The sequence below is a fragment of the Cupressus sempervirens genome, chromosome 1 (genome assembly GCF_028749045.1).
Source record: "Cupressus sempervirens isolate cs-2001-9-10 chromosome 1, ASM2874904v1, whole genome shotgun sequence".
NCBI classification, from domain to species: Eukaryota; Viridiplantae; Streptophyta; class Pinopsida; order Cupressales; family Cupressaceae; genus Cupressus; species Cupressus sempervirens.
This window is the reverse complement of record NC_143118.1, coordinates 162,136,541-162,208,629: the sequence shown is the minus strand read 5'-3', so window position 1 is coordinate 162,208,629 and position 72,089 is coordinate 162,136,541. Positions and strand designations below refer to the sequence as shown.

General features: G+C 34.9%; 1 protein-coding gene across 1 annotated transcript; it reads right to left on the bottom strand.

Annotated features, from left to right (window-relative positions):
• Positions 1-21,830: 21,830 nt before the first annotated feature.
• LOC149576647 (peroxisomal 2,4-dienoyl-CoA reductase [(3E)-enoyl-CoA-producing]-like) lies at positions 21,831-57,853 on the bottom strand. The gene is made up of 4 exons (XM_089794900.1): positions 57,680-57,853; positions 57,058-57,178; positions 56,613-56,831; positions 21,831-21,952 (listed from the first exon to the last, which is right to left on the bottom strand). Exons 1-4 carry the CDS (start codon positions 57,851-57,853, stop codon positions 21,831-21,833), a joined length of 636 nt encoding a protein of 211 aa, XP_089651026.1.
• Between the last annotated feature and the right edge of the window lie 14,236 nt (positions 57,854-72,089).

Sequence of the window (72,089 nt, the reverse complement as noted above, 5' to 3'; positions counted from 1 at the left end):
TGACCCCTTTTGACCCATATAAATGATTCTAATATATCCCTAGGTGTCTTGGGACCCCTAGAGACATATGTTATCATGAAATATGTTGAAAGGGGTCATAGGTTATCCTATGACCACTTTTCATCCATATAAATGATTATAATATCTTCCTAGGAGTTTTGGGACCCCTAGAGACATATGTTGTCATGAGATGTCTCAAAAGGGGTCATGGGTTATCTAATGACCTAACCTATGACCCCTTTCGACCCATATAAATGATTATAATATGTTGCTAAGGTCCTGGGACCCTTAGAGACATATGTTGTCATCAAATGTGTTGAAAGGGGTCGTAGGTTATCCTATGACCCCTTTTAACCCATATAAATGATTATAATATGTTCCAAGAGGTCCTAAGACCCGTAGAGACAAATGTTGTAATGAAATGTGTTGAAAGGGATCATAGATTTTCCTATCACTACTTTCGACCTATATAAATGATTATAATATGTCCCTAGGGGTCCTATTCCCCTAAAGACATATGTTGTAATGAAATGTGTCGAAGGGGGTCATAGGTTATCCCATGACCCCTTTTGACCCATGTAAATGATTATAATATGTTCTTAGGAGTCTTGGGACACCTAGGAACATATGTTGTCATGGAACATGTCAAAAGGGTTCATAAGGTTATCCTATGACTCCTTTTGAGCCATATAAACAAATATAATATGACCCCAAGGGTCCTAAGACCCCTAAAGACATATGTTGTAATGAAATGTGTCGAAAGGGGTCATAGGTTATACTATGACCCCTTTCGACCCATATAAATGATTCCAATATGTCCCTAGGGGTCCTGAGACCCCTAAAGACATATGTTGTCATGAAATGTGTCAGAATATGTCATAGGTTATCCTATGACCCCTTTCGACCCATATAAATGATTATAATATGTCTTTAGGGGACCCAGGACCCTGAGGACATATGTGGTCATGAAACATGTTGAAAGGGGTCATAAAGTTATCCTATGACTCCTTTCAACTCATATAAACTATTATAATATGTCCCTAGAGGTTCTAGGACCCCTATAGACATATCTTGTAATGAAATGTGTCATAAGTTATCCTATGACCCCTTTCGACCCATATAAACAATTACAATATGTCCCTAGGGTTCTTAGGACCCATAGAGACATATGTTGTAATGAAATGTGTTGAAAGTGGTCATAGGACATCCTATGGCCCATTTCAACCCATATAAATGATTATAATATGTCATTAGAGGTCCTACAAACCCTAGAGACATATGTTGTAATGAAATATTTCGGAAGGGGTCATAGGTTATCCTATGACCCATTTTGACCCATATAAACAATTCTTATATGTCCGTAGGGGTCTTGGGACTCCTAGAGACATATGTTATCATGAAATTTGTCAAAAGGGGTCATAGGTTATCCTATGACCTCTTTTGATCCATATAAATGATTATAATATGTCCTTAGGGGTGTTGGGACTCCTAGAGACATATGTTGTCATGAAATGTGTCGAAAAGAGTCATAGGTTATCCTATGACCTCTTTTGATGCATATTAATGATTATAATATGTCCCTAGGGGATCCCTAGAGGTGTTGGGACCACTAGAGATATATATGGTAATGAAATGTGTAAAAAAATTTGACCCATGTAAATGACTCTAATATGTCCGTAGGGGTCCTAGGACCCTTAGAGACATATGTTATCGTGAGATGTGTTGAAAGGAGTCATATACTATGACCCCTTTCAACCCATATAAATGATTATAATGTGTTCCTCGGTTCTTGGGACTCTTAAAGACATGTGTTGTCATGAATTGTGTTGAAAGGGGTCATAGGTTATCCTATGACCCCTTTTGACCCATATAAATGAATATAATATGTCCCTAGGGTCTTGGGAGCCCTAGAGACATACGTTGTAATGAAACATGGTGAAAGAGGTCACAGGCTATCCAATGACCTCTTTCAACCCATATAAACAATTATAATATTTCCCTAGGGGTCCTGGGACCCCTAGAGACATATGTTGTAATGAAATGTGTCAAAAGGGGTCATAGGTTATACAATGACCCCCTTCGAATAATAGAAATGATTGTAATATGTCCCTAGGGTTCCTATGACCCCTAGAGACATATCTTGTAATGAAATATGTCAAAATGGGTCATAGGTTATCCTATATCCCCTTTCGACCGATATAAATGATTATAATATGTCTCTAGGGGTTCAAGGACCCTTAGAGACATATGTTGTAATGAAATGTGTCGAAAGGGGTCATAGGTTATCTCATGACCCCTTTTGACCCATATAAATGAATATAATATGTTCCTAAGGGTCCTAGGACCCCTAGAGATATATGTTGTCATTTAATGGGTCAAAATAGGTCATAGGTTACCCTATGACCCCTTTCAACCCATTTAAACACATGTTTTATGTCCCTAGGGTTTAGGACCCCTAAGAACATATATTGTCATATAATGTATTGAAAGGGGTCATAAGGTACTCTATGACCCCTTTTGACTCATTTAAACACATGATATATTTTCCTAAGAGTTATAGGACCCCTATCAACATATGTTATCATTTAATGGGTCAAATAGGGTCATAGGGAACCCTATGACTCCTTTCGGCCCATTCAAACACATGATGTATGTTTTCAGGGGACCTAAGACCCCTAGGGACATACATGATCTATTATAATGGGTAAAAAGAGGTCATAGGGCATGCCATGACGCATTTTGACCTATTACATGACAAAATTTGTTTACAAGGTTTGTAAGACCCCTAGGGACATACATGTGTTCCAATGGGTTGAATTTGGTTAAATGATATCCTATGAACCATTTTGACCCTTTTCATGACAAAATATGTTCTTGTGGGTCCTAAGACCTCTAGGGACAAACATGTTATGTTGAAATGGGTTGAAAGGGGTCATAGGATAACCTATGACCCATTTTAATGAAATACATGACAACTTATGTCCCTAGGGATCCTAGGGCCCCTAAGGATATATATGTTGTGTTCCAATGGATAGAAATGGGTAATAGGGTATCCTATGACCCCTAGGGACATACCTCTTATATTCCAATGGGTAGAAAGGGGTCATAGGTTATTCTATGACCCCTTTTGACACATTAGACAAGAACATATGTTTCTAGGGGTCCTAGGACCTTTATCATCATGTGTGTTGTGCTTCAATGGGTCAAATTTTGACCCATTACATGATAACATATATTCTTAGGGGTCCTAATACCTTACGACCATACATGTTCTGTTCCAATGGGTCAAAGGGGGTCTTCAAATACCCTATGACCCCTTTTGGCCCATTATATGACAACATATGTTCCTAGGGGTTCTATGACCCCTAGGAACATATGTTGTCATGTAATGGCTTGAAAGGATCATAGGATACTCTATGAACCCTTTCGACCCATTGGAACACAACATACATGTCTATAAGTGTCCTAGGACCCCTAGGAACATATGTTATCATGTTTTAAGTCAAAAGGGGTCATAGGATACTCCATAACCCCTTTCTACCCATTAAAACACAAGATATATGTCCCTAGGAATCCTTTGACCTTTAGGAAGATATGTTGTCATATAATTGGTCAAAATGGGTCATAGGGTATCCCATTACCCATTTGGACTCATTGGAACACATGTATGTCCCTAGTGAGACTCGCAGGAACATATATCATCATATAGTTTATTAACTTAGGCTACTAATATATATATAATTAGGGTATCCCATGATCCATTTGGATTCATGGAAGACATGTATGTCCCTAAGGGGACCCCTTGGAACATACATCATCATATAGTTTATTAACTTAGGTTAGTAATATATATAATATATAATAATAATAAGTAATAACTATATATAAATAATCATATAATAAATAATAATAATTATTTAATACTATATAATAAATTTTAGTAAATATATATAATAATTGGTCCCCCCCAATTATGCTATAGCTATATTATACTAGGACTTGATACAACTTAAAAATTGGTCCCTACTCCCTTTACATTTTAATTTGGTGCCATAATTTGGGAACCTAAATCGGATACCCCTTCTTAAATAGGATATCCATTCTCAAATCAGATACCTGTTCTCAAATCAGATATCCAATTAGGCAAGGTATTACATTTTTGGTTTGGTACCAGGATGGGTGGGAATAAAGTCAAAGCGCATTTTGAAATGCTTTTTGGCATTTCAAAACTACATATTTTTCATATCGCCACTTTTTGGCACACCATGATCCTGCACATACCCAAGAGTAATGGAATTGTGCAATATGACATTTCCAACCTCAATTTAATGCAATAATATCATTTTGTAAAGTTAACTTACTATCAATCAATAAGTATTCCAAAAGGCCATGACATGATTGAATTCATTTCATAAGATACATGGAGTGCATAAGATATCTATTAAGCCACAAGAGATAATATGTTTTTGAATTAAAAGTAGCAATAACTAGGGGCCTAGCCCATAAACAGGCACATTGGTGAACTACCAACAGATTACCAACTATCAAAACTACACCCTACCACTTTCAAAATAAAAACATAGTTTGGAAACTTAACCAAAAGAGTATCTTCAAGCATAACATACATATTGCATGTATTAGAACTGAAAGAGCTATTAAAATATAAAAACAAAGGCATAAAATCCTTAAACCCACCCAAGTTCCACAACTAGTAGAAGAGAAACAAGAAAAACATGAAAAACTAGAAGGAGAGAGTCATTAAGGCTTCTTAGTCTCCTTCCTCCCCAGGAGGATATTAGCCCAATCTTTCGCAAGGAAGCTAAACAACATTTTAGACTCCTCCTTTGGTAGATCACCCTCTAGATCATTAAGCAGGTGAAGTGTGGTAGCAACTGCATGTGTCACTTTGACAGTAAACTTTGTTAAAAGGTGCATTATTTCTTCCAGAGCATAAATTCTTTTCCACACCTCATTGCCAACTATCTTCTTGATTTCCATGTTGACCTCTTTCTTGTCACAAGGATAGTTGTCCGCTTGCACCATAGTATCATCTTGCACAATCTGGGGGGTTAGTGTTGTCCTTGGAGGAAAGCCTAGTAGGGGAGGAAATCATAATCAGGGAGGGCACTTTCTCCACAATTTTAGGGAACTAGTCCTAAGTTAAATCCACACATCCCAACCTAATGGTGGCTGAAACATGCATCATCTCCTTCTTCTCCTTAATCCCTTCTCTCAAGCCAGACTGAGAGGAATCCGAACCCTCCTCTTCCTCCTCCTCCATTCTCTTCTCACCAAAATTGGCCACCTTATTCTTCATCCTATTTTTAGGATGGACCATGTCCTCTGAATCTGACTTGTCCTCTTGAGAGGCCCGAAATTTCAACTTTCTTTTGGCATTAGATTTTGCAATCCTCCCTGACCTCCTCCTACACTTTGAAATTCTCAAAATGATGAGCATAAGTTCCTTTTGAGTTGCAGGCATATACGAGTCACAGAGATAGAGAGCACAGATCGAGAATTTGCAGAATACTCCTGGATTTGTAAAAGTAAAGGCCAATCTTGGTTTGAAGATTGTAACCTTTGTTCATGATAAAATAGTTAATGTTGAGATGATAGGTGTGTATATGATAACTTGAGTAGTTTGTCTTTTGTGTATTTTAGAGTAGTTTATTGATTTTATAACTTTTAGATGATCCTTCAACCATGTAATGATGGTTTTTTTGGGGATTTGAGAGGATCGTTGACTCATCCAAGAATAGTATGTATTGGTTTCTTTCAAGTTCGAGCAAGAATGCTTTGAAATTGAGAGAGGGTACAATTCAAGACTAGGTTTTTAAGTTTAGTTTGGCTCTTGCATGTCGAATAAATAATTTTTTTAAATTTTAAATTTTATTTATTTTTATTGACAATGCGAGGTTTGAACTAATGACCTCCTCGAAGGAAGCCATACTAATTCACCATTGTATTGCGAGTGACTGGTGATTTGATTAAGACCCTAATCTATCCCAATCAATGGATTTATGTATTTGGTCCCTTTAGTTCTGAGTTAGTCTGGTCAAATTGTAGAGCCAATCTAAGATTGGAGTGTTTTTAGTTTAGTTTGGCTATTGTAAGCAGGGTATCTTATTCTTTTATAAAAGAAAGTTTTGATAGTAGTTTTATTTTTTCATTTTTATAGAGGATTCTTGGCCACATCCAATGTCTTTATCTATTGGATTCCTTTAGCTTTAAGAAAGATTGATCTGAATCTTTGATGCTTTATTTTTCATTGAGAGGGGGGCCAAAGTAGGGATTGTGCAGAGGATCCTTGACCCCATAATTTGGGAACATGAATTAGATACCCATTCTCAAATCAGATACCTATTCTCAAATTGGATACCCATTCTCATATCGGATACCCAATCAGGCAAGGTATTGCATTTTTGTTTTGGTACCAGGATGGGTGGGAAAAAAGTCAAAGTGCATTTTGCAACGGTTTTAGGCATTTCAAAACTACATGTTTTTCACATTGCCACTTTTTGGCACACCATTATCCTGCACGTACCCAAAAGTAATGGAATTGTGCAATATGACATTTCTAACCAATATTTAATGCAATAATATCATTTCGTAAAGTTAACTTCCTCTCAATCAATAAGTATTCCAAAAGGCTTAGACATGATTGAATTCATTTCATAAGATACATGGAGTGCACAAGATACCTATTAAGCCACAAGAGATAATATGTTTTTGAATTAAAAGTAGCCAAAACTAGGGGGCTATCCCATAAATAGTCACATTGGTGAACTACCAATAGATTACCAACTATCAACACTACCCCCTACCACTTTCAAAACAAAAACATAGTTTGGAAACTTAACCAAAAGAGTAACTTCTAGCATAACATACATGTATTGCCTATATTAGAATTGAAAGAGCTATGAAAATATAAAAACAAAGGCATAAAATCCTTAAACTTAGCCAAGTTCGAGAACCAACATAAGAGCAACAAGAAAAACATGAAAAACTAGAAGGAGAGAGTTGTTAAGGCTTCTTAGCCTCCTTCCTCCCCAAGAGGATATTAGTCCAATCTTTCGCAAGGAAGTCAAACAACATTTTGGAGTGCTCCTTTGGTAGATCACCCTCTAGATCTTTAAGTAGGTGAAGTGTGGTAGCAATTGCATGTGTCACTATGATAGTAAACTTTGTTAAAAGGTGCATTATTTCTTCCAATGCATAAATTATTTTCCACACCTCATTGCCAATTGTCTTCTTGATTTCCATGTTGACCTCCTACTTGTCACAAGGATAGCTATCTACCTGCACCATAGTATCATCCTACATAATCTGGGGGTTAGTGTTGTCCTTGGAGGAAAGCCTAATAGGGGAGGAAATCATAATCGGGGAGGGCACTTTCTCCATAGTTTCAGGGAACTAGTCTTGAGTTAAATCCACACACCCCAACCTAATGGTGGCCGAAACATGCATCATCTCCTTCTTCTCCTTAATCCCTTCTCCCAAGCCATACGAAGAGGAATCCGAACCCTCCTCTTCCTCCTCCTCCATTCTCTTCTCACCAAAATTGGCCTCCTCCTTCATCTTATGTTTAGGATGGACCATATCCTCTAAATTTGACTCATCCTCTTGAGTGACCCCAAATTTCAACTTCCTTTTGGCATTAGATTTTGCAATGCCCAACTATTCACGCATTCATGACACAAGATATGATTACCCTAAAACCCTCCAATGAGAAGGTAAAACTGGGGCGGGGATGACATCCACAAATCTTCACTATTACAGTAATAAAGTGTATCCACTGAAGGTTACAATATTTGATCATGAACAATGATCTACCCTGTGAAAGCTCTGCCCTGTTAAAGACTTACAAAAACTGTTAGGTCTTACCCTATTAAAGGATTTCAAAACCCTATTAGAAGTGTGCATGGAAAAAGAATAATTAAGTAAGCACCTTGTTAGAGGATTTCAATATAACCTATTAGGACTATTCTGTTAAGAGATTTAACTGATTCACCTATTAAAATGTCTTAGCAATGATCCTATAGTTAGCACTCTGATGCTTGATAACAGATCACCTCTATTTTTCTATGTACTTGATCCTTCTTGATTAGATGTCTCTCTATTGTTCACCTTTTCCTTCCTCTGTTCTCCTTTAACTTATTCTACAATTCAGATAATAATGCCTTGATCACCATGAATGTCTTGGTTTGCGCATGCAAAAATTTCCTTTATCATGCATTCATTCCCTTTCACACTCATATGAAGTTTAGGGTTCATCCTCCTTAAAAAAATTAAGCTGACTTAGGGTTAGGCATGAATCAATGGTTGTGATTCATGCATATTGCCACTTATACCTTCCCTTTACCTAATTGGGTGCATGCAATACATAGGGATTCCAACTTAAGATTTGTCCTTATCACCAAAATATCATAATTCAATCTTTAAGTTAGCTCAAAAGTGGTTTACATAGTAGTTTGTGCCAATACAAACAACTATGAAAAAATTGTGTTAGTTGGCATCTGAAGTCCTTGGTGCTCGACACATACTTTGACTTCAATGCTATCACTCGACATTTGAATGACTTAACAAATTCTATCTTCTTGGATCCTAAATCACTTAGCATATATTGTTTTCTTAGTACCTAAGTGACTTGTCATATGAGTGACTTGACACTCACTGTTTACTCGGCATGCTCTAAATTTACATGTTGTGCTCGACATATGTTACTTGTTAGGCATGAACTAAGTAAATGACTTTAAGTGTATAGACACTTACTAGTTAAAACCAATCTAAGCTTAAAAATCTCGCCTTTTTACATGAGTGTCAAAAACACTTTTTCATGTATTAATACTCTTATTCGACTTCTATACAAAATTTCAAAATATCAAAATTTTGCAACATTAATTATACCTCAAAATATTATAACATCCTTTGAGTTGTTTGATCTATTCTGTACTGTATTTTGTATCAAAATCTTTCTCCTTCTAAGTACATGTGTTGATACTTTACTTTTTTTATTGCTTGCCTCATTTTCTTACTCTACTCTTTTTGCTCCTCCTTAGCTCTTACTCCCCCCTTTTGACACTAATGTCTATGGGTTATACACTAATAGTCTATTTGTCTAGAAAAGATTTATGGACCTCAAGAATAATCTTAAGAGTTTCCCAATTATCAAATGCTACCTCAAAAGACTTAATTTGGATGGCCAAATTGGCAGCAAGGTGTACTAAGCCATCTAAGGTAGAAAGATTTAGGTCTTTCTTCATAAGTGTTTCTATATAGCCTAGATCCTTATGTAGAAACTCGATGTGAGTAGTCAATTTAGACTGGATGCTAATGAGTTTAGCCCTTATGTTGGCTTCATCTACTTCTAGTGTTGCTAACTGACTTTGGGTTTGCAATAGGGTACTTAAATATTTCTCACTTTGAGCTAGAGTAATTGGCAATTTGGCTTCAGATCATTGCATTTGACTTTCAAAGCTCAGGATGTGATTCCTTATCTCCTATGTGAAGAGAGCAGGATTACACAATTTGGTGTATAGAGGGAAAATTTCTCTAGTACCTTCTTCACACTTTCTATCTTAGTTGCCAATGCAACTTGTGTTAGTGCAATTTCACTAGATATCTTCTCATTCACTATAGTTTGAAACTTCTTCTCAAACCATTCTAACAATTTGACATTAGTATCTAGGTTTGCATTACTTAATTTTTCCACTATGTTGGTCAATTGTTTAATGATTGGGATGGTTTCATCTAGAGTAGGAAGACTGAATGCATCTAAGAAAATTTCTTTGATCTCAGTCAAAGTTTGCGTCTGCCTATGCTCCCTTCTGAGTAGTTCTCAATGTTTCTTTCTTGCTAGGGCCTCTTGGAGTATACGCATTTGCTCAATTGTTATTATTGCATAATCAAATTTAGGTAATACAATTTGTTCATCTAGGCTAACATCTCTGTAATGAACTACCTCTTCTGCCATAGATGATCTAGGATGTGACACTAAGAATTGTACAGGTGTGGCATTTGTGTTCGGCCTCTGAAGAGTTTGACTGGAAGGAGTTCCTAATTCTAGTAATGTTACTAGTACTTCAATTTCTTCTTGCTCCTTCGACTTGGTTGTCACATTTATCTCTTTAGGCTTGTCCTTTTCTGCCTTTTTGATTTTAGTTGCACTTTGAACTTGTGCTGGAGGTGTAGGTATATCTACCTAACCTATTTGACTTGGTGTTTCCCACCTTATCTTCTCCAACTGTCTCAACCTTGTCTTTTTAAGGTTCTTGAACATTTTGTAAGACTAGAGTGCTTTCCATGGGTGTACTGATAATGCATCCTATTGTCTCCTTCCTTTGATAGACAACTAAGTGTGGCGAAGGTTGTACATTTGTGACTTGAGGAGTGAATGTAGGTTTTTCTTGTGTTTTCACTTCCTTACGTACAATCATAGACTTTGACTTCTAAATTTAATTAGCACTTAACGATACAAGGTTGTCACATAATTTGGCCTTTAGTTTGGATTGATCAAGTATTCTTTTCAAATATTCCTCTATTAGGGTATTGATGTTAAGATCAGTAGGATCAGAAACCTCCTTTACTGTGACAATTTAAGTACTTGTACTTATTTCCAATGGAGGGTTGACACTTGACATTTGTGTATCTTGTACACTTTGATTTGGTTGCTAATCTTCCTCAGTTGTTGCCTGATCATTAATATCCATATTAGTGCCTCCCTCAATTGTTCCTTCTTCATTGTCATCTTCTTCTTCATATTTCACCTCAGTAGGTTCTTATTCACCTTCTTTGACTATGGCTAGTCCATATGTAATCTTCCACATTTGTTTGGACTTCTTTACAACATCCTCTATGTTGTTTTGTAGTATGCTAAATGCCCTATACTTAGGTACACATCTTATAGCATATTTCTTTATGGCTTTAGACATTTGTGCCTTGCTAAGTTCTAGCATAACTTGAGTGAGGGTTATTTCCCTAATATTCTTCTCTATGTCTAGACAATAGTGTCATTTCTACTCAACTCTATCATATAAACTCTTAGGTATGGAGTTGGAAGTTTCTTGAGGAGCCTTCTTGAAAGTAGCCATCATGGCATATATTTCCTCCTCTACTTGGTTTTTCTTAATCTTTCCAATGTTATCAAATTTAATATGAGGGAAACCTAACAAATTTGCACTATTTCTAATGTTCACACATAGATTATCTAGGTCTAAGGAGGGACTATGACTCACCACTTGGAATTGGTTGTTGTCATCAGATTCAATCTTCTCCTCATTAGATTCATCATGAGTGACATACTTTCTTCTTGGTCTTTTGTGTGCTCCACCTTCTTTCTCTTTAGGCTTGGCTATCTCTTTAGCCTGTTGTGCAGTGACTCTTATACTAGCCCTTGTGGTAGGTGTTGTTGGTTTGGGCTGACTAGGTTTTACAACCTTCTTTGGTCTTATCACTGTAGGTGTCTTTGCCTTTCTTTCTTCTTGTCAGTAGGAGTAGGTGCATCCTTGACTTCTTCTCCCTCAACACCTTCTATAATTTTTGTCTCCTCTTCCTGCTGATCCTCTCCTTGACCTTGTGTTAGAGACAATGGTGCTTGAGTTTGTGTGTCTTCTTCTTCTTCTTCTTCTTCTTCCTCTTCCTTAGCTCCTTCCCCAATTTATTCTTCTTCTTTATTACAAAGGCAATCTTCAACTCCATAGTGATTTTAGATTTTTCCAGTTTATAGTTACCAAATGCTTTGGCTTCTTTGTCTACTTCCTTTGCAAGTAATATTCTAATTGCTATAGAGGTTTCATCAGCATTTACCTCATAACCTAATGTCCTTAGCCATCTCACTCTAGGAATTGCTTCTTGTACATATGTATGATTAGTGTCAACTAGGAAGCAAACATCATCATAATGTTCCTCCACTAGTGAGACTAGTATCCTTAATCTCTTCTTCTTGGATTGTTTGAAATCTTCGAAATAACTAGTCATTACTGAGTCAAAGTTATTGCCTAATTGTTCAATGAATTCTCCTATTTGTACTACAATTGATCTATTTGTCTTTCAAGCAACCTTGCCAAAAGTAGGAAATGTGTTTTGCACATAGAAGAAAATACACACCAAAAAGGATTCAAATTTTCATTAAGCACTCTTTGTTTTCCTTATTGCTCCTAGGTTTTGAATCAATTGTTGTAACTACAACAAGACAAGATCATAAGTATGATCTTTCTTCACAATTTTTTAGCCCATGTCCACTATAATGCAAGGTACATTGTTTGATCTGCTTGACTGATAAAAAAATTATGTGTTATTACCCTCACTACAAAAGCTATTAGGGGATCTATATTGATTGTATCGATTGTCATTCCCCTTTTGTTCCACATAGCCCCTTTGTTCTTCTTAATGACTTCCTTTGACTCACTTCTCATAGTTTTTGGCTGATCTAGGGTTGGATACCCTGTTACCCTATGAACAATTTTCTTTTTGATTTTAACCTTCACATTCTCCAACCATACTGAGCTGTCATGTATTCTACTCAAGACAATCCTTATCCACTTAGTTTTGAAGACATTTAGAAAATCTAAGGCATGAGTTAACCCTTTCTTCTGAACAATATTTAATTCTTCTCTCAATGCTCCATTTTCACATAGTCTTCCATATGCTTCTTTAATTTCCATGTCACCTATGCTTTCAATCTTTCAATTATAACAATTACTGACATCTTGTATCATTAAGACTCGCGGTGGTATCATAGACATCATACCGGAGGGATCTTGCTTATATGCTATGCCTAGAATAGCCTTGAAAATAGGTTGTATACTCTCTTTACTAATTAACTGAATATTTAGAACTTCTTTTCCCTCTACACCTTTCACTTTCAAAGAACTAGAAGCCTTCGCATAAATCTAGGGTTTGCAAAACTTTGAGACTATGTAACTCAACACATGGTACATATCTTACAAATCCTGATGAAATGGTGCTGAAAGCCGTTCAAATCTTCTACAAATACTTCGGATGGTATTCTCTAGATCACCTTTAGCTCATCATATTCTTTCTTAATTTTGAATGATGTTAAACGAGAAAAAATCTATCAAAATAGCCCTTAAAACATTGTAATTAATGCTAAGTGCTTACACAACTATAAGCTTGGCATCAACTAATTTATGGCTCACTCAGCATCCACATGTCTTTCCATTTGCTTGGACTCAACTAACCAATTCTATTGGCTTGGCATCCACTAACATTTAAGTCGACAATCATAAGAAACTTTTCATGTTCGGCAGTAACATGAAAAAGCTAACAAAACTTAAATATTTTTCCTTGATTTCTAATAACACTTTGCATCTCTATTCATGCAGATGTAATCTTTTCATAACTAAATCCTTGGAATTGATGTATGGTATTTATTTTGAATATCAATCCCACATACCTCTTGATTGCTTAGTTTGATGAGGTGTGATCACTCGAGTCATTGGGTGAAGAGATCCCATCTGCACTTGATGTGCTGCAATCCTTCTTTCTCTTCCATGTCTTGTTCATCTCATTTCTAACATTTTCAATATCTACCTTTCCTTTGCCTTTGTTGAACTTGCAACTTGGTGCCTTTGACCTTATTGGACAATATCGACTGATGTGACCAGTCTTCAAACTGCTAAAACATGTGGTTTGACTCAACCATCTTTTATAGTCACTCTTGAAATGTGTTCTAATAGAGTTCTTAGGAACATGTCCATACTCTTGACAGTAGTGACAACTATACCTTGTATTATAATCCCAATTATAACGGTTGCTTTTTTTTCTTTAACTTTGTTTGCTTGTTTGATGACCAAATGGGTTTAGCTTTGCACTCAAAAGCTCTATGACCATACTTTTGATAGCTATAACAATATCCTTCAAATCTTTGAGTGTGCATGGTTTTGGTTCTTCATTCATGTGCCTGATGACCTTGTTTTTTGCACTTATGGCAGTGACCCATGCTCTTATGCTCAACACTCTAATTTACAGCCTTGCTCCTACACACATTAGTAATATGTACTTTCTTATCACAATTATGACAAGTAGGTTTTGAGTTCTTACCTTTCTTACCTATTTCTTTAGCACTTTTGGATGATTCTCCTTCTTCAGTACTTGTATATCCCAGTCTAGATGTATCATTGTTAGATCTAGGAGATCTCATAAATTGTTTAAAGTACTTGATAGCTTCATTTGGTTTATTGAAACTTTCAACAAACTTCTTTTCCCTTTTCATATCATTACTCAACTGTTCATTCTGCAACATTAGTGTTGTTATGTAAATTTCCTTGGCATTAAGTTCATGGTTTGCATTCATCATTTGACCCAAAGTTTCCAATTGCATGTTTACAATCCTAGTTACCTCTGATGATTTCTCCTCCAATCTGTTGGTCAAAATTATTTTTTCATCTTCAATCATGGCTTTGTCTTCTATAGCTTTCCTTTTCTCTTCGGTCACCTCACATAGCAGTATGGCTTGCAATTCTTCCTGTATCTTAAGATTTTTGATCTCTTCAGCCAGAGTTGTGCTCTTTTCCATTAGATCTACAATTGCTGCATCAAATTCATTGGAGTCTCCATTTGCAAATAACTTAGTAGTGTCCATCTCTCGGTATTGTGTGTCATTCTCCTCAATAGAAATTTCCTTCCTTCTCTTCAATGATTTCTTTAGATCATCTCTTTCTTCATTCAACTGATGTAGAATGAGTTGCATTTCAATTCCCTGATTCTCAATGATCTTTCCCAAATTCTAGACTTCCATTTCCAAGATCTTTCCTCAAAGTTGTTAGGCTTCATTTTCATTTAGGCTTCATTTTCAGAGAACAAGGCTCTTATACCAATTGTTGGACTTACAATAAGAAAAATAAACTTCTTGGAGGGGGGGGGGGGGGGGGGGGGGGGGGGGTGAAGCAGTGCTTTGAACTTTGACCCATAAAATATTCACCACACATCCATCTCACATATTCAATTAGTAAATTGAAATAGCATATATATCTAAAGCATGTAAGTAGGTAAGCATTCACACATTCATGACACAAGATATGATTACCTATAAACCCTCCAATGAGAAGGTAAAATTGGGGTTGGGATAACACCCACAAATCTTCAGTACTGCAATAATAAAGTTTATCCAATGAGGGTTACAATGTTTGATCATGAACCATGACCTACCATGTGAAAGGTTTGCCTTGTTAAAGACTTACAAAGACTGTTAGGTCTCACCCTGTTGAAGGATTTCAACACCCTATTAGAAGTGTTCCTGGTAAAAGAACTTCAAATCACAATTAAGTAAGCACCGTATTAGAGGATTTCAATACAACTTGTTAGGACTAATTTGTTAAGAGATTAATTGATTCACCTATTAAAATGTCTCAGCAATGATAATATGGTTAGCACTCTGGTGCTTGATAATAGATCACCTCTATTTTGTTGTGTACTTAATCCTTCTTGATCAAATGTCTTTATGCTATTCACTGTTTCCTTCCTCTATTCTCCTTTAACTAATTTTGCAATTCATATCATAATGCCTTGATTAACATGAATGTCTTGGTTTGTGCATGTAAAACTCTCCTTTATCATTCATTCATTCCCTTTCATGCTCATATGAAGTTTAGGGTTTGTCCTCCTTAAAAAGACTTAGGTGACTTAGGGTTAGGTATGAATCAACAGTTGTGATTCATCCATATTGCTGCTTAAACCTTCCATTTACCTGATTGGGTGCATGTAATACATAGGGATTCCAACTTAAGATTCATCCTTATCACCAAAATATTGTAATTCAATCTTTAAGTGGGCTAAAAAATGGTTTACCTAGTAGTTTGTGCCAATATAAACAATTATGACAAAATTGTGTTACTCAGCATCTGAAGTCCCTAGTGTTCGACACATACTATGACTTCAATGTTGTGACTTGACATCTGAATGACTTGGCATATACTGTCTACTTGACTGTTGAATCACTCAACATAAATTGTCTGCTCAATACCTAAGTGACTCAGCATATGAGTTACTCGACACTCATTGTTTACTCGGCATGCTCTAAATTTACTTGTTGTGATCAGCATATGTTACTTGTTCGACATGAACTAAGTAAATGACTTTAAGTTTATAGACACTCACTAGTCAAAACCAATCTAAGATTAACATTTTTGTCATAGATACAAACATGTAATAATTTTTAACTTTTTTTAGTGAACTTGTAGAAATGGTTTCTATAGTGTCTTTCTAAGTTTTGTTCACAAATATATTGTTTTTTATAGGTATTGGGAAAATGGAAAAATACTCAGGTTTTTGTTGATTTCAAGCAATGGTCACTAACTTAGTTGTTATTATTTATGAAATTTCTTTAATACAATATATTTGGAGCTATGGAAAATTTTATTGGAAAAGCACCAAGAAGTATACAATATTCGAGGTAAAACTAGTATTTTCTCAAATAACCTAAAGAGGTACATTTTTCAAAATATTTGCTTGCTCATTTTATCAATGGTATTATTCAAATTTAAAATGATAGTTTTTTTAAAGAGGGACAATGGTAGTTTTTCTATTCGGTCACAACTATTTTTCAGAGAAGGGTTTCTAACAAGAAAGAGGATTTCATATTTTATAAATTTTATGGAAATACTCTTATTAAGTTTTGTAAAATAAATTTTTGAATGATTGCAAAAATGGGTAAAACCCTTGTCATACTTTGTTAAAAAGATTGAGGAGTTGTTGATTATCTTCAAATCGAGGTTTTAAGTTTTGGGTAAAATAATACCCTAACAATACTCTGATAATGTTGCAAAACTTTGTATGGTACCAAATGTTGAAGGTTTTGAGTAAGAACTCTTGGAGAAATCCTAAAAAGATTATGAATAGTTAACCATTTAATTGATTCATAATTTCTCAGTTAAATAATAAACAAATTTTTATTATGCAAACCCTAGACTAGCATTTGAAACCATAACTATAATAGTTAAATGCTAGTAAACAATATATGTTAAGTAGATTATTGGTTGAGCATTAATGTGACCAAGGAATTAATTTGTGAAACTAATAAAGAGTTGTTCGACAAGTGATGAAAAAGACATAGTTGAAATGGCAGTTGAAAAAAAAGCCAATTCTTGGACAAAAAATAACATGATCAATAGTTTTGTTAGTTGTATATGTTTTTGATTAGTTGTTAACTATAAAAGAAATGTAAAATTTGTGATGAGGCTATTTTATTGTCTATTATGTTCCATCTTTTCCTAGTTTGTTAGTCTGGAAGTTAGGCTGTTATATTTTCAAAAAAACTTATAAGGCAATATTTGTATAAGGACCTCATATAAAATGTGTATAGTCATGTTTTGTTATGATATGGTCATAGGAGTAGGAAAGACTTAAACTATATATACTTATGGATAAACTGATCATATTTTATAAGTCATGTTTTCATGGATGGTTAGAATGTGCAAATTGGCATACAACCAAATGAATCCTTTATTGCAAGAATGGATTAGTACGCAGATGTTTTTATTAAAATAATAATAATGAGGTAATCATGTGTTATGAATATGACACATTTTGCTAACCATCTTCTATAGGACCAAGTCAATTGAGCACAAGAAAGCCACCAACACATGTAGCTTTAGATCGATTCAATAACCACTTGAGGAAGTGGATAACCAACTTCCATAAATGCACCAAATTACCATTGAGAAAGTAAAACTGAGAGACACTTCACCTAAGTGCAAATTAGTAACAAGAAGCCTATATTTTTTTTGAGAGTTTAATGCACCTGTTCTATCAAGATGAGAAAATACATTATCTTGTTTGTAATCAAATAAACTATGTTGTAGCTTATGCAACTGAAATAGCCAAATAACCTAGGGAATAGTTAGGATGTCTTTTGTTATAAATAAGTTTCCTTCAAACTTCTAAAGTTAGATATTTTTTGGCATGAAGTCTTATTGTGATATCATGCAATACTAGTTAATATAGTTTATCTTCAACATTTACTTGATCTCTAGCTATGAATAAAAATAGAGATTTTGTTCTAGTGAGTTAATATTGAGACACTTCAATTCACTCATCCAAGGGGGCCCACTTGGTGAGTGGAAATTTCTATTCTTTTTGTTCTCTTAGGTCCATTATGCAGTACTATGTTGTTCCTATAGCCACTAGGTAACAAAACCTATGGCTATTCCTATACCAAACTTAGACAAAGTATAATTTTGTTTGGTCACTAGATCTTTATTGAGTAACATAAGTTAGTTGAATCTTTTCAATTCCTTCTTAGATAAATTATTTTTCAGTACCTTCTTTCAAGAATGCAATATTTTCTTTCAATAGAATAGTGATGGCATTTCCTATAGCTTAGTGCATATACCTTGCTGCACCATTTCAGGTCTGTGTCCCAAGGTTCATAAGATAAATAAGCATATGTGTTAGTTGGTATATGATTTTTGGATGTACGATCCATTAGTAACGAATAATTTATGCTAGTTTCTAGTTAGATTAATTTGGCAAGCATATTTGGTGTCATTGTCAAGGATGGTGTCAACTGAGTTAGTATTAAAAGTCATCTTCTAGTTTTCCTAGAATAACATTCAAATTGTATTAGCATGAACTTGATTTTTGAAAGAGATCTTTTTAGCCCCCAAAAATCTATGTATGAGCCATGGAAGAAGAACCAGAGATTCCCTGGGCAGGTTTTTTTGAGATAAATTGGCATAATGTAAGGAAATAAGGCCTACCCAATTTCAATATTATACCAAACACAAATATAATGTGAGGTCACAATGCACACATAAATGTGACCTCTAGATCTCCCTACTAAGTTCCACACTGCCCATACATCAAGAATTTTATATTTTTAATCACTTTATTATACAGGTCAACCAAGAAGATTCACCCTTTCCAATAAGTAGGAAATGTGTCACAACTCATAGGATAAACCCAATTGATAGGATCAATGATCAAGACCATGAATATATAAGAAGTTTCTATCAAAGATATAGGCCGGGACACATGTTCCTTGAACCATCATGAGGAATCTCAAATGATTTCTCTTAAGAATGATATATTGCTCCACAAAAATCATCGATTAGTTAAAGTGCTAGAACCCAATGAACAATTAAAGTTTCAGTGAAGAATACATTATCTGAGAGAAAAACAAAGAATTCTTATTTGAAAAGGAATCCAAATGATGCATGATCATAGGAGATAAATAAAGAATAGGTCTCCATTAAGCCCATAGGATCGTACAAGCTAGGATGTATGATTAATCAATTGTACACATGATTATCAAGATAGGTAAACAAGATCAGAAAGAACATAAAAGGGAACAAATGATGCAAGATTACCAAGAACCTCAAATTCTCCTACATCAATTTTGCACAAATCAAATCTCACATACTCACAACGATCTTTTTAGAGATCATATTCCATAGGATATGCACATATCCAGTGCATTCCAACAATGAAAATCTTAAGGTGATAAATAATTCATGTGGTTATGATATAAATTTTAAAGTACAACATTTCCATCTCGTAAAGACATCACTTATTTTATGGTTGAATGGAAAGGCATCACTCAGTTGCACAATGAAGATAATGTGAACAATATAGCATTGGAACAATAGATTTGTATAGATTAACAAATTTTTGTAAATATGTTATATCACAAGGTAAATTGTTGCAATATTTAATGCAAATGATACAATGAAATAATATATGTAAGCCATTTTATTCCCTAAAAAGCCAACTAATCATGACATATATTGATATGAAAAAATGATGGAACACCTAATATATTAGGAATAGATTTAAATGATTTCAAAACTCTTAATATTCACAAAAAATTGGACTTGTAATAGAGACAAAAACCTATTACTTTATTTAAGAAAGATTTAACAGGTAGCAATATTTATTATCTTGGTAGATTGAATAGTGATCGTTTAGTCAAGATAATTTTAAATGACCAAGAATAAGAACTTTATTATTTCATTCACGAAAGCTTAAAGTAAACTAAATGAGCTACATGTTAATGACATATGCCAAATGTAGTCATTGCTAGGTTGCATGCATATGAAAAGGCCATATTTGAAGATAAGACATTGCCCAAAAATATGTCTTATTTTCTAGTCAACAAATTGAAAATACTACCAACAATAGGGCCTAACCAGTAGAAAAATAGGATTAATGAAATGAAATTTAATTTAATGTTCTAATGTGAGAAAATCATAGAATAACTTTAGTTTCATATTTCCCAAAGTATGAATTTATATCCCTATGCAATTCAATTTTTTATTCCATTTTTAATTCATTACACTTAGGTGGTTAGACTTTTCAATCAATTAAAAAGAGAGACCCATAGTTATTGTACATCCCTATCCTTCTTAAGATATGCTAAGACCTGTAATCACTATTCCAAGAAAAATGTAGTACGATCTTAATCAAGATCAAACCATTAAGAACATTATGGAAACAATTTTTTTCCAAAAAATGGTATATATTTTTAAATTGAAAGTGGTAAGCCACCAATATATTTTATTATAAAAAAGTACGGTTATTATACAATTGTTCTTATTTAATAACAACAATTGTTCTTATTTAATAACATTGATAAAATTAAGGATTAATTTTGCAGAGAATATTAATTTAAACGATAGAATGAATTTTGGATGTGTGTGATAATTCAGAGATTTCTTTTTTTTTCGATAGAGGGTTCAGACCTACGAGACAGCCCAGCGAGGCACGAAGCCTGCGAGCTACCAAACAGCGAAGGCCACCATTAACATTTAGGTACCCAATATGGGCCCACATGTGCCTGAATACTGAACACCTCTTCGGCTAAGAGCCAAAGACTGAGGAGCATCCACGCTGCCAAATTCGCCCGGGGCACGATCCCGGCCTCATCCCTTATGATGTCTATGGGCCTTGCACTCAGCAAGACTTGATCCCTGGTGGGCTCTTTGTGAGCCATTCAACTTCACCAATAAACCAAGGACCCGTTGACAATTCAGAGATTTTCATGAGAAGAATTGCAAATAATCTCTTAATTTCTTAATCTGATAGCTCAATCATTAATCTATGAACTGACACTGTAGAGCGTTTGTAGACGATGGATTCTTCTGGCGAGTTTAACTGGAGACTCAAATGGAGGTTTTGGAAAAGCCTAAATCTGAACTACACTACTGAGAGTTGCTTGCAGAGACAAGGCCTAAATCTGAACTGTGTTACAGAAAATAGAGGTTCTATCCGCATCAAAATTAATTGTTTCTTTAAAATGCCGAAGCATCTAGCTCCAAAGAATTGATGTAGAGTATCGTTTTACACACAATTGTCGGTAAGAAGTATACAAAAAGCACCATATCATTATCAGAATAATGTGAGCATTTTCTAAGAGGCAAGAAACCGGCCTCAAAAAAGTATTTAGAAAAACAAACCTTTTTAAAACCCTGAGTAACAAATGATGCTGAAGTTTGCCGCTGTGATAAAAAACATTCCATTGATGAGCACTTACGAAATTTATTATATTAAAAATTAGCTATATGATATCCAGAAAATGTTAGAGCCTTATATCTCTTATGCACAAAATAAATAGACAATTTGGGAAAAAAAGCGTAATAGCCAAAGCGAAGGGTTTCCGAAATAAAATATAGCTTATTGAGTGAGAGGATCAAATACAAAAACATTTCAGTGAAAGAACCTTGAGAAGATATGTTTAGCTCACGGACAAAATAATTCTGTACAAATCACTAAACGAAGTGGCCGAGCTCAACTCAAAGAAAATGTTCCGGATCACACCTGCAGACCGAAAATAACAAGCCGTTCGAATAACAGAGATCGGATTTGCATAAAAACACTCATTGAAAAAAGCTGGCACAAAATGCGATGAGAGATCCAACAAGAACGGCTGCTAAAGAAGGCAACGCCGCCATGGAAGCTGCGCCTGTGATCGGAGATGGACTGGGCGTCTCTGCCTCCCCTGCACCAAAAACTGATGAAATCATCAGCATTATCATGATTAGGGCCAAATTTAGGGCACAAGTGCTGCTCTGTGCTACTCCAGACATCTCTACAACTTATTATAAAGTATCGCAAATGCGTAAAAGAAGATCTGCAGCTTTCAGAAACCCCCAAGGAGAGATTAGAAAGTAACACGCTACAGAATAGGCAGTGGGAATGACGAAAGGATTGAAAGGGGAAAGGATATTTATATGCAAAGAACAGCCAATCGAAAAGGCTACTTTACAAAAGAAAAGGCGTAGATACCAAATTTATGAAATCCAGTTGTTCCCCTTTAAAAGCTGTTTGTGGGGCAAGGCTCCGTTGGAAGAGTGGGAGTGCTTGGTAATGTTACGCTGGCATAACACATGGTCGTCGATTGTATCAATTTTTTTTAAAAAAAATTGTCTTTAATTGAGAGATTTATTTTTCAGTACAATTTAAATATAGGATTAATTTTAATTTTTCCATCGTTATTTGTTAATATAAGGTGAAATTATTTTCTTTTCATTTTTAGTCCTTATTTTTAGGCAGGGATGAATGTTTTGATTCACTTTATCATATTAATTGGCATTTTGAAAATTGTGCAAACTCCATAAAAATTGTACTTATCATATATGATCTTTTGAATTTTTAATATAAATGAATTTTTTTTTTTTTTTTAAATTTAAATTTTCAATTGGTTGTTGATTATTTTTCTAGGTAGTCTCTTTTAGATGAGGAAACTAAGAAGAAAAAATGGGATGTTTGTGGCATGCGAGGTTTGGAGGACATGAGCTCTCCACATTCAACTCTAACTAGACACCAAATCAGGAAGGCAAATGACATGAGTGTGGAGCACCTCCAAAATTTTGCATTGTTATTAGGGTTTGCAATGTTATGTTTGCAAATTGCTCTTAAAAGGGATTTTGGTATATTCTTATGTTTTTCTTTCAAAAAATATCAACAAAGGCTATCAAACTACTTAACAATAGTTGTTATTGTCCTCAATACAAAACCATTAGAGTTGGATGTCCATATTCATCACATGTGATTGCAATGAGTAGAAACAATACTAGAGTTATGCATTTATTATTTGTTTTTTTATGATCATCTATAATTTAAGCGGTTACTCTTATTCTTTCAATTTGTTTCATTTGCAGAGGGGAATCATAGATATCTAAGTAGTATGTAATATCGATAAGTAGGAGATGTTTTTCCATAGGAAGTCAAATTGTAATATTGCTTTCAGGATTTAACTATTTAAGTTTTTTAGTCAAATTCATTGACCCGTGTTTCATGAGTAGTGATTTCCACGAACCCATATCTCATGAGAATAAATGGAACACTTAGCACTTATTGGATCTAGGTGATGCTCATTGAGGTGAAGCATCACCCATCCCAATACTACTCAATCTTAAGCAACAACACTTGGTGGAGGTTTTGCAAATGGGGTTACAAGTAGAGTACGTTGAACCATAGAGGAAACTTCGTAGTTAAGTGCATTCAAGTTGGAGTAGTACTAGGATGGGTGACCTCCGAGGAAGTCCCAATGTGATGCATCAACTTCCAAGAGTCATAACTTTTGACTCGGACCTGGGTTTTCTCTCATTTTTTTACAATGGTTTCAGAAGGGGGGGCTTGATGGCCTAACAATTTAGCTCTACTCCATTATGTCCGGAAGAATTTATTTTTCAAATCCTAGAAAATCCGTTTTGACCCCCAAAACTCAATTGTCATAATTTTTGTATGTTTTTTGTAATAACTTTGAATGGACATTTCCAAATTCAAAGATTAGTTGGCAGGTCAAGTTATCATAGCTTAAGGAAAATCTAGTTTTATTTCATCTTTTTATGAGTTAATTTTGAAGGTTATCTAAAATGGCAAAATTGAAGATTTGTTAAAATCTGCCAAAAAAGATAATTTTCTATTTTTTTGAATTTAGGATTTTTTCATTATTTAAGAAGCAATAGAGTGTTGTAGAAGGAGGTTGGTTAATGCAATATATTCAAGTTTTAGAATATGATTATTGCTTCTATACTTTTTTATGTATTTTCCTTCTATAGGATGCATTATTGTAACTAGGTGTTTGGGTACTACATCATTTGATATTAGAGCGAGAAGATGACTGGGAGAGGAACAGGAAGAGGAGGTGTCACTCTAATGCAAAGATTGATGCTAGATATGTAGAGGCAGATTGAACAACTGAATGAGTGAATGGATAATCAAGGAATACTAGTAGTACAAGGAGAGAGCAAGTTAGATGAAGAGGGGAACTGAAGGGGTGCTAATCAAAATGAAGAAAATGAAGAATTTGAACAATTGGAAAAATGGAGTTATGAAGATAGAGTGCTTGGACCTTTAGAAGGTAAAAAATGAGGGATCAAGATCGAAGTTTCAGACTATGTTGGTAGTCTTAAGCTAGAAGAATTGATAGATTGACTAAATGAGTTGGGGAAATTTTTTGAATGGAAGCCTATGGAAGAGGAGAAGAAGATGAAGTTTGCATACACAATATTAAAAGGACATGCAATGATATGGTGGGATCACCTCCAAAAGGAATGAACCAAAAAACAAAAGGAAAAGATCAAAACGTAGAGCAAGATGGAGAAAAAGCTATGGGAAAAATTCTTACCCTTGAATTACTCACAAACCCTCTTTTGTAAGTTCCAAAATTTGAAGAAGAATTTGTTACATGTACAAGAGTACACAAATGAGCTCTATAAGTTATCCATGAGAATAGAGCATCAAGAAGATGATGAGCAGATGATTGTTAGGTACATAAATGGCCTAAAATTTTCTATCCAAGATGAGTTAAGCATGCATCGTATTAGCAGTATGGAAGAGGCCTACCAATTGGCCCTAAATATTGAAGAAAAACATAATCGAAAATACAATCAGAGGAATAGAGAAGGAAGAAGGCATCCCCCAACACCATTTTGAGGAGGTTCTAATTATGGCTGAGGAGAATCCTCCCAAGGATTTGAAATAAATACAGATTCTGGACAAGATCTTGCAAAATAGGAAAGAGGAAGGGGATTTCAAGGAGGACGAGTTATGCTAGTGGAAGAGGATGGGAAAACCAATAGAGGCCCTTTACCTATTTCAGATGTGGAGAAGGGAATAGAGACTTTGAATGCTCAAATTATAACATACCACAAATAAATCAAGGAAACAACCTAGAGTGAACTTGGTTCGGCCAGAAGAGGAGCAAGAAGTTTCAGCAGATGTGGGAGAAACCTTCATGATGAGGAGATCAATGATCATTCTAGAAAAAGATGAAGTTCCTACAAAGAACTCTGACAATTTGTGGCTCCGAGCCAACATTTTTAGAACTAGATGCACTTCTAGTGGAAAGGTATGTCAATTTATTATTGACGGGGTGGTTGTGAGAATATGGTATCTAGAGGAATGGTAGAGAAATTAAATTTACAAAATGAAAAGCATCCTTGTCCTTATCATATTGCATGGTTTAAGAAAGGAAATGAAGTAATAGTTGGTAAAAGATGTTCAATTAGATTTACCATAGGAAACTTTTATAAGGATGAAATATGGTGTGATGTTATCCCTATGGATGCTTTTCATATGTCGTTGGGAAGACCATGGCAGTATGATATGAAGGTCATACATGATGGGGAGAAAAATACTTACACATTTTGGAAGGATGGCTCTAAAGTGGTTCTATTGCCACTTAAGGATGAAAAGAAGAATGAAACCATGTTGTCTGTAAAAGAAGTTGTCAAAGAAATGAAAGTAATAGGTCATTGTTATGCACTAGTACCAAAAGAGGAGAAGAATAAGAAAACTTGGTGCCACCTGAGTCAATGAAGGTGCTAGAGGAGTTTGTTGGCGTTGCTCCTGATGAACTACCTAATGGTTTCCCACCAAAAAGAGATATTCAACATCATTTTGATATTATTCTTGGAGAAACTCTACCTAATTAAGTAGCCTATCAGTTGAATTAGACACAACATTTTGAGTTGAATAAATAAGTGACATAATTGATGCAAAAGGGTCTGGTCAGGGAAAGCATGAGTCCATATGTAGTACTCACATTGTTGAGTCTAAAGAAGGATGGCACATGGAGGATGTGCACTAATAATAGAGAAATCAATAAGATTACCATTAAGTATCAATTTCCTATTCCTCGGATAGAGGACATGATGGATGAATTAGTGGGGGTTAAGTACTTCAACTAGATTGATCTCCAAAGTGGCTACCACCAGATCCGCATTCGAGAGGGAGATGAATGGAAGAAAATATTTAAGAGAAGAGATGGTTTGTACAAATGGATGGTTATGCCTTTTGGGCTTTCAAACACACCTAGCACATTTATGTGGTTGATGAATACAATGTTGTGACCTTACATTGGTAAGTTTGATGTAGTTTATTTTAATGATATCCTGATCTATAGTAGAAGCAAGGAAGAACACTTACAACACCTGAGGATCATCTTGAGTGTCTCAAGGAAGGAGAAGCTCTTTGCAAACTTGAAGAAGTGTAGATTCATGAAAACTAGTTTGACCCTTCTAGACTTTTTCATTTCTCAAGCTGGTGTTCAAATAGATCTAGAAAAGGTAAAAGCAATCCTAGAATGGTCCAGTCCTTCTAGTATAACAAGAGTACAAAGTTTTCATGGGTTGGCAACTTTCTAACAAAAAATTATCCAAAATTTTAGAAGTATTGTAGCACCCATAACAGACTGTACCAAAGGAAGGGAGTTCACATGGACAATAGATGTTGAAAAGAGTTTTAAATTCTTGAAGAAAAAGGTAACTGAAGCTCCTATATTGACACTTCCAAATTTTGACAAAGTTTTTGAAGTAGAGTGTGATGCTTCACATGTTGGGATAGGAGTTGTTCTTAGCCAAGCAAGTAAGCTTGTAGCCTTCTTTAAAGCGAGAAATTGAATGAAGTAAGAATTATTATACCTATGATCTGGAGTTTTATGCAATTGTTCAAGCATTAAGACATTGGAGGCACTATTTGGTCCCACATGAATTTGTTCTATTTACTGATCATATTGCTCTAAAATATCTCAACACACAAAAGAAGTTGAATAGTTGACATGCCAAGTGGGTATCTTTATTAAAGGGATATGCCTTTGTTTTGAAACATAAGTCTAGAAAACAAAATCAAGTTGTTGATGCCTTGAGCAGGCATGCTACACTATTAACCACAATGGAAATAGTAGTTTTGATGTTATTAAGGCGTTGTATGAAACTAATGATGATTTTTGGGAAATTGTAGAATAGTTAAAGGCTTCGTTTGGTGGTAAGTTGGATCATGTGAAAGGTGACTATTTTATGTAGGATGGTTACCTCTTTAAGGGTAAACAACTATGTATACCAAGCAGATCTATGCGAGAAAACATTATCAGGGAATTTTATTGTGGTGGACTAGCTGGACACTTTGGAAAGGACAAAAAAATAAACTTGGTTCAAGATAAGTATTATTGTTCCCAAGATAAAGAGGGACATCATTAAATATGTGGCAAGGTGAAGAATCTGTCAAGTAGCTAAAGGACATTCACATAATATAGGATTATACATGCCTTTACTAGTACCCACTGAACCATGGACTGACATGAGTATGGATTTTGTATTTGGTCTCCCACACACTCAACTATGTAATGATTCTTTTTTTGTGGTTATTGATAAATTGTCAAGAATGGTTCAATTCATTGCTTGTAAAAGACCAATGATGCAACTAGAATAACATAATTATTCTTCTCAAAAGTTGTTCATTTACATGGCCTTCCAAAGACCATTACCTCTGATAGAGATACTAAGTTTTTGAGTCATTTTTGGAGGACTCACTAGAGGAAATTATTAATGAAGTTATAGTTTAGTAGTGCCTATCATACTCAAACTAATGGACAAACAGAGGTAGTCAATTGAAGTTTGGACAAAGAATGGGACCTTGCATTGGCCTAGGCAAAATTTGCCTATAACAATTATGTTAACAGATCGACCAGAAAATATCCATTTCAAATTATCTATGGTCAAAAACCTCAAGGTGTTCTAGATCTTGTTTCACTTCCCTTGGGAGACATAATTAGTGATGATGGAGTTACCTTTGCGAAACACCTTCACTAGCTCCAACAAGACTTCAAACAAAAGTTACAAGATAGTGATGCGAGTTACAAGATTGTTGTAGATGCTACTCAGAGACAAAAAAATATTTGTTGTAGGTGAATTGGTTATGGTTTACTTGAGGCATGAATAGTTTCCTACATGCACATATCATAAATTAAAGGATAAAAATATTGGGCCTTGCAAAATCATCAAAAAGATCAATGATAATGCTTATGAGGTTAGCTTACTAGCAGATCTTGACATCTCCCCTGTTTTGAATGTTTCTAATTTATACAAATTCCATGGAGATGTTCCAAGTATATATGATATACAAGGAGTGGATTGGCTACCTTCCCAATAAGAAGAGGAAAATATTGCCAAAATTCTTGACAAGTAGACTACCTCCACAAGACATGGCCATCATAATAGATACCTGATGCAGTGGGACAGGTTACCTAAAATAGAGAGTACATGGTAATCTAAGTGGTAGTATTGTAGTTAGATCGAATAAAATTGCAACAATTTACAGACAACCACTTGTAGGAGTTATGTTTCTTTCTAGAAGGGAAGAATGATGCATCAACTTTTGGGAGTTATAACTTTTGACTCGGACCTGGGTTGTTTCTCAAATTTTTATAGTGATTTTGAATGGGGGATTTTGATGGCCCAAAAATTCAGATTTTCTCCATTGTGTCAAGAAGAATTTATTTTTTAGATCCTAGAAAATCCATTTTGACCCCCAAAACTTAGTTGTCATGATTTTTGTCTATATTTTAGAGTTTTTTTTTTTTGTAATAACTTTGAATGGACATTTCCAAATTCAAAGATTAGTTGGCAGGTCAAGTTTTCATAGCTTAAGGAAAGTCCAATTATATTTTCATCTTTTAGGAGTTAATTTCTAAGATTACCTAAAATAGAAAATTTGAAGATTTATTAAAACATGCCAAAAAGCTAAATTTCTATTTTTTTAAATTTAGGATTTTTTATTTATTTTAGAAACAACAAAGAGTTGTAGAAGGAGGTTTGTTAACAGAAGATATTCGAGTTTCAAAATATGATTATTTCTTCAATATTTTTTTGTGTATTTTCCTTCTGTAGGATGCATTATTGTAACTAGGTGTTTGGGTACTACATCATAGTGCTTCACCTCTATGGGCATCAACTAGATCCAAAATGTGCTAAGTGTTCCATTTATTCTCATGAGAGATGGATTCGTGTAAACTCATGAAACATGGGTCAATAATTTTGACTAAAAATAATACATAATTAAATCCTGATAGCAATATCACAGTATGGAATTATATGTTTGTTATTCAGTAGTTTTATCAGATCAATAAATATTCACTTTCCTTTTGTATTTTGTAATGATCTTAAAGGAAATTCCTTATTGGTATTCTTTCACATCATGAAATTAGTAGCATTTATACCAATTTATTGTTGATTTTCAATTTTCTTTTCCAAGTCTAATAGTTCTGGTACCCAAATCATATTATTGATGAAAATAAACATAAATGTGTTTAGCTTTGGGTTTAGGATTGAGATTTATAGTCACAGTTGTTTCTCTTAAATTTATATGGATCCATAAATTCGAAGACAAAACAAAAATTCTATAGAATGAAATAAGAGGTTTATAGTATTAAAAAATATAAACAACTTCAATTTGACAATATTAAATTAGCTTTTTTCCTCTTCAAGTATGCAATCTCATTCAACATTCTTGAGGTTAAGGGATTTGATTTAAAAATCAATCGTAGAGTGTGTCACCTTGTAGATAATTAATAGATCTTTTAATATTTTTACATGAAAGCTAATTTTTCTCCAATTTATGTGATTTATAGTTAGCTTTCCCTAGTATTGATTGGGATTAATAGATTTCTAGTACCACCCATTATAGGTTAAAGTAAATTTTCAATTGTAGTAACCTACCCTATGGTTATTCTACTACTGATTTGTTTTGTCTTGCTTCCCTTCTAATTTTTGGTCAAATGGTTGATATATGGCTTTACTAGGAATTCATGGTTGATTGTATCACATGCTTTCCTATGAAGAGTGACAAGTTTGTTACATACCAACTATGTAAACCATGGTTAAATATGTCATGTTTTATTTTTTTATGAGTTTTGCATAGTCCACATGTTACTATGACCAAAAAATAATGAAGAAAAATCACAAAGAAGGAATAAAAAACATCTCAAATCCCTTTGAATATTCATAGTGCTATTTGAATGCATTGCTATTTTATGATGATATGTGGCATTCAATAAAGCAAATGTTACTGTGTGTTTCTCTTACAATAAAATTATGAAAAACATGGGATTCCTTTGCATTTCTAGGCCATGGTGATGCTTAGTGTTGAGTAAGGATGCCTTAGTGCTTGAGGTCTATACCCCTAGACAATGTTTGGCAAAGGAAAAGATGAGACCTTGTAGTCTTGAATAGTAAAAAAATGTTTTCCACATGTTATTGGAATTTAACTGTGTAGTTTTTGAGTCAAATTTATGGACCCATGTTTCATGAGTAGTGATTCACATGAATCAATCTCTCATCAGAATAAATGGAACACTTAGCACTCATTGGATCTAGGTGAAACTCACTCTGCTTGCAACACTATTTGCAAAACCTTCACTAATGAGTGCTAAGTGTTCCATTTATTCCTATGAGGATTCATGAGAATTACTACTCATGAGACATGGTTCAATGAATTCACATGGGAAGAAATGGAACACTTACCACTCATTTAATCTAGGTGAAACCCACTTTATTTGTAATGTCTTTTGCAAAACCTTCACTAATGAGTGCTAAGTGTTCCATTTATTCTCATGAGGATTCATGTGAATTATTACTCCTGAAACATAGGTCAATGAATTCACATGAGAATAAATGGAACACTTAGCACTCATTAGATCTAGGTGAAACCCACTATACTTACAACCTCATTTGCAAAACCTTCACTAATGAGAGCTAAGTGTTCCATTTATTCTCATGAGGATTCATGTGAATTACTACTCATGAAACATGGGTCAATGAATTTGATTCAAACACTACACAATTAAATCATGATAGCAATATCATAAATTGACTTGGTTGTGGAAAATATCTCCTACTTAGCAATCTTTGAATCAGCTACGAAATTACCTCAGATGATGTGAATCGCAAGTCATGAATCTTTGTAGGGGAGTAGATCAAAAGTGTTTTGGGGGCAATTTTGAACAAGATAATGCATTTTGCAACAATTCCTTTTTTGCAGGTGTGTGGGCCCGACTAGACTTGAAGAACAGTTCAAATTAGAGTATAGACTTGTCATGACCAACCTTGTGCAACTCCTATTTTATAGGAAGTCATGATAAAAAAGCCTCTATTGGATATTTAATTGTTGTTAGTCTATTTGAGCCAGACATTAACTCGATAGGTTGTTCAACTTAGGACTCTAGTTGATATGTGGTTTGACTATATAACTACATGATGCTATACTGATGTTATAATTTCATTATGAACTCATGGTTATGATATTTTCATGTTAAGTGTTTATCATGATATTATGTTACATTAGATAGATATAATTTCAGCATGATTTCAAAGATATGCATGTATCATTTATTATATTTATTTGCACATCTGACATGTTCTTCATGAACTTTTGGGTATTTAAATAGATACTACCTCGTTGTGTATTGTGAGTGTCTAAGTTTTGTCCAACACTGATGGTGAGAGTATGGCTAAGGTAGAGGATGCTAGCTCCTTGGTAGGGTTGGTTCTAGATAATCTAGATCACACACACTCACACCATAGATACTATACCATAGAAATTTGTATGCACCAATTTGAATGACCTAGTAGAAGAATATTCTTTTGATTTGAATGATACTATTATTTTTTACCCTTAACACATTCATTTCATATTGAATTTGATAGTTTACTAATTAAGGGAATGTTGGAAATATAGTGTAGATTGGGTGATTGGGAGGGGTGGGGTGGGGTGGGGGGGTGAGGGGTGAGGGGTGAATCAAAAACCAATAAAACTTATGCTTTAATTCACCAATTAAATATTCACCATGTAATATGATCTCAAGCAATAAAAAATTCATAACATTTGACACAATATTTGGTAACCTAGAAACCTTCCAAATAGAAAGTAAAATTGGGGTGGGGATGATACCCACAAGCTTTATTACTGTAGTGCAAAGTTAGCTGGTTAAAGCTTACAATTGATCACTTCCAATGATATGCCCTATTAGGAGCAATAAGGACTGTTAGGTCCACCTTGTAAAAGGATTTACAACATACAATGAAGTATGCACTCTGTTAGGGGATTCAGAAGAGACTGTTAAGTCAACCTAGTTAGAGGATACCTATTAGGATGAATCAATGGTTGATCACTGATCTGCATCTTGGTTTGCTAAATGAGATAAATTTGAAATACAATGATCACTTAAGTGTGATAGATAAGACTCTTCTTTTCCTTATACTTCTTGTAACCTTCTTAATTTGCACTCATTTGCTTGTTTGATTCACTTCAATGTTATTTCTCATTGGAAATGAAAAGATATATTACATATATACAAATCCAATAAATTACATTATGGAGTAAGCTACAATACCAAATTCAAACAATCTTCAGAAAGTTGGCTCATTATTGTAACTTGGGTTCTGAAGACCACTTAGATGATGTTTTGATACTCAATAACACTTGTGAACACTCAACAAACTTTGGCACTCGGTTGATATAGATGCTCGGTCCATGCTGACCACTTGGGGTAACAAGAACTTGGTCAACACTAGATGACTTAGTGAACACTAAAGAACTTAGTAGACTCAATTGACATTGAATATCTTAGTCAACACTACCTTTACTCACTTTCATTAACACTGCTAGCTTGGTAGGCACTACAGAGCTCAGTTAACACTATATCCTGTCTTAGATGCTCAATAGACATTATGAAGCTTGACATGAACTGCAATCAAACTAATTATCTCAGAAGCAACTAAAACACTTGGTTTGCATTGCTTGTAGTATGATAAGCTCGGTAGCAATTGTAGAGCTCGATAGCAATGTAACCAACTGACTAAGTGTTAAGCCACTAATAGACAAATGATTTGACCATTAGGTCAACAATCTCCCCCTTTGGAATTAGTGACAAAAACACTTACCATACCGAAATATAAATGCTCAAAATTCAAGTCAAAACTCCCCCTATTAACATGTTTGGGTTTGTAACTTAGTTTTGACTATTATCTACTGTTGTTGTTACTTGGTAACCTCTGACTCTATTTTTTTTTTCAAAATTTCTTTTGTAAACATATTTTCTTCTTTTTATATACAACTTTCATATTGTACATGTATTTTTCATATATATACATTCCCTCTCAATTTACATATGATATACATTCTATATTCCCCCCTTTTGACACAAATGCCAAAAAAAACATAACTACAGGGTAACACAAAAATGTGAAAGGAAATCACTATGTACCCTCAAAATTATAGACATTGACTTGTCTCAATTCTCTTGCTAAACTTTTGATGTGTGCAAAGCTATCTGCACCTTTGCTGATAGTTCCATCATGCGATTTTCTATAGAGAAATTGCTGTCATGGATCAATGTTTTTGCATGTGGAATATGTTTTTGCATTGCATCCATGTTGGGAAGTATCATGCCTTGTATCTCTATTAGAGTAGCCCTTATCTTGGCTTCTTCCCTCAACAATTGTACCTGAAGATGTATCAAATATATTAATTTTACAAAATATGTAGAATTGTAGCTAGGATCTAGTGACAACTGATGTGCACTTACGTTCATGTCAACATCCATCTTAGATAGTTTCTCCTTTATTTTTTTAGTGAAGTTAGATGTATCACTCAATTTCACAAATAAGGAAACAACATTATTTACAGAAATTTCAAATGTAGCAAGAATGGTGGACAACTCGACTTGGTCAATAGCAATTCTTTGAGCTACCTTCTCCAAAAATTTGTTCTCAAACTTTATTTCTACCCTCTGCAAAAGTTTGTCTTGTCCATCCACTTCCTCATTATACTTGTGAACAATGTCAACAAATTGATCAAAAATTGATTGTTTATCATCAACCTCAATGTTCAATGAATCAACAAATATATTCTTGATGTCTACAAGAACTTGATTCTTCCTTTTCTTCTCCTCTCTAAGCTTTTGTCATTTTTCCCTCTTCTTCCATAGTTCACCAAGGGTATCCATTTAATTAGGAGTTAGATTAGAAAGATCCAATCTAGTATTACAATGTACTCTAGATCAATTTCTTCAATAGAGGCTTCTACCTCTTTACCCTTTTCCTTATGAAAAACTAAAGGAATGATTTCCTTATCTTTCAAAACTTCAGTGCTTGACCTCAACTATCATTGCACTCATTGTAGATGTACTCAGTAAAGAAACAATTGTAGAAATAGTATCAACAATAGTCATAATAGGAAAACTTACTAGTTTTGGTTGTGACTTTGATGCTAAGATGATTTTGAGCCTGTTGCTCAGTAGATGAAGTGATGGAAACTTCACTCATCATTACACTCGGTAGTATTGCTCCAGTGGTTAGTTGGGTGCTTGGTGAAGTAGTGTTTACCTCAACCTACTCAGTTGCAACCATCTTTGAGCTAGATTACAATAAGGCTTTTCTCAGAGAGAGAGGGAGGGAGGCCATTACCTTTGCTACTATATTTTTAGGATCTGAGCCTTCAATACTCTAAATATTAGGAACATCACCTCCTATTGCTTCTTGATCATCTTGATCCTCTACATCATCTCCTTCTACATTATCTCCTTCTACATTATCTATTTCATCATCATATATTTCCTCATCATCTTTCTCAACATTTACTTCATCATCTATTTGCACAACCTTCTCACTAGGCTTGTACAAACCATAGATGTTCTTCCATGCAATTGTGTTAGACTTCACAACTGCTTTGTTGTCTTTTGGTAGGATTGGGAATGCATTCAATCTGGGGGTTAGCTTTGTTTCATTCTTCTTCAATGATTCCTTCACTTCCTTGTCAGATAGACTTGACGTAAGTTGTTTGAAAGTTTGTTCTCTAATGTCCCTCACAACATTTAATGCATTCTCCCAACGATGTGTTACTTTCTTTAGTAGGATATCAGGAAATTTCTTTGTCAGTTCTTGTGGAGAATACTTCCATTTTGTCATCTTAGCCATTAGGGCTTCTTCAATTTGTTTATGCTCTAACTTGGTCCTTGTTTCATACTATTAGCGATATTTTCCTTCTTGCTAAAATTTGAGTTTTGCCTGTCAAACATGTCCAATAGTCATCTTTTCAAAAATTCAAACGTTCTAATGTTATAAAAGATACATTAAAACCTTGGGTTATATTTTATGGCCTAAAGTCTATGGGTTGCTTTATGTTATAAATATCTTAGCCGGCCCACATCTCTCATCCATCTGATCTTCCAAGATCTATGGTTATTTCTATTTCATTATCAAAAGTTGCATGATCAAAAGTCATAATAATGTAGTGACAATGTGCCATGCATCCTAGGAGGGCCTTCCTTCTTCGTAGCTAGTGGAGTTGTCAGATAAGGTAACAACTAGTGAAACGAAATTTGTGCTTCACAAAAGTGGGTCAGTTTCTTGATATACCTTGTACACCATCAAATTGAAGTAGATCAATGATTGTTGCTATGTCACTATGAAAAAATGTACGCTCATTTTCCATAGCGAGATAGCGATGATGTGATATATGGATGTGTTGGACCTTTTTCAACTGTGGGCCACATGAAAAAGGGATGTCAGAATGAGTTGGCGTAAGGTAGTGTTTTGATTGGTCAAGCTACTAATAAAGAACAATGCATCTTCAGAACCATCAGATTGAAGGTGGATCGAGCGTCGTCATTATGTTGCTAACCAAAAATGTGGGGCTGTTATCCATAGTGACATAACAACCAGTTGATATGCGTCTGCATGGGCCTGGGTTGAAAAACCAGTAGGAAATAATAGGTAGCTTGAAGAAAAGGTGGCAAAGTCATGCTATGTAAATGGTCAATAGGTCAACTTGAAGTTAGAGGCAGACATGGTGGCAGAATATTTAAACAACATTGGGTCACATGGCAAGGTTAGGTGGTCAAATCTAGTTCACTTGTTGACTTAGCTAATTTGGCATGTCGATAACATAGAGTAAGCATCTCTTTGATGGGGGATTGATCTTTTGATCACCTATAACCACTCTTCAACATTCTCCATGTCTGATAAATGTAAAGGATACTCCATTGTTGCTTGGTTATCCATCTATTTGGTCAAAGTATTAATTGTCGTCATTTCTATCTTCTCAGGGTTCTTTTTGATGAAGAGATATGATTTTCCTACATCTAGATGTGTACCATGGTAAAATTCTTCCCTATATTTGCAATGACTATTCTCTACAACCTTAAATGCAATTGTTGTGCTTTGCCTTAGGGTAGAATCTATCTAAGTTATGCTTGCACTATAAAAGAAAATTGTCTAACACTTCTTAGGGTCAATCATTTCTTTTCTTATTCTATAGTAGTAGTATTCTACTCTATTACTATAATTCCTTTTGTCTATGAGTTAATGTAACCCTTTGCTTTACCTTATTCTCCCATCAATATTAGTGCAAAATCTTCTTGCCTCTGTTGGTGTTTTTTTTTTCATTCTTCAATCTGCATAACAATATCTACTCTTGCCTTTGAATGTTATAAAATGAAGTTCCTTCCTAGTGGCATTTCATTTGGTTTCTGATCTATATGTAACTATTGGATTAAGATAAAGGTGGAATCAGTGCATTTTGAGGTTATATTAATGAATAGTGCATTGTTAGGTAGAGATATGACTAAACAAACTATTTTGGTGTATCACCCCCTTTAGATTAGGTTAGGTAGTTTTCATTCATGCATTATTTCTCCTTTTTCCTCTCAAAGAGTAGTTAGATGCACCCTGATAGTGGACTTCTCTAGAGACTGAATCTCATAGTTCAAGTCCCAAAGCTTAGAGATTGTTTCCATGTGTTACAAGGTTGCCTTTATGTAAAAACTTTAGGCAAGGGTAGAAGCTTTTGTGACAACTTTTTTTGGTATGCTTGGTGGGACTAACATATTAAAGCATTCTAAGTTCACTGGTGTCAAAGAAGAAAGAATAAAAGTTCAAATATATCCTAAGAAGATAGTGTTGTTTCTAGTATTTCAAGCCTTCAGAGGCTCATTTCATGTACTTGGGGTGGCTCATTTTCAAGTACTTGGCAACTCCAACTCTATATTCCAATTTCTAGACCAAGATTGTTGTGATTCATGCCTAAAGCTCATACAAGGGAATCTTCTAGAGGTAATTTTAAATACATTGACCTTTCATTTTCAAACCCTAGAAGGAAGAGAAGTAAATTATCTCTATCAATAGTTAGAAGTGTAGCAGTAACATATACACCTGTAAGATATCTCCCCACTCCTCCTATTGATAGATCACATCATAGGTTTCCATCTTTTAATTTAAATAGAGCATTATTCCATATGGCTGAACATAGAGCACATGTCTTTGCCACCTTTAATGGTGCGAGTCATTTCCTATTGGCTCAAAGACATGATATCCCAGTATCAACTCTCAAAAGTATACCTGATTTCACTAGTGAAACTTCCATCTCCCCCATAGAACATATTCAAGAGATTTCAAATGTTTGCAATATACATGGTATTATAGTAGATGATTTTTTTGTTAGGTTGCTAGCTTCATCACTGAAGGGAAAAGCATTATAATGGTATAGAGGTCTACCTCATAACTCTATTACTGATTGAGATGGGTTAGGAGTAGGGTTTTGTAGGCATTTTGAGGATAAAAGTGATTACCTATAACTTTTAGAGCAACTGGCAACTATCAAAAGAGCACCCCATGAATGTATGATAGATTTCAATTATAGAATTCAAAAGACATTGGATATAAAACCCAATGTAGTAAAGCCTTCCCTTGGTAATGCTTTCTTACATTATCTCAAAGCCTTCAATAGTGATATAGCTACCATAGTGCAAACTATGGGAGGGGATACTTTACCAAATGCTTATGAAATTTTTATAAGGGCATAAAATATCTCAATACAAGGAGGGAAGCTACCTCCAACACCTCTAATGCCTTCCTTTCTTAATATGCCTAATCATTGGCCTACTTTAGCCCCTATCCCTATCACATATACAAGTCAACCCCTTGTTATTGTCGCTTCATCCTCCACATCTTGAAATAAAATAGATGAAATTAAAGATATGATGTAGTCCATAATGCAAAATATAGACAAGAAGTTGTAGGGTCAGGAGAAGAAGCTAGAGTATAGCTTCTTAGTGATGCAAAATATGAGTAACAAGGTGGTGACCCTAGAGAGGAAATAAATTCATAACAATAAGCCTCTCCCATTTTAGTATCAGGGTCCCATACATAATAGACCTCCAAATCAAAATCAAGGACATGCTCCATACAATCAAAATAGACCTATTGGCAATACCCTTGCTGCAAATAAAAACCTAAGTAGGCCTTTAGTCCCTAAGAATAATCTTGCTCAAGATCAAGAAATTTTCCCTTCTTGTAACTATTCATATGGATATTGTATATGTCAGAAGGCGGAGTCTTACTCAGCATTGACTACACAAGAGCAAGTAGTAGGACAACAATATAATGTTATTCAATCTAATCATGGTTCTCATATACAAAAGTAGAATGATTGTTATTTCATGAACCATCATTCAGAGGAGAATTTTCATGGCAATCATGATACTATAGCCCATAACACTAGAAGTAAAAGGAGATTTGTTGAAAATTATACATCTCCCTCACCTAATCAAGCTTCAACTTTAGATGTTGCTTCTCATTTACCAGTGATGGATGCCCAATCCAATATTTCTCCTCAAAAAAGATAAGACATTAGCAACAAGAAGTCTAGTGAACCTCAAATTTCTCAAAATCAGCCACCTATCCATGCAAATCTGAAGACTTTAATCAAAGCAGTTGGTGCTCCTCTTAACATTATGCATCAGATGAAGATGACCAATGTCAATGTCCCTATGTGGGATGTTGTTACTATGATGCCATCACAAAAGAGGATATTGCATCAAGAATTAGATAGCATAGAGGTAAAATATCAACCACCTAATGCAACAATAAAGGGGGGAGAAGCACATAAGAAAACCAAGCCTTCTCCCTTTTATATTTCTTGATCATAGGAGATAAACTAGTTTATAATTACATGATTGATTAAGGGACTAGTTGTTTTGTAATGCCTAGAAGTGTAGTTGATCTCCTTGGCATCACATATGATCCCATATTTAGGGATGTGCTTCAATTCAATGGTAGCTCTGTCAATATTGTAGGATTCTTAAAAAATATAGAGATGGAATTGCATGCTTGCCCTGGTTGTACTATAACATAAGATATATTAGTAGTTGAGGTCAAACCACATTTTTCCATTTGTCTTTCTAGAGACTTCACTACACAAATAGGTGGTAATATTTCATTCGATTGGTCTTACATTTTTTTTAGAACAAGGTATGGAGCAAAATCTTCCATAAGAGCAAAGCCTCTAGCCCTCAATCATATAGAAACCTATACTCCAAGTCCTATAAATACAAATTGCACTATTTTTTATGATGAAGATGGAGACATAAAAAAGGAGCATGCTACTTCTTTGGCAGAAGTGCCTGATTATCTATTGGATGAGTGGGTGATTATCTTTTGGATTAGTGGGTACTTCTTATCAATTTGATCCAGTGTAAGAGGCCCTAGAGATACGCCTTGGCACATATTGCATATCAGAAAAGGATGCTCCTATTCTTGATCTCATAAGGAAGGAAGATGATATTGATGAATTGTGGAGCATGTTTTTTTATGGCTCAGGGGTTGGTGTCATGGTCATTTCCCCTGAATTGGAGAAGTACTATTTCTCTTATAGGCTCCAATTTAGTTGTACTAATAATATAGTAGGGTATGAATCTCTTATCCAAGGTCTTCAACTTGTACAAAAGAGATGAATCAAAACTCTAAGGGTATTTGGGGATAGTGAGTTGGTTGTTAATCAAATTAGGAGCCACGATATTACCAAGAACAACCTCCTCGAATCATACAAGAACTGAGTGTGGGATTTTCTTGAAGGCTTTCAAGAATATAACATCTAGAGTGTTCCTAGGACAAAAAATAAATATTTTGATAGACTTGCAACAATTGATGCTAACTATGATGTACTAGAGCATGTTGAAGATAAAAGGGAACAACCTATCAGAATGGTCATAAGGCCTACAATCCCAGATAACAATACCAATTGGCAAGTCTTTGACTTTGATGTGTAAATTCTCATTTTTCTACAAAGTAAGGTAGAATTCTCAGAGAGGAACCAATCCAAATTGCAAGGCCTGTATGGTGATCAAATCATGAACCTTAGTTCAAACAAGTTACCCAATGGACTAATCACTTTGGAGAGTATCTTTAATCCTGATGATCAAGAAAGGAGAAGAGGCTCAAATTGGGTTGCAAATAAAGAGGATCACATACCTGTCACTATTGCTAATGGAAGGACTCTATATTTGGGAAAGATATGTTCTAAAATTGAACAAGAAAGTTTTGTTCATCTATATCAATAATTTAATGATATATTTTCTTGGACATATGATGATTTAAAGGGTTTTGATCCAAGCATATTTCAACATACCATAGATTTGAGTGACAATGCCAAACCTGTTAGGCAAAAACATAAACTAGTCAACCCTAAGATTGAGCCTATGATGAAAAAGAAGTTATCCAAGTTAATAGAGGATAATATTATCTTTCCTATTAAGCATTCCTCTTGGGTATCGAATCTTATTCTCATTAGGAAGAAGAATAGGGAAATTAAGTTGTGTGTAAATTTTAGGGACCTTAATAATGCTTCTCTTAAGGATCACCATCCTCTCCCTTTCATGGAAAGTATATTGTCCAAAGTTAGTGATTTAGAAAGATTTCCCTTCCTAGATGGGTTTTCAGGATATAATCAAGTTCTAGTCCAAGAATCTGATAGATACAAGACTATTTTCACAACTAAGTAGAGCACTTATGCCTATAGCAAGATGCCTTTTGGACTAACCAATGTAGGTGCTACTTTTCAAAAGGAAATGGAGATGGCATTCAAGAATATAATTGAAAGATTTGTTATGGTCTACCTTGATGACATTACAGTCTACTCCAAGAATGTGGTAGATCATTTTGGACATCTGAGGCAAGTGTTCATCAAATGCAGGGAGTATGGTGTATCTCTGAGTCCAAGAAAGTGTGTGTTTTCCACTAATCAAGGTAAATTTCTTGGACACATTTTGTCTAAAGAAGGTTTGACTATAGATCTAGAGAGAGTAGAGGAAATTCTTGTTCTCCCACTTCCTACTTATAAGAAAGGATTGTAGAGCTTCCTTGGTAGAATCCATTTTATCATAAGGTTTATTCCTAATCTTTCTACCATGGTTAAGCTTCTTACAACTATGCTAAAAAAGAATATGGTGTTTACTTGGACAAGGGAAGGTAGAGCTAGTTTTGAAGAGATCAAGGCAATAATAACATCAACTCCTACCCTTATCAATCCCAATTTTGATAAGGACTTCATTCTCTATAGCCTTGGAGGTGAGTCAAGTGTATTAGCAATCCTAACTCAATTAAGTGATGCAAGTGAAGAAGAACCTATAGCCTTTTTTAGTGAAGGGCTAAAGGATTATGAAGATAAGTACATTTATTTGGAGAAACAGGTCCTCTCTTTCATAAGGGCTTTAAAGAAATTTATGCATCTTTTGTCTCACAACAAGATCCAACTCTTGGTTCCTCATGCAAGTGTGAAGTACTTCCTCCTAAACAATGACATCAATGAAAATAGGGCTAGATGGATCACTAAGGTCATGAAGTATGACATAGACATCAAAATCACAAAGATGGTTAGAGGAAAAGGACTATGTGAATAGATGATTTCATCCTAGTGATGGAAATAGATTTAAAAAAATCATTGTCGAGACCCATTCTGCATTTCATCTTAGTTGTTGTGAGCTTAAGTGCATTCGCCTAAGTTGCACTGAAGGGGGGGTGTTAGAGTGAATAATTATTATTTACGCTTTTACTTAACTTTACTTAGGTTAATGCATTTATTTATTAGTTGTAGTCTAGGAGTTGTTGACAACATGAGAGTTTGTTCCTATCTAAGTCATACTTATCTTCTCACTTTGATCGAGGATATCCCACATTTTTTGGATGTATGCTTAGTTGTCATTCTTATCTCCTCACACTTTCTAGCTTGTTCTACAAGCTTCCTAGAGGCCTTTATAAATAGGCTCTCTTTATAAAGAGCATTTTTTCAAAGCACTTTGGGCCTATAAAAACACTACCATTGAGTTCAAAAGGCCCATTACAGTCAAGATCCATATAAAATTTGTTCATTTTGGAAACAGTTGATTCAGGAAGCAAAATTTTTTTGGTTGGAGGCCATATGAACCATATGATGCATTTATCACGCATTTTTTTCAAAAACATTTGCAGCACCAGACAGCCACTATGCTACCACCTTGGCACCACCACCGTGCAACTAGCACTCAGCCTGGACACTACCATCACCGGTAGTGCCATTGCTTTGCAGCTGCTGCTCCACGGCCACCCACTACAACGGTGACACTGCAGTCCACCACCCCTGCGACCACTAGTAGTAGCTCCACCAAGTTCTACCACCTTTGTGCCTCTCTGTGTCCACCACCTTGTAGCCTAAAATAACAATGACACTTGGCACTATTCTGTGGGTGCCCCGTGGCACAGGTGCCACATTGGTACTTGCCACGTGGCCCCTGCCACATCATACACACAATCAGCTTCCTGCTACATGGCATGCCATGTGGAACTCTTTTTTGTTATGATAGCCCCTTGGCCATCAATTTTAAGCTAGTGACTTGCTGATGTCAGTGTGATGTCAGCACTGCATTAGCACCTTCATGCCTCTCCTTCAAGTCCCTTTTTGATGTACTCACAATTTTTTGGTCATAAATTGAGCATATAGAGGTATTTTTTTAATCTGAAAGAAGCACCAAAAAGCTAGTTCCAAGATGGAGACATTGGTGTAGGTAGTTTTTTTTTTTTATGTAGTTTAGTGGCTTCTTTTTGTAATCAAATTTGAATGTTCTATTTTTCACTCCAGTGAGCTTTTCTTGTGCATTCCATCTCCATTTTTTGAAAATCTGGTTCTATCTACTTTTAAGAAATGTTGTAATTTCCTTTGGATTCTACCCCATGCTCTTTCTATCATGTTTTTGGCATTTTTCTCTATGGTGGATATCTTGGGTGTTCCAGGTTTGAGGATCATTTTCATGGCATGAGATCTTTTCTTTTGAGCTTTACTATCTTTGTATCAACTATTTTCGCTTTCTAATCATTATTGATATCATTTGTAAGCATCTTTATGCAAACACACTGAGATAAAGTGTCACTCTTGCATTTTGGGATCATGAATGTTGTTTTGAGATAGTTGTACTCACACTATTTTATAAAGCACCATGGGGGGCTTAGTTGTTGCCATTTTTGTGCCCTTTTCCTTTCTTAAGTGAGTGTCCCTTCCATGACATTTTCCCCATGAATGTGTCGGTGACATGTGCCTTTATAGGTGTTTGTACCTCTTCCACTCTCGTTGTTCTTGGTTCTTTCTACATAGGATTTTGGCCCACTTTCTCAATTGCCTATCATCTCACCCTGCCTGCATTAAGGGGGGTTATTCTGTTGTTTCTAATGCTTCCTTTGTTTGATGGTTTGATAGTGGGAGCTATGTATTTAGTATTTGATCCTATACACTAGGCGATTGCAGTGGCTAGCTACCTATGCATTTCGGTGAGATGGATCATCTACCATATAGACACTCTTGGTTCATGCATTCTATTTTTCATGGAGGTTCTTCAGATTAGAAATTTCATTTGGATAGAGTTTATAGCTTCTTCATGCTTCAGTGATGCTCTTCATGATCTTCTCTTGTTCCTATTTTTTGGGACATTCCTCTAGTTGGAAGCTTCTTCAGTCCTTCACTAGGTTTTCTTACCTTTTTTGGGGGGGAGGGTTTTTCCCATGAGGTTTTCTCTCTTTCCCCATTTTTTAAGGTTGCATTTCTTTGCATTGTACATTAGTACCTAACATGGCCTCATTTTCGGGACCCATTCTACTTTTCATCTTAGCCGTTGTGAGCTTAAGTGCATTCCCCTAAGTTGCACTTAAGGGGGGGTGTTAGAGTAAATAATTATTATTTACGCTTTTACTTAAGTTTACTTAGGTGAATTCATTTATTTATTTGTTGTAGTCTATGAGTTGTTGACAACATGAGAGTTTTTTTCTATCTAAGTCATACTTATCTTCTCACTTTGATCGAGGATATCTCACATTTTATGGACGTATGCTTAGTTGTCATTCTTATCTCCTTGCACTTTTTAGCTTGTTCTACAAGCTTCGTAGAGGCCTTTATAAATAGGCTCTCCTATTGTAATTTCATATATTTTCAAGGAATATTCTATAGAAATATATTTTTCTTTGTTGCAATATCTTCTCTCTCAATCCATTTAGTTTCTCCAAGCTCTACCCTTCATTCTTTGGTTTCCCTTGAACAGGTTATTTGCATGTAGGTGATCTTGATGAGTTGTGAAGTTGACTTTCATCAACTTCTACACATGGTATGCAGACTACACAAGGCTCTATATGGTTTGAAACAAGTATCACAAGCATGGTATGAGAGACTTCATAATTATCTTGTGAAGATTGGATTTGAAAGGATTGATGATAATAGCAATCTGTACATGAATACAAAGAAAGGAAAAGGTATTTTCTTATCTAAAATATTGGTTGATGATATCATATTTGGAGGTCCAGATGCTTTATTTAAGGATTTTTCAAATCAAATGAAGCAAGAATTTGAGATGTCTGTATTTGGAGAGATCAAATTTCTTGTGGGTTTGCAAGTATATAAGATGAAATATGGTATATACATCACTCAGTCAAAGTATGTCAAGGAAATATTGAATTTTTTTGGATTGGAGGATCCCAAACTAGTAAGTACACCTATTGTGATAGGATACAAGTTATCAAAGAATGATGATTTAAATAACGTAAATCCAACAATGTGTAGCTCTATGATTGGAAAATTGCAATATGTAGTACACAATAGACCTGATATTGCATTATTTGTAGGGATAGTTGCAAGATTCTCTACAAATCTCAGGGAGAATCACTTAATGGCTGTGGAGAGAACAATCGGATATCTAAAAGGAACAAAAGAGTTTGGTCTATACTAAAATAAGAATGAAAATTTTGAATTGAGAGCCTACACTAATGTTGATTGGGCTGGAAATATTGATGACAAAAAGAGCACCAAAGGAGGAGCATTTTTCTTAGGCAAGCAAGTAGTTACATGGACTAACAAAAAACAAAGTTGTACTTCACAATCTACTGCTAAAGCTAAATATTATGTTTTTTCTATAAATTGCATAAACATTATGTGCATCAAACAACTACTCAAAGGTAAGAAGGAAGAAATCACAGAACCGGTGATATTATCATGATCATACTAGTGCTATCAATGTATCAAAGAATCTATGATGCACACACAGAAAAAGCACATTACAATCAAGTATCATTACTTGAGAGAGTTAGTTTAAGATAAAGAGGTGAAGATGGAATATGTCAACACAAAAGAACAAATTGTTGATATCTTCACAAAACCATTACCTAAGGATGCTCATGAGTATCTAAGAGGTAAATTAGGGGTGATACCCCTATCAATGGCTATCTAACTAACAAGAGGAGTGCCCTACATCAAACAAGTTAATGTTCATATGATACACGTTGGTGTAGAGGATCTTACTTTAGGAGCTACCTAAAGTAATCAAAGAGCTAAAACTTTAAATCAGTCACAAGCAAGGTGATAGAGGGAGAAACTAAAAGAATCTGACAAAGTCTATATCTGCATGTTAAGATGACAAGTCTTTAGAATATGGCTTTGGCATTGTTGTCAAAGAGGGAGATATTCTTGATCAACAATATGATTATTGATCAAGAGGGAAATATCAAGAGATTGATGTCAAAGAGATGGAGAGTGGTATTGATCTTAGAAGGAGCTAATTGATGATATTGATAATCAGAAGAGAGAAAAAGTATGACGAGGATGATAGAGAAGAATATAAGAAAGAGGGAGAAATCCTAATATCTATCTAGTTAGAGAGATATAGTAAGAGGGAATAATCAGAAGATGGAAGGTGCTGATAGAGGGAGAGATTTCAATAAAAGTTTTCTTTTTGGTATTGTCTTACTATTTTAACCTAGTCAGTTTGGTTGAACAAAGGTTTTTACCATTTGGTTGACTAGTTTGGTTTGCCATCAATGCCAAAGAGGGAGATTATTAAAAATAGATTGAAAAGATTATTGTTGAGAGAGATTATTAAAAGAGGGGGGTTTTTGAAAAATTCTATGTGTTTCAATCATTATTTTGTCACTGATGTCAAACCTACTATTTGCTAGTAAGACAACTACTTATAAGATTTAAGTACTATCACTTATTTGATTGATGAAGAGGATTTGATCAAAATATGTAACAATAGCATGTAGATGAAAGCTTGAGTTATGATTATGTAATGAAGTACAAGGATCAGTTGAGATAGTGATGACATGATGCATTGATAATCTACTTAAGGTTACAAATGTTGGAGTTAATGAAATCCAACTCCAAAGATGCCCAAGATCACCTACATGCAAAAAAATCTCAAAGAGAAGCCAAGGAAGGAAGAACGTGGAGCAAGGGAAAAACCCTAAATGGACATGAGGGAGAAAACATGCAAACACAAGAAAAAATGAATTTAGAATAGAATACAATAAGTGATGTTGATATGTTGTTGTGAAAATACAAAGAGAGAGCCCGAATATAAAGGGCTCAAGGAATCTCCTAGAAGAAACTAGAAGACGCTAGGAGATAAGTGTGACATCTAAGCATACATCCACATGAGGTGGAAAGTCCTTGAACAATGTGAGAGGATAATTATGAATTAGGAGGGAACAAACTCCCATATTGTCAACAACTTATAAAAAACTCCTAGACTACAACTAATAAAATGAATTTACCTTAGTAAGCTTAAGTAAATTGAATAAATAATTAATTATTAATTATTTACTCTAACAAGAAAGGCTAGTTACACTAAGAAAGATTAGAACAAGTTACACAAAGTTTGTCTTCCAAGCTTGATGCAATGCAAGGTAGGAGAATCTCCAAAGGAGATGTCCTAGCCCCCAACTATATAACCACACAGTGGAAACACAATAGAAAGAAGCAACATCGCAAGATTTTATACCAAATTACAATAATTTGTTCATAAAATATAACTTATTACATACAATATGTCCGGTTATAAGGCCTTCCGGGTTAGGGCCAAATACAAATAGTAATTGCAAAATCAATTTTGCAAGGTCCAAAAAAATTGAACTTACAAAACTAATCTTAGCTAGTTCAGATACACAACTAGATAAGAACATCAAGAAGAATCCACACTTGTACCTTCAAGTCCACCAAGAGATCCTTTAGTTCCTAAGCCCCAACTCTAGCTCTTCACATTCACATCTATCCTTCACTCCCTCCTCAACTCAATGAATAAAAGATTTTGCAAGACCCCCTACTTATGCCAACTAAGCCACAAGTTAGCCTAGCAATTATAAATTAAATAAAACCTAACATTAAATACTTAAAGAGCCACAAGTCAGCCTCTAACAATTAAATGTCCAAAAATACATACTTGAGAAAAATCATGATATCTCCTATCTCTGATTGAATTAAAAGTCATGCTTTGAATTAAAGGTATTAGTTTAGGTCCTCTAAAACCATTGAAATTTGAAAATGATGATTCATCAAGGATACCTATACATCCATCCCAAAAGTCATGCATAGAAACCTATCATGAAAACTGCCAGAAATTAATACTTTAGGAGAATTGCCATATCTCCCAACTTATAATGAATAGAACTTGTGCCTTTAACCAATGATAGTACTCTAGGACCTCTTTAATCCTTTAAATTTTTATTCTCTTATTTAATTCACAAAATTAGTTATATGTACTACAATAGGCACTAAGAAACTAGAAAGTGCAACTCTAGCAATAAGGTAAAAATAGTTCAAACTTCAAATCAACCCATCCAATCTCTGTGAAATCATGAGGAAAAGTTCCCCAATGTGTCTCCAACACATCCCTAACTATGAAAGCATTACTCCACCAAAATCTAAGCTCAATGCTCCTCAATACTTAACCAAAATTCCTCTAATCATGTAAGATTGCAGGCAAGCCCAGCATGCTCCTGCATTAGACACCCCAGGTTCTAAAAGATGTTCTAGTAATTGGAAGAACATCTTCTAGAATTCAACATATAAACCCCAAACTGGTTCTTTAGATACATTTCCTCCAAGTCTTCAACTTTCATACCCTTTCCCTTATTTTTCTTCTTTTTCTTCACATCCACCATAGGTGTTCCATAGGTATGCTTTCCATGCTGATCTCTAGCCTTCTCACAATCTGCCAACTTAATTAACTCAGCTTCCAATACTTAGGTTCCTCCTACAGAGCTCTTCATTCTGCAAAGGAATCAAGGAAAACTTCCTACCACCTTTCTTAATAATAAACACATTCCTAACATAATCATGCATAGCCCTACAATCATACTACCTAGGTCTATCAAGTAACACATGACAACTGTTCATATCCACAATATCACACAACACTTGATCCTTATACTGCCCAATCTAGAAATGAACAAGACATTGCTCCCTTACTTCCAAAGCATGCTCACCTTGCAACCAACCAATCCTATAAGGATATGGATGCCTCATTCTCTTCAAACCAAGTTTCTGAACCATCTCCTTAGTAACAAGGTTATCCGTACCACCATCATCTACAATCACCTTGTAGAATTTACCAAAAAACTTACAAAAAGTCTTGAACAAACTAGTTCTTTGATAGGAATCTAGTGTCCTCTCACCAATTAGTACTCGCCAAGCTGGCAAACTCTCTCCTTGCTCAAGTTAATTGTCCTGGACTGCAAGCTCATTCACAATAGCGGTTGTCCTCGCAATTGAACATTCAAAAGATCTATGCCCTTCTTGACCACACTTGAAACAATTACCTTTGAAACCACCTCCACCCATCCTTCATTTCTATTCAATAGGTTTTGGTTCACCTTTTTCGTTTAGTTTAGCTTGTGCCAAACTATCCTACTTCTCTTTCCCTTGGGAACTACCTTGATTCTTCCTTTTTAGCTTCTCCTATGCTCTCAAAGCATACTAATAAGCATCCTCGACTGAAGAAATATTCAACATACCAACTTCATTCTAAATATTGAATCTTAAACCATTAATATACTGAGCTACGTTCTCTTTTGACAATTCTCTATACCCAGACTGAATAGTCAACTTGTAGAACTCGATATAATCCTTCATAGTCATATCTTTCTATTTCAAATTCTACAACTTATTAAACAACTCAAGTTGATAATTAGAAAGAGTGAACTTATCTTTCAACTTAGTCACCATCAATCTCCATCTAGTGAGCTTCATTTCACCTTCCTCTTCTCTATCTCTTTTTAGTTATTTCCACCAAAGAGCAGCATGTCCTTCAGCTTAGTTTGTGCCAACCTTGCTCTAAGTGGATCCTCAATATCCTCATGCTCAATGTAGTCTTCCAATTCACCAATCCAATCAATTATGTCTTCAGGATTCAAAGTAACTAAGAAATTACAAACCTCCAATCTTTTTCTTTAGCTTCAATTGAGATCAAGGTCGAGAAAACTGACCAACCCTAATTCCAATAGGTCATTCCACATGATTAGTTTTGTCCTCACTGCTCGATCAAACAACTTCAAAGTCTTTGGTAACTTCATCATAACTACCTTCAGTACCCACATGCATATGTCTGCCACCTAAAAAACTTACAATTTCAGCAACCATGTAACTCTTCATCAATGTTATCTAAGATCTGAAACTAGCTTTAACCTCCTCCATCTCAGATCTGAAATCTATTTTAACCTTCTTTGAGTTTCATTCTTTTGCAACATCACTAAGATCATCAATTTCCATAGGGTCCAATCTTCTTGGAGGAATATTCCAAAATTTTAGCAAACTGTAAGCAAAAAATCCACCAATCCAAGAGATCAATCAGCCACAAGATCAACCTTCTTTGCAAATCTTGGTGTAAATTGCCTCAGCTTCAGTGATTTTTCAACACACTTAGGAACAACCTATCTCTGATACCATTTCATGTACTGCAAGGTAGGAGAATCCCCAAGGAGATGTCCTAGCCCTTAGCTATATAGCCACACAATGGAAACTCAACAACAAGAAGCCAACAATGCAAGATCTTATACCAAATTATAATAATTTGTTCATAAAATATAACTGATTACATGTAATATGCCTGGCTGTAAAGCCTTTTGGGTTAGGGCCAAATACAAATAGAAATTACAAAATTAGTTCTATAAGATTCAACTTACAAAACTAATCTCAACTAGTCTAAACACACAAATGGATAAGAACATCAAGAAGAATCCACACTTGTACCCTTAGGTCCACCAAGAGATCCTCTAGTTCCTAAGATGTAGCTCCAGCTATTCAAATTTGCGTCTATCCTTCATTCCCTCCCTAACTCAATGAATAAAAGACTCCAAAAGATAACCTACTTATACCAAAAAAGTCACAAGTAGGCGTGGCAATTAAAAATTAAATAAAACCTAACATTAAATACATGAAGAGCCATAAGTCAGCCTCCAACAACAATTAAACATCCAAAAATTGATACCTAAGAAAAATCATGATATCTCCTAACTCTGATTGAATTAGAACTCGAGCTTTGAGCCAAAGGTAGTACTTTAGGTCCTCTACAACCCTTGAAATGAGAAAAGGATAATTCATCAAGAATATCTATGCATCCATCCTGAAAGTCACGCACAAAAACCTATCACACAAACTACCAAAAATTGATACTCCAGGAGAATTGTCATATCTTCCAACTTATAATGAATTAGAACTTGCGTCTTTAACTAGATATAGTAATCTAGACCCTCTTCAATCCTTAAAATTTGAATCCTCTCATTAATTGTGCAAAATTAGTTACATGGCCTACAATAGGCACCCAAAAACCAAAAAATGGAACTCCAACAGTAAGGTAAACACGGTTCAAACTTCAACTCAATCCATCCAATCTCTATGCAATAACACTAGTACATTTGAGACCATTTTTTGACCATTATTGGTCAAAATTTTGACCCAATTTTTGACCAAACTTTGACCAAATTCGACCAACCCATTGGTCAAAATTTTGACCAATACATTGGTCGAAAAACCTCCATAGCCATGGTGCAAGTTTTGCTAGGAATTGGTCAAAATTTTGACCAATGAAGGTAGAAAATTTTCATCAATAAAGGTAGAAATTTTGACCAATGAAGGAAAAAAATTTTGACCAATAAAGGTAGAAATTTTGACCAATAAAGGTAGAAATTTTGATCAATGAAGGTCAAAAATTTTGACCAATAAAGTTAGAAATTTTGACCAATGAAGGTAGAAATTTTGACCAATGAAGGTCAAAAATTTTGACCAATGAAGCTAGAAATTTCGACCAATGAAGGAAGAAATTTCTACCAACAGGTAGGTGTAAATTTTTTTTCAGGCATTCTATAAAACAATCACATGCCTTGCGTATGATATGACATTTTGTATGCATCTTGCACTCTCTCATCTGGCTGATGATGGATTACGGAGAGTGATCTGAAACCATGATGCTAAAAAACAAACACAGTCAAATCCAAAATGAACTTGCATTACAAATGGATTGTAGAAATTTGATATTGTTAATTTTGCATGCATGTCTACTAGGACAAATATATGTTTAAGTTGTGATTGTCCTGGTAGACATGCATGCAATTTTACCAATATCAGATTTCCACAATCCATTTGTAGTGCAAGTTCATTTTGGATTTGATTGTGTGTTTTTTAGCATCATGGTTTCAGGTCACTCTATGTAATCCATCATTAGCAAGATGAGAGAGAGTGCAGGATGCATGCAAAATTTCATATCGTACGCAAGGCATGTGAACTGTTTTATAGAATGCCTGAAAAAGATTGACAGTAACTAATATGAAAAATATATAATTAGTTATATGATTGATACAAATCATGTACCAATGAGTTGGTCAAAATGTTGACCAAATTTTTTTTGACCAATGGGTTGGTCAAATTTGGTCAAAAATTGGGTCAAAAATTTGATCAAAAATTGGGTCAAAAATTTGATCAATGAAGGTCAAAAAATGAACCCAAATGCGCTAGTGCAAGTATGCTCGCCAAGTTGACTCTTTGAGTTCGGTCATCAAGTCACCCCACCAAAGTGCCTCATCAAGGTCAGTCTTTAGGTCCACTCATCGAGCTTGCTCACCAAGTCAGCTCACCATGTCACGTCTCTAAGTGGCCTTGCTAAGTTGTCTCGCCAACTTGCCCCACCAAGTTGCCACTTTAAGCCCACTCACCATGTTAGATCACCAAGCTGACTCCCCAAGTCAGCTCGCCAAGTTGACAATTAAAGTATGCTCACCAAGTTGACTCTCTAAGTTCGCTCACCAAGTCCACCCCCTAGGCCAACTCTTTAGGTCAGCTCACCAAGTCACCCCCACCCAGTCACCTCAATGAGTTGACTCATTAAGTCATCTCATGAAGTCGACTCACCTAATGGTTTTACCACCTTTCCCCAGCAAGTGGGCTCACTCAGTGTGCTTACAAAGTTTCCCCATAGAGTTGCTTCTCTAAGCTCGCTCACCATGTAAACTCACTTAGTCGGCATGCCAAGTTGACACTTTAAGTTTTCTCATCAAGTTACCCAACCAAAGCACCTCATCAAGGTCAGTCTTTAAGTACACTTAGTAGGTTGACTCACCAAGTTGCTTTGTAAAGTCACCTCACCAAGTGGCCTCAATAAGTCAGATCACCAACTTGCACCACCAAGTTGCCACTTTATGTCGACTTGCCATATCAGCTTGCCAGGCTGACTCCCATAGTCAACTCGCCAAGCTGATAATTCAAGTACACTCACCAAGTCAACTCTTTAAGTTCGCTCACCGAGTTTGCCCCTAGGTCAACTCTCTAGGTTAGCCCACCAAGTCACCCCCACTGAGTCACCTCAACAAGTTGACTCTTTAAGTCAGCTCACCAAGTCTACTATTCAAGTACGCATGCCAAGTCGGCTCACCAAGCCCACCAAGTCATGTCACCAAGTCAATTATTTGATTACACTCACAAAGTTGACTCTTTAAGGTCAGCTTACCAAGCTAGCCCACCAATTCATGTCACCAAGTCACCTCACCAAGTCAGCTCGCCCACATGTCCCACCAAGTCCCCAAGTCTGCTTGCCAAGCCAACAATTCAAGTGCACTCACCAAGTCGACTCTTTAAGTTTTCTCACCAAGCCCATCCCCTAGGTCAACTCTCCAAGTCAGCTCACCAAGTCACTCCCACCCAGTCACCTCAATGAGTTGACTCTTTCAGTTAGCTCACCAAGTTTACTATTCAAGTACGCACACCAAGTCAGCTCACCAAGCCAACCTACCAAGTCATGTCACCAAGTCAATTGTTTGAGTACGCTCACAAAGTTGACTCTTTAAGTTCTCTCATCAAGTCACCCCACCAAAGCACCTCATCAAGGTCAGTCTTTAAGTCTGCTCACCAAGTCAGCTCGCCAAGTCGCCGCACCAAGTTGACTCACCTCTCACCTCACCAAGTGGACTCGCTAAGTCAGCTCGCCAACTTGCCCCACCAAGTTGACTGTTCAAGTAAATCTCGCCAAGTTGACTCTTTGAGTTTGGTCATCAAGTCACCCTACCAAAGTGCCTCATCAAGGTCAGTCTTTAGGTCTGCTCATCAAGCTTGCTCACCAAGTCATCTTACCATGTCACATCTCTAAGTGGCCTCGCTAAGTTGGCTCACCAACTTGGCCCACCAAGTTGCCACTTTAAGCCCACTCACCATGTTAGATCGCTAGGCTGGCTCCCTAAGTCAGCTCGCCAAGCTGACAATTTAAGTACACTCACCAAGTCGACTCTCTAAGTTCACTCACCAAGTCTTCCCCCTAGGCCAACTCTCCAAGTCAACTCACCAAGTCACCCCCACTTGCCCCACGAACTCACCACTTTAAGTCGACTTGCCATGTCAACTCGCTAGGCCGACTCCCCTAGTCATCTTGCCAAGCCAACAATTCAAGTATGCTCACCAAGTGGACTCTTTATGTTTGCTCACCAAGTCCACCCCCTAGGTCAGCTCACCAAGTCACCCCCATCCAGTGCTTATTGTGAACAAACCAATCTGGATCATAAGAGAAGTGATTAGAGATTATTATGAAAGGGTGCGACTAAAAAGAGATATAACTCATGTCATTTACAACATGACTAATCATTTCTAATGAAAGTTGTAAAAAGGTAGTTCTATCATTCAACTCAGGATGATTGGAAGAACTTATTATATTTTGTATCTCACAATGATCGCTCTATAAGAGAGCATATTGTCTTTGGCACCCATTCGGTGCAGGCATATAAAGTCTACCATTAGAAATGACATCATCTTTGAGTATATCTATATTGTCATATCAGACAACTTATCACAATATTTAGAGCATAAATATAAAGTTATATCAGAGATGGCCTACATATTTGCAAATTCTTACTTGTATATCAGACACAACGAACAGTACAAGGTACTGAGAATTTCCTCAGTCATTGCATGTAATTTCCTGTATATCAGAAATAGCAAATATATATCATCTTGATTGTTATGCAATCATAATTATTTTGATCTAAACCATACTATATATGCATTTGGAATTAAGAATCATTCAAATATTACTTTAATACAAGAAACTATTTCTATATTCATTGAATTGTGAAGAATTCAAGTAGTATCTCGTAATCAGAAACATAAGGAAATTACAACCACCAAATTATGTGACTGAGAAGTGAGTCTGTACAGTCTTCAGTTGCTCATTTTACTATAGATAGAATTTTCCTAAGAAGCTTTACCCATTCAGGAATTGATACTCCAATGACACATACTCACAACCACTAGTTTTCTGTTCACCAGGGTCCCTACCAATATTTGAAGGTTGCATATGATGCATGACTACTACTAGGATTTTCTCCACAAAAAGAAATTCATGTTTTCATAAAAGCTATTGTCTAGTAACACCTTGGCAAATCTCATGCCTCTAAATTTCTAATGATGTCTGTATATGTCGGATCCCAATTGTGACGGTCGCAAATAACACATTACATATCTTCCTAGAATGTTCTTGATAGGAAGAGATCCCCTATTTTAAAATAAGACAAATCAAAGTCAGTCCATTTAAAAGTTAGATATACAAATATAGGTGGCACATAGTCTATTAGAAACTTAAGCTTCCACTCTACTTACCAAACATGAGAGTCACAGTTGTTGTTCCGGTTATCACCCATCACAAAAACATAGCCATAAGGCACATGTTACAAATGGATATAACATGAAATGTAGAGTTTTTAGTTAACTTGTTTATTGATCGTGTAATCAATGAATAACAAAAGGATATGTGATGTCTGAAACCTCTATCTTTATGGGTATTGTAACTTTAATTCCCATATGAGTATTGTTTCCAGTGTATCAAATTATGTTAATTTATTAGGATTCAACTGCATGGAGGTTTTGAGTCAAAACTTATACATTTAGCATATTTTGCAGCGAGACCATTGTCTTCTACACCCAATATGTTCCTAGCATTCAATGGCACAATTTCCTAAAATTTGTAAAGAAAAGAAAGAAAACTAGATGTTTAATGTTTACAACTATGAACACTTCAAAGAAATATAATAACATGTCAATGCCCCTTATTTGTGAGAATTCATCTAGTATATTAATTACCACTCTTAGCGTGGATGAAAATGCTGATTTGAATGTTTATGTACACTTATTAAGTTTTAATGTAAAGACCTTATTCATGCCAAAATTTAAATGAAAATTGATTAGGATAGAAGGATTTTAGTGAGTTCCAGACTAAGGAAAAAGGCACTAGTACAAGGAGAGCCATCTTGCACCTTCTAAGACATGTTTTGAAGACAGACACATCTCTAGTATGAGATATGTCTCCATTAATTTTTAGAAATTGAAGAATTTTGCAATACAAGTTAAAAGAAAAAATGAGCGAATAAATAAAACAAGAATATATAATGTTTCAAGCTGATAATTTGAATGATACATAAATCCATGTAAAGTTATAGCGATTAGGTATACACCTTTTAAGAGGGACATAAACAATTGTATGACTGATCCTTTGTTAGAGAGAACCTTCACTATTACCATTCTTGTATGACTAATATACTATTCTTATTTTCAAAGTTCTATACCATGGAATTTTCAAAAATTGTTAATTTTTTTTTTTTTAAATACCTCCAAGTCTATGGAAAAGAAATTTAAAAACAAATAAACCCTCCAAACAATATTTTTCTTTAAATAGCTCCCATCTCTGAGATTTGAATATTGATTATTAGATAGGTTCAAGAGATACTAACCAGTGTGAGATGCCAAATAGATGATCGCCATAGCAACATCCCATTTTTCTCCTTCTTTATAAAGAGGTTGGTTTTTTCGAAGATCACCTAGGAATTCCTTGGGTGAAAGTATGTCCATTCCAGGAATACCTTCAATTGGACCGGATGCAATACCATTTACACGTATTCCATAATTTGTCCCCCACTCTAAAGCCATAGATCTTGTAAGACTATCAATAGCTGCATGTAAACAAAAGAAAACTTTGCTAGATAACTTGTTTAAATTATTATGTAAGTAAAATGACTCTCATGTTTATGCTGAAACATTTAAGTTTATTAAATAGTTAATTCAAATCTTAATCCAAGAAGAATATAATGATTAAAAATGAACTTTTGTAGCAGAGACATGAATTTGATACCAGAAAGCTAAGGTATTGTATTGTAGCACTTAAGTTTAAAATAACACCAGCCTCTGAAGGAGGCTTTCCAATTCCACCTTCCCTCAAATACTTCAATGCTGCTTGACTCATTGTAAATGTGCCAATAGCATCAATATCCAGTACTGCAACCACATGTAATTTATCTAACTTCATGCCACAATTAGGGAGAAAAGCTAAAACATCTGAAAAGAGTTGACAAAAACTTAGCACTTCGTCCATTGACATACGTCATAATGAACTAAAAAGTATGAGTCATCTACACCCTTCAAAAACAAGTCCTTAAGAAATTATGCTTAAATAGAGAGATCAATTCAAACATCCAAGTGACTTGGCACTATTACATAGAACATCAATGTCAAAGCAACTTCAATAAATCACTCAACCTTGTTAGGAAAGCAGTTTGAATTTCTTTCCCCATCATTTGCCACAGCATAGGTAATCAACAACATGCGTGCTTAGAAAATGGAAAATACTCAAGTTGTAGTCTCCCTATGTGTGCTCCCATGAAGCACTCAGTCATTTCTCATCCACAGGTTTCAATACCCTCATTAGATCATCCACATTCAAGATAATAATTGTGAAAGAATATAATGCACAATAATTAATAAATATTGTACAAATTATGGCAAAACTTAATAAATTTCTTACCAGAAAGCTAAGGTACTGTATTGTAGCACTTAAATTTAAAATAACACCAGCCTCTGAAGGAGGCTTTCCAATTCCACCTTCCCTCAAATACTTCAATGCTTCTTGACTCATTGTAAATGTGCCAATAGCATCAATATCCAGTACTGCAACCACATGTAATTTATCTAACTTCATGCCACAATTAGGGAGAAAAGCTAAAACATCTGAAAAGAGTTGACAAAAACTTAGCACTTCATCCATTGACATACGTCATAATGAACTAAAAAGTATGAGTCATCTACACCCTTCAAAAACAAGTCCTTAAGAAATTATGCTTCAATAGAGAGATCAATTCAAACATCCAAGTGACTTGGCACTATTCCATAGAACTTAAATGTCAAAGCAACTACAATAAATCACTCAACCTTGTTACGAAAGCAGTTTGAATTTCTTTCCCCATCATTTGCCACAGCATAGGTAATCAACAACATGCATGCTTAGACAATGGAAAATACTCAAGTTGTAGTCTCCCTATGTGTGCTCCCATGAAGCACTCAGTCATTTCTAATCCACAGGTTTCAATACCCTCATTAGATCATCCACATTCAAGATAATAATTGTGAAAGACTATAATGCACAATAATTAATAAATATTGTACAAATTATGGCAAAACTTAATAAATTTCTTGTGCTACTCTTTGTTTGAAGGAATTACATCGAGGGAGTGCTCACAAAGATGAAGCACCACAACTTGGTCAAAGGCTCAACCATTCCAGCACTACTCCAGCTCAAGAAGGCTTAACTGTGGAGTTTCCTCCATGGTTTAAACCACTCTACTTGGAATCCCATTTGCAAAACCTACAACAAGTGTTGTGCCTTATGAACCATTCATTAGAAAGCCCCTTGAGCTCATCAATAGATAAGCCAAAGATATTTTCCACAGCAAGTCAAATTGTGATATTTCTATCACGATTCAACTCTACATTTTTTGAGTCAAATCCATTGACCCATGAATATAATATATGACCCAAGAAAGAGGGTGAAATTGTAAATGTAATGGATTATACATCCTTTCCTCCTACTACTAGATGACTAAAGGTGCTTGTGTGCTAATTGTACCCCCTTTTCTTGTAGTTATTTGCAATTTGTACCATCCGATCAGTATAGAAATTCGTCTACAATTTTTAGGTCTTATCCTAAAAAATTGACATATTTAATAAAGAACAAATAACTCTCGTAGTAAGAAGCAGAAGGTAATCTGCGTGATACTTCAACATAATAGCTCCCACTATACATTAATGAGAAATAAATATGCCAAATTTGTGTTTCTTCTATAGAGGAATATGTCATAGACTACAATTTAATTCAGCATTTGTTACCTATTACTGCCAAGCAGTAACAACTGAAACAATTTACTGGCATCTTCATGGTAGCTTGAGATTGAAGTAGATATAATAACCTTAAAAAGGCACTAACATATAAACTATTTCACAACATTAATAAATCATACAGTATTAGTGAATAATTTAAGCAAAATGTTCAGAGGAGCATAAAGACATACTTTGCTGGTGAATACAATATATAAAATAACAAAAAATTCAATCAAAATCAAATTTGACAAAAGAATCCAAATAGGAAAGCTTTTCTACAAAAAATACACAGAACTGAACCAAAATAACTTTCATTGTAACTTCAATTAGTCTGATAGGGACTAATTTAGCCTCACATTATTGAAATTTTGTCATATCAAAAGAAGTAGTATCCTGATCATTTCTTTGGTAGTACATATTTTCAATTTTTTACAGTTGGTAGTTTAGTTGGAGTTAAATTTGTTTAGACCTCTCAACAAATTTTAATGTCTAACTCCTTAGAAATCTTCTCCTACATTCTCTTCCTGTTATTCCAAAGCTATGTCAAGTGGAGTTGAAGGCAAATGACCCAGATATGCTTCAAAAGGTGACTAATTTGTTGAGAATGACTTGCTTTATAATAGAAATGTTAAATTTAGGGAAGTGACACACTCCAAGATTGAGGATGCTAATTCTTGTATCCTCTTATGAATTGCACTGAGTTCATGTTTATCACCTATGCATGGTCATTTATATGTGTGTGACAGGCAACACTCTTCTTGAGCCTTGTATCCTTGTGGACAAAAATTTCCCAACAAATTTGATGTCTCTACTTCAAACAATAGACTCAGAAAGCCCAAAGTAGACCCTATGCATTAGCAAAGAACATCACTTAGCATCTTTGTTGCTTGATAATCTTTCTTGCAAGGAGATGGCATTCACATTTTGCTAAAATCTAACTACTGCCACAAACAAATAATCCTACATTGTCCTTAGATACATACTTGGTTCTCCTTTAGCCGCTTCATTCTAGGACATCCTGGGAACAAATGTCTAAGAGAATTTGACATTAATTATAGAGGCATTGACATATTTCTGAACTTTTTCTACAAGCCATAATTTTGTTCTCCTTGATTGTTCTGGTTTTGTCTAGGCCTTGTGTGTTTGGTGACACCCAAGTGTAAGGAAACTTGGCAACAAAGAATATAACCATTTCCACATAACCCATAATAAATTTGAAATAAACACGGAATTAAAATCCACATGCAAGAGAATAGACAACATACCCACAAAATTGTGACACAAGATATACCCTGGGAAACCCTCATTGAGGGAAAAACCAAGCCTCCAAAAGCATCCATCACCATGTATTATTCAGCAAAAAATACCATTGCCATACAACCATGGAAGCCTTCATGGCCATAGCCACAACCGAGCAAACTATGTGAACAAGCATGAATCCACACATCCCATGCCATGCTTCCAACCTTCACAAATGCTCCCTTGGCTAACCTGTCAAGCCTTGTCCCACTCGACTCTTTCCTTTCTCTTCTCCTTGTCACTCTACAAAAACTACCCTTGTGGTTACTATATAGTAGCAAGTCCCACAAAACCACTAAGTGGTATTACATAAACCATGTGCTAAAACCATGTGCTACCTAACCCACTGACCCCACATTTAATATTGGGCATTTAATTCTTTTTTCCCCAATATTAAATAATTACATGAAATATTTTCACAATGTTACAATACAACTTATCAAGAATATTCCATGGGAATATTTACATGTTGCACGTCCATCTAGGTACAACATTACATAATAAAAATAAAATAATAAAATAACAATATTATGCAATGTGTGCAACACCCCTTATCTCAACAATCTCCCACTTGTTGTATACATTGCATAGAGTCAATCTATAGCCACATAAATGAACAAGGGAATAATCCCTCCCAGCACATCCACCATCATGGATCAAAATACACCAAGTGCTCCATCCTGGTACCTGCAACAAAATCAAAGTATCTAGCATCTCGAACATGAATGATCTCACCTCCTATTATGCCACTCCCACTGGACATACATAGAAGCCATCCAAAGAGAAAGCCACCCAACCTATCGCATTAGAAGATCATAAAATTCTGTACCAACTAAAATTCCAAGTACAAAAAACTTGATCCAAAGGTAATCACATGTATCCGTAGTTGTCAAAATATCCATAGCTGAAATAACACCCACAACAAAGTGCCAAACCCATCCAACTATCCATACCTCAAAGGTATAACAAGTGAATCTTATATCACTGGCATATCCAATCTACAACCTGCAATCACAAGCCTCAAGAGAAATACTTGCCACATATATACCAAGAAGCTCCCACTGCAAAAGATAATGTCAAATCTATAACCAATCCACTCACAACATCTCAAATAAGTGAATCCATGTAGTATCAAGGACATCCACAATACATAAACTAATATCCTGCAAGAAAAACTCTCATAAAAAGTCTCCAATGCTCTCCCAAGTTCACCACAACCAACAAAGGAAAGAGATAAAGGAATAACCATGTCATCTCTCACATGACATACATGAGCACAAACTAGTGATCACAATATCTAACCAATCTCAAATCCAATGTAAGCAAAATTGAACATCCAGGAAGATAACCAAGACTAGAGAAACCATGCAAATCATAACATGTATCATGTCCTTCTACACACACCTCTAGATGTAAACTGTGCAAGTATGATCTCCTCCATAAAACCCCAACAAGAAGCCTCAACAACACCCAAACCATACCATATAACTCATCATGGATGTAAGCCTCTCACAAGAAGATCAAACTCAATAAAACCATTCCTAAACCAAGGAATAACCATTCCTAATCCAAGGAATATTCCCAATATATAAAACCATCTCCCAAACTCAACCAACATAACAACGTATGCATATGGAGATAACCAATGCTAAACCATCTCTCAAATGAACCCTCTAGAACTAACTCATGTACCATAGCTCAAGATCCATATCCATGAAAGAAAAGCATAAATATAATGCAACTGAGAGAAAAAATGGGCTATACCTCTCAAGTAGCAAACCGCCGAGTAGACCAAGAGTGGGCAATGAGAATGCTCATCAAGATACCAACGTCTCCAACCAAGACTCATCTAAGAACAATCTCCTCTCAAGTCCATATCAGGTGACTGCCCCTCGGAGTTCCTGCTGAAACCATCAACCATCCCAACAAATACTTCTCTAATCCAAGATAAATCAGCATCACCACCGTCTCTAAGTATCCATGAGCACCTGTAACCAATAAATCGTTGCCAACTCCAAATGCAACATAGCAATATCATGAAGTATCCAGCTTATGATCAGTGTACTCAATACCAAGAAACTAACCAAGATCAATGTCAAAGTTCCAACCATGGCCTCAGGAAAATAAACATGACAACATGATCTTACCATCTCAACCAAAAAGATAACATGCTCCACATGAACAGACCATAACATGTCACAACTCTAAATGCGTATCAAGAGTATACCATGAAATAATAAAGAAACCATCCTCATACCAAGGATAACATGCCAAATAAAAGCATAAACCACACCTTTTCCAAGAACCCTGTGAGTCCTCAAGATGCAACCATCTCCACACACCATGAAGAAAACCATCTCCACATACCAGGAAGAACCATCTCCATACACCATGAAGATAACCAAGAACTCCATGAGTCCTCATGATCTAACCATCTTCAAACACCATGAAGATAACAAGTGCACCATGCAAATGTCAAAGATGCTTCTGCAGGAACAGGATCTAAGACAAACCTCCAACATCTGCAAACACTCAATAAATATATCAATGCCAAAAAAAACTCCCACTCAACCGTGGTACCAATTCACCTATGGCATTATAAAATCCATCCTCTCCAAACCAAGAAGATATAAACCAAACCAGGAACTAATCCTGCACTGTCACCCCATCATAGTCACAAGCTCCCACTAAACTGTGTATCCAAGCTATCCATGACATCATGATGAAAAACCATCCTCTAACCATGAGAACCAACCAAGGCATCAAACCATCAAAGAACTCAAAGTGCACATCATGAGCTCCTTAAAAGAAACTAAATAACCATGATCCTCAACCAAGAAGATATACCACCATAACCAAATCAGAAAATCCAAGCTAATGAACATCAAGGATGTACTTGTATATCCAATCATGTCATGACAAAAATTGTAGGGCCCATTTGCCGTTGCACCAAAAGCCATGACTGTTAGTGAACATGGAACACCACATAATTAACCACCTGTGGGCAGGGGAGCACGTCGCATCACCCAACAATCTCCCCCTCGATGCGCATACCAGGTGCTTATGCGGGTTGGGAAGGCACCGAGGAGATTTGAACCCATGACTTGGCCAAAACCAGGCTCTGATACCACTTGTAAGGAAACTTGGCAACAAAGAATATAACCATTTCCATATAACCCATAATAAATCTGAAATAAACACGAAATTAAAATCCACATGCAAGAGAATAGACGACATACCCACAAAATTGTGACACAAGATATACCCTGGGAAACCCTCATTGAGAGAAAAACCAAGCCTCCAAAAGCATCCATCACCATGTATTATTCAGCAAAAAATACCATTTCCATACAACCATGGAAGCCTTCATGGCCATAGCCACAATCGAGAAAACTATGTGAACAAGCATGAATCCACACATCCCATGCCATGCTTTCAACCTTCACAAATGCTCCCTTGGCTAACCTGTCAAGCCTTGTCCCGCTTGACTCTTGCCTTTCTCTTCTCCTTGTCAATCTACAACAACTACCCTTGTGGCTGCTTATATAGTAGCAAGTCCCACAAAATCACTAAGTGGTATTACATAAACCATGTGCTAAAACCATGTTCTACCTAACCCACTGACCCCACATTTAATATTGGGCATTTAATTCTTTTTTCCCCAATATTAAATAATTACATGAAATATTTTCACAATGTTACAATACAACTCATCAAGAATATTCCATGGGAATCTTTACATGTTGCACGTCCATCTAGGTACAACATTACATAATAAAAATAAAATAATAAAATAACAATATTATGCAATGTGTGCAACACCCATTATCTCAACACCAAGTAGTTCCTGAAGGAGATGGCTGATTAGAAATTTGGTCCCAAGGCTCCCATATTTAGCCAATAGTTTGGCGTGCTCATTTTCCTCCACCAATTTTTCTTGTACATTTTCATCTTCTTGTATAAAGTGGGTATAGACAATGAGGATCAACTAGCAAAATGCACCTTATTGTATATATTTTTGTTGCTTTCTTCTCTATGCACCAATGTCCTACCATTAGATGTGTTATGAGCCATTTAACTCAAATAGAGATCATTATCACTCAACAATCTTATCATGTCTGAAAACATCTATTTTGCTTCTTCTTCACTTGATAATAGAGATTGATCTAACCCTATCATTGTTCTTTTAAATTTCTACAAGCATTGAACACCTTTTCTTTGCATGCAATAAAACCTAGTAGGCTACCAAGTCTTGCAACTTTGATACCACTATAATATCCTCAAATGGGATACTAAAAGTTATTTTTGAGCTAGATCAGGTCGGTCCCTACCTTTCATAATTGATAAAATCTTGCACAAAATATTCGTCTGATGGATTGTCGACAATTGAAGAACTCTGTCATCTATGCATTAGTAGCAAAGTTTTTGATGTGGATAGTGCAATATGGTGACACCTTGCAACAATACAGCGGTGAACTAGCCATATCTCGCTTATAATTTAGGCATATCCATTTACCCTTCAATAAGTACCTTTTAAAGTAAGCAAAGTTTGGAATTTACTTGGTGCTTGGTGGCCCCTTCAACAAAATCTTTTCCTAGGAGCTCTGTAATATACCTACATCACTTTGTCTTTTTGAAAAAATAATACCTTCATTAGCCTTAAAATAGTTATCTATCTACAGAAAGTGAACTGTCTCACAATGGAGTGAAGTAGTTGAGAGGACTTCATGTCATAGTGAACACTACTGTAGAGAGCCCTTAGAAAATGAGTATAGGAACTAACCCTATCTTGTAATAGAGTATAACTCATAGCAACACAAAACCACTTAGAACAACTCTGGCCATCTTGATGTATCATCAGTCATCTTCATCATATGCGGTTGTTGTCTCTTAAACAATGTTGTATGGTAAATTTCAAAATCATATCCAACATGACCAACCCTCCTCCACGATGCTCTTGATTTTCTAATTCAAATATTGGTAGTTTTTTAAACACAAGGCAACTACCATTCAATCACCTTTGATTACTATGTCATCCATATTAAAAGCAAAAATAAAAAAATGAAAATGGAATTATAGAATCCTACAATTTTGAGTAAATAGTAAATATGTACCTACAAATGGCTAGATAGTCACAAACAAGTAGGTAATATCATCAAATGTTCAAGATATTTTAAAATCTCAACTATTATCCTTTTATTTGATTGCTGATCAATTTGGTGTTATTGATTCCATTCTAATAAGTGTCTGGCTATAATTTCACATCTACCATATCTCTCAAAACTATATAGTTTAAAAACAAGAACTATTCTGTAGTATTGACATCAATGCAGGCTAAATATGTGCACCAACTGAAGAATAATGTTAACAGTAAAGAGCAGATCTATATGGAAAGTACTTTCAGGATTATAAAACAAGACAAGACAAGACAAGACATTTCAGGATTATAAAACAATAACGTCAAACACATCTGCTAAGGGAAATCAAACAAAAACAATTAATGATATGCACTAACACTAGTAAAGGATTATTATGCCTGAAATGATTGGAAGCATCATTGGTGTATACAATGGGAAGAGCTTCAACCAAGTTGAAATCAAAGTAATATTTTCTCTCTTCTTTATTCAAATGGATAGTATTTTGTCTCATCAGTCCTGTTCCTTGGATCACAAAAAAATAGTGAATAATAAGATTTTTTCTTGTGTTTTTTTATTTCAGCTTGAAATCATAGGACATTATTTGGCAGAGTTTTCTATTTCATACAAGCCAGTGAAGCATGTAAGGCCTAGTATTGGTGCCACTCACTCCTCTAGTTTCATTCCTCTGAAATAGGCTACATCTGTCTAGTTTATGTAGAAGTGCAAAGAGGATGATTTAAATATTTTTGGTTTAGGTATGGATTAGCTATTGTGTATCTTAGCTTGTACGAGTAACTATTTCTTATGAGAATGAGTAGTTTGAAGGGTTTTGTTTTCTAATTTGTATTGAGTGCATTCCATGGTTTGGGATTTCTTTGATCAGGCAAGTGTAGAGGCTTGCTATACTTGTCTAAACTATTGCTTTATGCAAAGAGACATTTCTAATAAACATTGTTATCATTGCGAGTCTGGGTTCCTTTTTTCAATGAAATTTTATAATCGTATATTTTAATTTGAAATTTTATTATTTTGAGATTTCTCTTTTTATTGAAGATTGTAATTGATTCTACTCGTATAGCTATTAGGTGTTATGATATGATCTGTCTAAAAGGGTAAAACTTGTTTACTATTAAGGACTTACTACCAAAATGGAAATGTTTGATTTTAGCTTTTTTGATTCTTAGGTGGGTTCAATCCTAGACCCTCCCACATCAAATGAGTTCAATTTTAATTATATAATGGTTATGAACTGAATATTGCAAATTCATAGCTATCTTAGTTATAGGATTGACCTAACCTCCTAAACAAGTTCAGAGGGCTACTGCTAACACCTTTTGAACTAAAATGTTACTAATATGATAAAGTTCAAAGATAATTTGCTGAAGCTAGCCGTTCACTTCCACGTAGTATCATCACAATCACAACCACACATTTTCACTTGCACAATTGTGCAATATACAGGTGAAAGCACAAACCTGTGTCACCATTTGTGATATTTGGAGGGGTTACAACCGAAATAGTTTCGGCCGTAACGGTTATGGCTGAACACGTTTCGATCGTACATATGTGGCAAGTTTCTCCATTGATGTGGCATGCACAGTTACGGTCAAAACACTTCTGGCCGAAACGGTTCCGGCCGTAACCCCCATGTTTCAAATGGCTAAAAATATCATAGAAATAGCCAAAAAGTGATTGACGATAATTTTATACGCTAGGGGGTTACGGCCGAAACCCTTTCAGCCGGAACTACCTATGTGGCATCGTAGGTGGCAGCCACACAAGCAACAATAAGAACTTCTACAAACTTCTCACTTTGAAGGCCAATTTGACTTACTAAATTGATTTTTTTTTTAAACTAAAAATATAGTTTTTTAGGTCTCGGAGTCAAGATTATGATTATATAAAATTTTTTAAATTTTGATTATGGATAATATGTTATAATTTGAAAATAGTACAAGTAGGTATTTTAAGATTCAGGAAGATGTCTATTCAAAAATAAGAAAAAAATAATAAATCATTTTCAAAAATTATTATTTTTTAATGTCGCACTAGAGGAGAGAGTCTTCTTCAAGAATATGTAATTTTTTTAAAAAAAAAATGTAGATTTGATGGAGAAAGTTTGACGGGAGAAAAAAGTTGTCAATTTCTGATAACTTTGACTTTGACCAGTTATAACTTTAAAAATATTAGCTGAATTTCAATTATTCTTTTTTGGTGCACTAGGTATACATGTTGAATCTAACATATTCCAAAATCAGACCAAAATATGAACATTTTCATATATTTGTTTAACATGAAAAAAACTCTATATTTTCAACGTTTTAAAAAAATTTAAAAATAGACTTTAAAAATTAAAAAATAGATAAAATTTTCACTCAATTTTTTTCAAGAAAATTACAAACATAAACTTCATCTAATTTTACATTTCATTATTTTACATCATCTTCAAATTCTAAGCACAAATGCCACTTTTATGTCATTAAAGTTGAAGACTTTAAATTCTGATATCACTTCTCCTTTATAAAAGGTGACACAGGTTTGTGCTTTTACCCATACCCAATTGTTATTTCTTTAGTTACATAGTGAAAATTATTCAAAACTACATAGTGATTTATGTGCGAGATCACTCTTAAGGAATTGTGCATTTTCATTCAACTCTAGAGCTAGTTTTTTGTCGTTAGCTTGAGTGAACCGAAGCCCCATGTTCCAACAAGGAGTAGATACTAGAATTAGACTAAAAAACAAAGTCTGCAAAACAAACAAAAATTTGTTAACTTGTTTGCGACCTATTATTGAGATAATAATTTATAAATAAAGGAGGAAATGACAAATGATCTAACACTCTCAGTGCTTCCAACTATGGAAGCTCATTTTTATTGTTAGAGGATCATTTTTACTATCAGATTTATACAATATCACTGGTTGATTTTCATAAAATAGTACTCCATATTTTAATGTATAGGTAGAGGTTATTGACTCTCCCATAACCAACACTCATAATTCCTCATCTTAGAAATAGCCAACCTTAATATTTATAGGAATACTACTAGTAGCTACTAAAATTCCTTGCAATTTTACCAATTTAGGTAATTTTGATAGCAGTGTTCCATAGGGATACATGATCCCCAAATCTCATCATTTCTAAGAAGAGGGGATCCTCAGAAGGCCAATATGCCAAGGAAATGCCATCTCCTCTCCTGGGATGTGTTCCTCAAAGAGGAGATATTTCTGAGGTGCCCTCCCCTAATGAAAATATTCAAAAATAAATCAGCAAACAATATGATAATATAGTTGCTTTTGCAAGTGTGTAATACTGGTGCATGGAGCTAGATATGATGAGGAACAACAGAGAGCAAAGAATACTTAGGAAAGACTAGTGGAATGTTCAAAATACAAACAAATGAATACTTAGTGCACAAACTTCTTTAGATATAAGGTGCAGAAAAAAATCTAGATAGCTTGGAGTGTTCCATAGACCCATAGAGCTTCGAGTGCTTTTACATCATCTTGTACAGTGTTTTTGGTAGGAAATTTATATAATAGTAATACAAATTTATCATTTTTACTAACTATTATTATATATTGCAGATTATAATTTATTTATTTTATTATCATCATTACCATTATATATATAGTGTGCCATTGTTGCAGTTTACGTCTTTGATTCCCCTTCCAACCATGTCCTCATTGAGTGGAGCTCTGCATGGCAGTTTACCCCTTCTTATAATTAATGGAGAAGTCATATTGAATTTTGTTTTTATAAACCCTTCTTGGAGGGATTTCATATTCAAATTTTCATGATATATCGTTGTAAACTTAGGACCAAGTAAGTATATCAATGCATGCATGATTACCAAAATGTAATGTTTACAAAATGATCCTCTAATAGTAAAAATGAGCTTCCAAGATGTAATGTTTACAAATGTTTTAATAGTACAATAGAATTATTTGAATTGAATTAAAAATGCCTTCAAAGAGGAAAACAAATATTTAACCATCAGCTTATCAAGCAAGTATAATAGAAGTACAACTACTGTAAAGTGTAAATAGCTAGCAACATGTGAAATAATTCTAAAGATTTTTTATTAGATCATGAAAAAACATAATGATAAGAGTAAATCCAAGGGACAACTTATTGCAATTGTGGCTATTTGACTATGAACTCCCCACTCGGCCAATAATGTCTAAATAAATGCTTGCACCAAACACATTAAAAATGTAGCTATCACAAAAGGCAAACCAGTAGAACCCATGAAAGCACATAAACATTGCTAATGATCTCATGAGCCAATAAAACTTATAAACTACATATGTAGAAATTATACAAGATTTGAAAAAGGTTGGATTGCAGAGATGATGTTAAGTTACAAAAAACATGGAGTGTATAAATCACATCAACAGATTCTAAGATAAAAAATGTTTTAAATAATCCAAAGTGCTATGGCAACTTAATTTCTTAGAAAATCTATTAAAAATTGATCCTCTAACCAATTGATATCAAGAGTTCATAGTCTAGTAAAGAGAGAGAAAACACTAACATACCTCTCACATCTCTTTTTTTTGTGAATTCTTTGAGTCTGACCTCCAGGCAATATAAAGTAAACTCAAGCCATATATTAGCTAGTCGACCATGACATTCAAAAGAAAGAGAAAAAAAATGGTTTCAATATATCATCAACTAATATATGAAGGTAAGAGCCTTGAGGGAACCTACTTGTAGTCTATTTCATGCCCCCTTGGCATAGTAAATCTATCATCCTTCTTAAGGTTAGTGACTAGGAAAGAAGTAAGGAATTAGGACATATGTATTATGAATCAATTACTATTCCTTAATTTTATTTAAAAGCATAGTGACATACGATTACTCATTGGGAATTGGAATTTTCTACTTGGAAATGTCACAAAATGCCATTCCAAAGTGATCAAAAGCTTTTTTGTATCTGAGTTTCAATACATTCTATGCCTTTGCTCATGCAAGAGGTAGTAATAGAAAGAACATAAGAAAAATGGGAAACACAATTGCCTTATAGAAAGGTCTTCAATTGATCTAAAATGGAACTGAAGATTTATAGAGAGACCATCAGCCACATAAACACCCTAGCAAACTCTATAATTGATGTAAAGGAAGAAGGGCCAGTCAAGTTTCAACAACTCTAAAAAAATATTAGCATACTGTTGATCACCATTTACCATACCCTCTACGACTTGTGAGGTTTAGTCATAAGAAGGTCGTAATGGCTACCTTTGGCACAATATAATGCAGAGGAGGCATCGTCTTACAACCACCTCAAGTCTATAAATGCCTCCCAGTCAATCCATTTCAAAATTCAAGCAATATGTGGAGATCAAAAAACTAGATACATCAACCAGACTGGTGGCAAAAAATAAGGTTTCTTCTTTGGAGATACCACAGATTTAAGACTAAAAAAATGTCTTCAAGGCTAATGTTATTAAAATGCTTGACACCATCAACATAACTCTCAAGGAGCACTTACATCAACCACTCGCATGTGCAAGTTTAACACAGATGTTTTGTCAATGTTTTGTTGATCAAAAAACAATGCCATGGTAACTGATTTTGGGCTCCCTTTTGTTAAAGTGTAGCTTCAGTAGAAGTGAAGCACACATTATATTAAGGATATGAAAATCTGTGACTACTACATTCATATATATATATATTCGCACTGTTATGTACTCTAGAATAATTCTCATACACATATATTAATCATTCTATAATATACAATGTACATTATTACTCATTGTGAATCGATAGTTCTTGATTGGGTCTTTTAATTACACATTTGTTGGCTTAACTAATCAAGTTCATGGCCTCGTAGGGCCATGACACTCTATGTTTATATATACATACATACATACATATATATATATTATATATATATATATATATGTATATATATATATATTATATATATATATATATGTATATATATATATATACATATACATATATAGATATACATATATATATATATATACATACATACATACATATATATATATATACACATACATATATATATATATATATATATATATATGTATATGTATGTATGTATATATAGATACATACATACATACATATATATATATATATATGTATGTATGTATGTATATATAGATACATACATACATACATATATATATATATATGTATGTATGTATGTATATGTATATATATATATATCAATCACTGGAGACTGTCATCGATAACAAAAGGTAATGCATTAGTCTCAGCAGCAATCAGATCTACAACACAGTTTGTCTACATTCAATTCATTTACATAATATAAATTATAGTTTGGAAGTAAAAGATAATATAGAATACCTTGAGTATTCATATAACTGTCATATATTAGAAGTCTGAATTTATTTCAATCTTCCATAAGAGTTACATTTCAGTGTCTTGTCTTTCATATTAATATTAAAAGGATATCACTATATCTCTATCAAAGATCCTATTAAACTTTTACACCTTCTAGTGTAGGCTTATATAAGAAATATAGGCTATGCAGTAGCCTACTCAAGTACCTAAATGCCTTTTAACTACTAGAGGTCAAAATGACACAATTTACAAACAAGAAGCTAAATAGGGATTTGAATTTC

What these genes read in the sequence shown, in the direction of transcription:
- LOC149576647 (XM_089794900.1), bottom strand. Translation starts at nt 57,853, where the DNA reads ATGAAGTTAGATAAATTACATGTGGTTGCAGTACTGGATATTGATGCT. An exon ending in TACAGTACCTTAGCTTTCTG is followed by an intron (nt 57,179 to 57,679) that starts GTAAGAAATTTA and finishes TGTGGCATGAAG; the next exon opens with TTAGATAAATTACATGTGGT. An exon ending in CTATTTGGCATCTCACACTG is followed by an intron (nt 21,953 to 56,612) that starts GTTAGTATCTCT and finishes TTTTTGGTGCAG; the next exon opens with GGGAGGCAGAGACGCCCAGT.